This window comes from Pleurodeles waltl, chromosome 6 (assembly GCF_031143425.1).
Source record: "Pleurodeles waltl isolate 20211129_DDA chromosome 6, aPleWal1.hap1.20221129, whole genome shotgun sequence".
Lineage (NCBI taxonomy): Eukaryota > Metazoa > Chordata > Amphibia > Caudata > Salamandridae > Pleurodeles > Pleurodeles waltl.
The window spans coordinates 993,048,878-993,120,966 of NC_090445.1; the positions used below are offsets into that span (position 1 = coordinate 993,048,878).

Here is a 72,089-nt window from a genome sequence, read left to right on the forward strand (position 1 = left end):
ACTCAGAAGCTCGGTCAAAAGTCTTCTCATGAATCAAGGGGAAAATATAAAACTTTTTAGAAAACATTGGAAAAATGCAGGGGAAGGGCAAAGAGGTCTGTATCTTTCAATGTCCGAGGGGTCTCTCTTACTGTGACTAACTGGAATCAGTAAATTAAAGTCCAAAGTGAATAATTATTTACCCATGGGTAACACCATATGAAGTGAAAGGTTTCATTTGTCCAATCAAGGCACTTCATACAACAGACACCTGCAGCATCCAGACAAGTTCCCAAGACCACCATGGGAATGTATCAGTCTTTGCTTTCCTGTACGACTTTGAAACAATTTATAAATAAGTTCAATCTTCACAAGAAATGTCATGTTAGCAAAAAGAGGACAACTTTCACACATTCTATGAGGCTGGGGCTTAGCAGGTCTTAGCATGACTAAGTAAAGTAGAATTAAAATGGCACACTTCATCAATGTTAAACAAACAGATATAAATATTTCAATAATAACATTTTCATTTATAAATCATGTCTACTTTGAAATTACAGTAATCACAAAAGTGAAATAACTTGTTAATACATGTAAATAAATATGGTGTGGAACTAATTTTTCCAATATTAGCATATCCATCAAGAAACAAATTTTTGTTTCAATGATAAGTATTCTCTAACATCATAAGAAAACATATGAAATCAGGTTAAATTATTATATCTTGATTGGCGTGGCTGTACTGCAAGTATTAAAATACTATACTGCAGTGAATGCACCTTAATATAGTATTTCAGTGCATCACTGTACGATTAGCTTGTTTTCAATTCACAAAATATAATGTCAATATGGTTATGTATAGATCAACATTGTGATGTCAAAGGTAACAGCCAAAACTCAGTTGCACCAATATTCAGGGTGCAGAGCTGATCACTTGTTTTTTGGTTCGCCTTTACAATGTCCAAAGCACATATATTTTATTTGGAATTTCTCTGAGTTATTGCATGAGCTACAAACAGCAAAGTTCAGAAATGGGGAGAGGCAATTACTGCTCAGTGTTACTGTACTGTGCTTTCTCCAGTTCATGCACAAATCCTGAGAAATTCTGGTTGAAAATGTCTGCACTTTAGAGATTGTAAACACAACTAACAGGAGCTGAGCTCAGTCTTGAGTCAGTATAACTATTCATGATAGGGCACCAGAATCTCTCAAATATCACTGCCTGCCTGCACAATTGAGGTTCAGTCACATAATGAGTATATTTGTGAAATTACATTTCACAAATAATTGGTTTAATTAGTTGACTAACGTTCTGATGGAGATTCATCTTCAACATGGTAAAGAGCACTCTTCCATCGCATCAAATCTCCATCGTAGTTATCTGAACTTATATACCAATACCGATTCTTCCTCATATGAATTACATTACAATAAAGCAAAGTAAAGAGACAATAGTAATATCGTGGAAAGTACTGCCAACAGGCTGGCGGTACTTTCAACCATATCATGACATTGGCGGTTTGGCTGAAGCCAAACCACCAATGTAGCACACCGATCGCCACGGCGGTAATAGCAGCCGGGCTGGAGATATCAATCTCCATCCCGGCGGCCGTCACTGTTCGGCCTGTGGTATAAGGACACCGCTTACTGCATGGTTTCCGCGGCTTTCTTACTGTCACGAAAACCATGGCGGTAGGCACTATCAGTGACAGGAAATCTCTTCCCTGTCACTGATAGAGGTCTTCCCTAACTCCCATCCCCCTCTCCAGATACCCGACACCCCTTTCTTCTCCAAACCCCCCTAAATTCACGACCCCTTCACACACACACGCATACAGACACCCATTCCCACATGCATCCACGCATGCATACATTAATTCACACACACACATCTGCACACACTTTCATTCATACACGCAGACACGCATTTACATCTCACAACATACACGCACTCACACCTCCATACATGCATATACATTCAACATGGAACACACACCAGCATACACGCCTGCACAAACATTCACACACACCCCCACACACAACATCCCCCTCCCCCTCCCCTGCTGGCGCACTCACTTACCTGTGTTCAGGGGGTCCTCCTGCAGGAGACTGGACAGGGCACTGCTGTCAGCAGCAGCGTCCACCAGCGGAACACTGCCAGGCTGTATTATTGGTAATATATGGCTGGCGGAGGTAAACTGGCGCGGCACTGCTGCTGGCAGCAGTACCATCTTACCGTCATTCACCGACATGGACTAACCGGATTTCCATCATCCTCCTGGCGGATATCCGGCTGTGGTCATAATACGGTGGACGGCTGGTAGCTGCGGCGATGGTCATTTGGGGGCCGTTGCCGCGGCGGTAGGTGTTTTTTACTGCCAATATCATAATGAGGGCCTTAGTCTCTTTTCAAAACACAGACACCCAAATTATACACAGTAGCAGTGTGGCATTGCATATTGTATGCTGATCTCCACAACCTCACTTTTCCGATCCAAGTAGTATTTTAAAAGGCTAAATCTGGTGCATTGGGGTACAATGACATGCTAGTCAAGTTCGAGACCCTATGTCCCAGAAAGTGCTGGGCTAGTGTTGGACCGCTTGTTCAAAAGGCACTTGGAGGACCTTTTACAACTGGGTTTAGTTTGAACTTGTGCAGTTTAGGGTTCAATTCGATGTTTTGTGTGATTTCTTGTGTTGCTATGCCCTGCGTGAGGTTACATCATGTGCTTTCTAGAGTCTCTCTCTGTGTGTTGGCATAATGAAATTTAATTGGTTGTGTCTGTGGTGTTGCATGTGAGCTCTGTTATTTGAAGGAAATTCCATGCAGAACACATAATTCCACTTCCCTGGGCCATGACAATGAGTGTCAGGGGTGCATAAGCCTTCACCCTGCCATTACAATCCTGTGGTTGTCGATGGTGCTATTCAAGTTTTGCTGTGAATTTTATTTGCTGACAAAATGCTTTTAATAATACCTCAAGTTTAAATAAAACATATGCTAAAGGCACAATTTGTTGGAGGTAATCATACTTAAATGTTGAAGCTCTGTAAATTTATGAAAGTGCTGATTTAAGTTATCCTGAATTTATATGCCATCTAAACTGAAAAACAATAGATTAACTCTCAAAGATCTGTTTTCCACATTGAATTTGAGCACAATGTTTTTCTTTCATTATAAATGTTGTTTTCTTCCAGGAGCCGTCTGTTAGCTATTTTGTATGTATTAGACAACTGATATTGAGTTCTCATGGAGAGAAGAGGAGATGACTGGAAAAAGGATTCATGGGAAGAACTGTCTGGATTTCATAACATCATTTCTGTAACTTTTTAAGGTTCAATGTCTGAACACCTTTTGTGCTCATCTGAGATAATGGGGGTTTGCTTATTCCCAGGAGTTTGATAATATTATTTTTGAGGGTGAAGAAGACAAAAGAAAAAATGTGCAACATGGAGTTTGTGTGTTTATATTAGTGCATGTTGTTAGAGTAGGATTGGATTCTTCCCTCGAGTCTCTGACTGGAGACTTGCCTTTCAGTTGCTGATGCTTTCTCTACATGAGAGGCTGCCTTACTGTCTGTTGATCTTTGAGCAGAAAATAATTTTCAGCTTATCATGCAAAGGTATTATGTGCGTGCTCTCATTCTCTCATCAGAACTGTTTATTGGGTATTCTGAACTGACACCTTTTTCCCTCTTCCACCCAAATCATTATAAATTAGTAAATTTCCTTTATGGAACACACTTGTTGTTATCACTACTCTAACTGTAATTGTAATGAAGATGTTCTATTTCATAATCAAATACTGATTGATGGATTTTATTAACTTTTAATGCTTAGAGCTAAAGAATAATGCCTAATAAATAAATAAATAAATTGAAAATAAAACTCTTTGACCTGCACTAATTCTCCTTATTGACTGAATTGAATGTCTTTTATGATTTATAGCTATGTAATGTTTGCTCCTCATTTCTCTTTGTTGATGAACCAAGGTCCATATGAACAGTGATGGGGGTTATTTAATGATTATAGCTGAAGACTGAGATTTGGAAAAATTTCCCCCTCACAAGTGGCACCCATTATGTAAAGACATTGGCCGTCATTACAACCCTGGCGGTCTGTGGTAAAGCGGCGGTAAGACCGCCAACAGGCCGGCGGAAAAAAATGGAATCACGACCATGGTGGAAACCGCCAACATAGACAGCCACTTTAACACTCAGACCGCCACGGCGGTACAAACAAACAGCATGGCGGTCACCGCCAACAGACAGGCGGAAGACAATGTACCGCCCTTATGAGAGGCCAATCCGCCACCTTTTCCGGGGCAGATTCAACACAAACAAAACCACGGTGGAAACTGGACTTGGAAGGGAAAACGCTCACCTCTGCACACCCCACGAGGAACCAGGATGCCATGGAGCTGGAACTCTACCAGGAGCAAGACCGATGGCGATGACCACCATGGTGAGTACTGCACCTACGACACAGGAGAGGGGGGAGGGAAAAGAGAGTGACACACACACACGCAACACGCAACACCCCCACCCTCACCCTCACCCTCACACACAACACCATCTACACAAATACAAGCAGCAACATTACATTTACACCGCCCCTAGCCCCCTGGAAGAACGCAAGGACAAAGGGAAATGATTTGAACGATTGTAATCAGGAAAAATCCATTAGTCAAAAAGATATATAAACTATTAACAAATATGTACACCAAGATTTCAAGTCCATGTACTGCACCTGCATAGTCTGTGGACCACTGGGCCCAAAATGCATGGGCGAGGCCCACACAAGATACCCGATCCAAACAGAGAGAACACCGCTGGGGCATCAGATCGAAAAAAAACAGGCACCTCAGGGGAAAGGGAAGGGGGGGCACCTCAGCAGGATGAGTGCACGGCGCCAGCTCCACAAGGGGGCTCCATGCCCATTGATGTGTCCTGGGGAGTGCAAAGCAACAGTCTCTCAAGTCTCTCTAGTGGGTGGTTTGCCCACTGCTGCATCCTGGGGAGTGCAACGCCACAGTCTCTCAAGTCTCTCCAGTGGGTGGTTTGCCCACTGCTGCATCCTGGGGAGTGCAAAGCCACAGCCTCTCAAGTCTCTCCAGTGGGTGGTTGGCCCACTGCTGCATCCTGGGGAGTGCAAAGCCACAGTCTCTCAACTCTCTCCAGTGGGTGGTTTTCCCACTGCTGCATCCTCGGGAGTGCAAAGCCACAGTCTCAACTCTCTCCAGTGGGTGCTTTGCCCACTGCTGTATCCTGGGGAGTGCAAAGCCACAGTCTCTCAAGTCTCTCCAGTGGGTGGTTTGGCCACTGCTGCATCCTGGGGAGCGCAAAGCCACAGTTTCTCAAGCCTTTCCAGTGGTTGGTTTGCCCACTGCTGCATCCTGGGAAGTGCAAAGCCACAGTCTCTCACGCCTCTCCAGTGGGTGGTTTGCCCACTGCTTTATCCTGGGGAGTGCAAAGCCACAGTCTATTAAGTGGATAACAGTCTCCACTGGTTCTGGAGGGGGCTTTGTGCCCGGAGTGCTTCATCCTGCCAAGGACTGAGGTAGTGGATGCCTTTCCCCACTGGTTCTGGAGGGGGCTTTGTGCCCAGAGTGCTTCATCCTGCCAAGGACAGAGGTAGTGGATGTCTTTCTCCACTGGTTCTGGAGGGCGCTTTGTGCCCAGAGTGCATCATCCTGCCAAGGACTGAGGTAGTGGATGCCTTTCTCCACTGGTTCTGGAGGGGGCTTTGTGCCCAGAGTGCTTCATCCTGCCAAGGACTGAGTTAGTGGATGTGATACTCCACTGGTTCTGGAGGGGGCTTTGTGCTCTGAGTGCTTCATCCTGCCAAGGACTAAGGTAGTGGATGCCTTTCTCCACTGGTTCTGTAAGGGGCTTTGTGCCCAGAGTGCTTCATCCTGCCAAGGACTGAGATAGTGGATGTGTTACTCCACTGGTTCTGGAGGGGGCTATGTGCCCAGAGTGCTTCATCCTGCCAAGGGCTGAGGTAGTGGATGTGATACTCCACTGACGGTGGGCCAACATGGAAGCTGTCCAGGCCCCTGGAACTTACCACCAGCCACGAACGAATGACACCTGGGGATGGCAGCCATGTCTGCACAGGATGTGGCATGGCCAATGGCGGCGGCCTCAGTAGCGGCAGTGCTTGCGGCGCTCATTGGGCAGCGGTGCTGGGGGGTGGATCAGTGAGCGTGCTGCTGGCGGCGGAGTCCTGGGCAGTGGTGCTGGTGGGTGGCTCAGTGAGTGTGCTGCTGGAGGTGGTGTCCGGGGCAGCGGTGCTGGTGGGTGGCTCAGTGAGTGTGCTTCTGGTGGCGGTGGCTCAGTGAGCGTGCTGCTGGCGGCGGTGTCCTGGGCAGCGGTGCTGGTGGGTGGCTCAGTGAGCGTGCTGCTGGTGGCGGTGTCCTGGGCAGCGGTGCTGGTAGCGGTGCCGGTGGCAGTCTTGTCCGCTGTGCAGGTTTGCGGCGACTTCCCTTTCTTCCTCTGACCCTTCCCCACCTTGGATGGTGGCGCAGCTGTCTTGCCACTCACAACTGTAGTCCTGGGAGAGCCCTTGGCCTTCTCCCTCCGGGCTGTGGTCAACTTCTTTAGTTTTTGAGGTGGGGGAATGTCCTTGGGCTGGCTCATTGGCATACTGGCTGCCCTGCTGCTTGGCGCACTCCAGAAGCCGGTTCCTGCTGGCACCACTGTTCCCGGTGATGTGGTGGCTGAGGTGCTGGGTTGGGACCTGGAAAGGCAGGCCCTAGGGGACCGAAGCGGGGGGGAGGTGTAGGGAAGAGGTCAAGGTTTGACAGGAAATGTTTTTTAGACACGCTGGGACGGGTAGATGGAGGGGGTTTGGGAGTGGAGGAAGAGGTAGTGGTTGTAGGAGGTGTTCGTTTGCTGACTTTGGGTGAAGGTGCATGGGCTGGAGGCTGTTGTGAGCTGGATGGCTGTTGGGTGGGTGTGTGACTGCGTTTGTGTAGTTTGGGAGGTGGGCTCACAGACACACTGGGAGAGGACACAGGGGATGTGTGAATGGTGGTGGGGGTGGTGAGTGCACATGAGCGGTGCGTGGTGATGGGCGTGCTGGTGATGGTCGTAGTGGCTGAAGATGTAGTGCATGCAAGTGTGAGTGGAGACGTGACATGGAGGGAGGAGGGAGATGTGGAGGAGGGGGACACAGTGGAGGAAGTGGCTGTTGGTATGTGTGCATGGGTATGATGCTTGTGTGAGTCCCTGTGGGATGTGTGGTGCTCATGTTTGCCAGAGCTACCCTTGTGTGTTGAGGTGTGTGCATGCTGGTCTGATGGTGTGCTTGGGATAGGCTGAGGTACTGGGGATTGGGTCTGGGTGGAGGAAGTTGGAGGGGGAGGCTGGACACAGGGACAATGGCTGCCATCAGTGCTGAGGACAGAGTCTGAAAAGCTCGCTGTTGGGCTGCCTGACCAGAATGAATGCCCTCCAGGTATGCATTTGTCTGTTGCAACTGCCTCTCTACACCCTAGATGGCATTCAGAATGGTAGAGTGCCCAACAGTGAGGGATCTAAGGAGGTCAATGGCCTCCTCACTGAGGGCAGCAGGGCTGACTGGGGCAGAGGCTAAAGTGCCTGGGGTGAAGGAGATGCCCACCCTCCTGGGTGAGCGGCCATGGGAAACACGCTGAGGGGCTGCTGGGAGGGCGGTGCTGGGAGCTCCCATCAGAGGAGGAGTCGGTGTCGCTGGTCTCAGCTCCTGTCCTTGCCTTGGAGCTCCCCTCGCCCTCCATCCCACTGGTGAATTTGGAGTCCGTAGTGTCGCCCTCCATGGCCATGTGGGATGCAGCTCCCTCCTGCTCCCGTGGCACAGCTCCGCCGCCTGATGATGCTAATGCACACAAGAACAGGGAGACCACAAAAAGGGGTGGAAAGAAAGTAGAAGGTCATGTTCAGTACATGCTATACCGCTACCGTTGGCAGACACTACATACACAGCAGCCCTCTGCACTACGCCATGAACTTAGAGTTTCCTAATTAATCACAGGGACATGGGGTACAAGGCCTATGTCCGAATGCTGCACACATGGAAGTCACTGGAGTCTAAGTAGGGGTAGATGGCTCTTAAAACTGGTGGGGTGGGGTGCCACATAGCCTTCCTCATGAAGGGACTTTGCCTGCAATATTCGCCCTGGCCTAGGGTAACCCACTGCCCACCTCCCCCATCCAGACACCTCCCATGCGCACTGAATCAGCTGAATGAGAGTGTACTCACCCCCTTGTGGCTGCTGTGATGCCCTCAAGCACCCATCCAACTCCGTATACGCCACCACCAGGATCCAGAACATCAGGGGGGTCATGGTGCAAAGGTGCACTCCTCCCACGTTGGGAGGCCATCCCGAGCTGGGCCTCCACCGTCTTCTTGCTCCAGCGGCAAATGTCCTCCCATCTTTTACAGCAGTGGGTGCTCCGTCTGTGGTGGACCCCCAGGGTCCGGACTTCATTGGCGATGGCACGCCAAATATCCTTCTTCTGGTGGGCGCTGAACTACAGGAATAGTACAGGGGAAATGGAGAAAATATAACCGTCCAGACCGTCACAGTCATTGGCCCACGTTCCCACCCTTGCCCTGACGCACATACACTCACCGTCGTTTCATGCATGCCTCATTCCCCGCCCCCATCTCCCATCCACACCACTCCAAACAGGCATTGCCCTTACAGCATGCTCACAGTGTACTCCCCTGTTTGTCTGGAGGACCGTAGAGTAGCGTGTACTGGGGGAGGACCCCATCCACTAGTTTGTCCAACTCCTCCGATGTGAAGGCAGGTGCCCTTTCCCCAGACACATGAGCCATTGTCGCTTCTAGACTGAGGTCACAGCAGCACTTGCAGTGTAAGTCCTCTCCTGTCGAAGATCAGGTATCAAGTGAGTGAGCAGAGAAAAAATGGCGGTCACATCCACGGCGGTGCGTACCGTCACCGCCGGCGTACATCGTCATTGGCTCCTGGGACCCATAGGGTCCAATGTTAACCAATGCAGGATTGCGCTGCGGTCTTCGACCGCCTACCGTGACGGTGTACAACGCCAGCGCAGTTACCTCATATCCCATTGTCCCACCTTACAGGTCAGGCAGCCGCCATTTCAGGGGGCCACATGGCATTATTTTTAAATGCGTCACACATATCTAGGCCTTGCATACACACTAAGACAGGCACATAGAGGATTGACAAATGTGAGCAATAAAGTTGTGTTTTCGTACCTCAGTTTTGGCTGACCCTCTGCTCGCTGTTCTCATCCATAGAGCACATCCGCTGGGGCAGGTGAGGAGATGGCGGCATCCTCCGGTGTACAGACCGCTGCTGGACCTGTCGACAATGGAAGAGCGACATGTAATTGTGACCTACAGACTTGATCGTGCCACAATCCATGAACTGTGTGCCCAGTTGGAGCCAGACTTGATGTCAGCTATCCGCCATCCCACAGGTATCCACCTCTAGTACAGGTCCTGTCAGTACTCCATTTCCTGGCATGTGGGTCTTTTCATAGTACAGTGGCCATTGCATCAGGGCTGTCCCAGCCTATGTTCTCAAACGTGTTGTCCAGAGTGTTGTCTGCCCGGCTGAAACACATGCGCAGCTACATCGTGTTCCCTCAGGTGGAGGATTTGCCTACAGTGAAAGGTGACTTCTATGCTCTGGGACATATCCCCAACATCATAGGAGCCATTGATGGGACACATGTGGCCTTGGTCCCCCCCGCAGGAGTGAACAGGTGTACAGAAACCGGAAGAGTTACCATTCTATGAATGTGCAGATGGTGTGTTTGGTTGACCAGTACATCTCCTATGTGAATGACGAGTTTCCTGGCTCACTGCTTGATGCTTACATTCTGAGGAATAGCAGCATCCCTTATGTGATGGGGCAACTCCAGAGGCACCGTGTGTGGCTATTAGGTGAGGACATGGACCCTATACAGTGTGAATAATTGTCTGGGTCTGGGGTTGTCCCTAAGGGTTAGTGTGTGTCTAACAGTTGTCCCTCGACATTTGCAGGTGACTCTGGCTACCCCAACCTGTCATGGCTTCTGATCCCAGGGAGGAATCCCAGGGCAAGGGCAGAGGAACGCTACAATGAGGCACATAGGTGAACTAGGAGGGTTATAGAGAGGACGTTCGGCCTCCTGAAGGCCAGGTTCAGGTGCCTCCATATGACAGGTGGTTCCCTATACTATTCACCGTTCATGGTGGCCTGCTGTATGCTGCACAACTTGGGTTTGCGACGACAGGTGCCTTTTCTGCGGGAGGATGGTCCTGAAGGAGGTGTTGTGGCAGCTGTGGAGCCTGAGGACAGTGAAGAAGAGGAGGCAGAAGAAGAGGACATAGACAACAGAAACACCGTGATCCATCAATACTTCCAGTGAGACACAGGTAAGAAGACATCACTGCCTCCTACATCTGATACACTCGTTCTACCTCTCATCTGTCAGTCACTTTCACCCAGTGTATGGACCCTAATTTGTCACTTTCCCTTTCGATTTCACAGATGTGGGTTCCACTGTGTTACCTCTTTTATGTTTCCTCATGGTCTAGAGCTGTGTGACATAGGTATGTTGGCAACACAATGGACATTGTGATTTCCCTCAGTTATTGCAAATACACATTGGTGAAAGCACAGACTGACTCCAGATTGTTTTGTGATTTAAGGGTGTTTATTTAAGTGCTAAATAGTGGAGGGGATTGTAAAATGGTCAGGGGTGATGGTGGAGGAATGTTCATGGCAGAGTCCAGTCTATTAGTCTCACAGGTGCATTGTCCAAAGGGGCATAGGAAGTGGAGCTGGGGCAGTTTAAGGATGGACAGGGTGACAAAGTAGGACAGAAGGATGACAATCAAGGTGGTCTCATTTCTTGGCGGGGTCTTGGCATTGTTCTCTGTCTTTGTCCTGGATCTCAGGGACCGCTTGCTGGGTGGTTCTCCATCTGCAGGGGGTGGGGTGCTGGTGTCGTGGTCCTGTGGCGGTGCCTCCTGTCCACTATAGCCGGCGGAGGTGGAGGGCAGTTCATCGTCCAGACTAGTGTCAGGGGCCCCTTGTAGTGCCACAGTGTCCCTCCTGGTGTTCACAAGTTCCTTCAGCACCCCTACAATGGTGCCCAGGGTGGTATTGATGGATTTTAGTTCCTTCCTGAACTCTAAATACTGTTCCTCCTGCAGCCGCTGGGTCTCCTGAAACCTGGCTAGTACCGTTGCCATCGTGTCCTGGGAATGATGGTAGGCTCCCATGATGTTGGAGAGGGCTTCGTGGAGAGTGGGTTCCCTCGGCCTGTCCTCCCCCTGTCGCACAGCAGCCCTCCCAGTTCCCCTGTGTTCCTGGGCCTGTGTCCCCTGAACCGTGTGCCCACTACCACTGCCCCCAGGTCCCTGCTGTTCTTGGGGTGGTGGGTTAGCCTGGGTTCCCTGTAGTGGTGGACACACTGCTGCTTGATGTGTCCTGGGGACAGATGTATGGGCCCGCTGGGTGGGTGCTGTGCTGGTGTTTCCTGAGGAGGGGAGGCTCTGTGGTGGCCTGTGCCAGTGTGAGGGGAACCGACTATCTCGAAGTCCCAGATGGGCCGGGCTGGTCATCTAGATCCAGTTGGACAGAGCTGCTGTCATCACTGTGGGTGAAGTGGACATGTCTGGCACCTCCTGTCTGATGACGTTGGGTAGGGGTCCTGCAGGGGTGTAAAGGCATGATTATTGCATCTGTGTGTGCCATGGTGTGCAATGGGTGGGTGACCCTGTACCCCAGTGCTTCCATTCCTGTGTAGGACCTTGTGTGCTAATTGTTTAGGGGTCTGTGTGGGTATGTGTAGTGGCCATGCATTGGTGATGGGTGTCCATGCTTTGTTGTTGCATGTAGGGATCTGGTGTTGGGATGTGTGGTTTGTGATAGTGGGACATCTGTGAGGAGTTGGAGTGATGGGGGTGAGGGCGAGGGTGAGGGATTTAATAGTTACGATTTGACTTACCAGAGTCCATTCCTCCATCTACTCCTGCGAGGCCCTCAGGATGCAGTATAGCCAAGACCTGCTCCTCCAATGTTGTTAGTTGTGGGGGAGGAGGTGGGGGTCCGCTGCCAGTCCTCTGTACCGCGATGTGGTGTCTTGAGACCACGGAACGCACCTTTCCCCGTAGTTTGTTTCACCTCTTCCTGATGTCATCCCGTCTTCTTGGGTGCTGTCCCACTGCGTGACCCTGTCCATGATTCTGCACCATAGCTCCATCTTCCTAGCTATGGAGGTGTGCTGCACCTGTGATCCGAATATCTGTGGCTCTACCCGGATGATTTCCTCCACCATGACCCTGAGCTCCTCCTCAAAAAACCCAGGGTGTCTTTGCGGTGCCATGGGGTGTTGTGGGTGATGTGTGAGGTGGTGTGTGTAGTGATGTGTGGGATGATGTTTAGGGGTGTGTGGTGTTTTGTGCATTGATGTGTATGTGTGATGGTGTTGTGTGCCTCTGTATGCTGGTATTGTCTTTGCTGTGCTGTCTCTCTGGCCTGCGTCAGAATTTTTGGTAGTAAGGGTTTGTGGGTAATGTGGGTGTGTGTTTTATATTGTATTGGGTGTGTGGGAGTGGTGTGTGTATGTGTATCAGGTGTGTGTATTTCGAATTGTCCAATGTGGTAGTGTTTTGTATATGTGTGTGTATTTAGAGCACAGCGGTGTGTACTGCCAATGGAATACCGCGGTTGAAAGACCACTGCGTGGATTCGTGGGTCATGATAGTGTAGGCGTATTCCTGTTGGTGTGACGGTGGAGGTTTTGTTATCGCCAGTTTATCATTGACCTTTGGTGTGGCGGACTTGTGTGGGTGTCTAGATTTTGGCAGATTCCGAGCTGTGGATCGTAATTGCTTGTGTCAGGAATTCCACGGCCGCGGTGGTGTGTTGGTGGTCTTCTGCGCGGCTGTCAGCAGCATTTACCGCCAGTGTTGTAAAGAGGGCCATTATGTGTTTGATGGAAGAACATTCAAATGACAGGCTTGCCTGGGAGAAAGACAAGGAGAAGGATCACAAAACATTTTGGCATTAGTGTGAGAAATGTGTGTAATTTGCTTACATACACTTATGCAAACGTTTTAGAAAATTACGCAAAATTACACATAATTATGAGAGATGCAAATGCCATTTAATGCTATATTTTAGCGTACAATGCATCCTCACGTCATCTTTTGCTGTCATGTTATTTTATGACATGAAGATGCATTTTGTGCTAAATAAATAGTGCAAAAAAAAACAAAAGCACAACAAAAAGTAGTTCATTATTCTGTTTTTGCCTCCATTCATGTAAATGTATGCATTCATGTAAATGTCTACCATGAATTGCAGGTTAACAATACATTTTTACCATGAATAGCATAGAGTTACGTGACATGGTGCAATGGTGGAATTTTGGAAATTTAGCCTAACAAATATAACAAGACATTCATGAAAATATGTGAATAATGCTGCATAATTTAATTTTCAGTCAGACCTAATTTTTAAACAGCACGCTTTCATCACCTTAGTGGTAAGTTAACGGAGTGTTTGGTTCAAGTACCTTTTATCAGTGTATTATGAAAGCAAATTTCTGTCGGTGGTAATGTGTGACACAAAGTTGTACATACCTGCTGTGTAACATTTTGTTGTGGTGTTATGTGTTGTGTTGTTTTTTGAGCTGTATTACTTCAATGTGATGTTATTTGGATAGATTAAGTTGTGGTTGCATGATGAGTTGTGCCCTGTTATTTTTTAATTGTATTGGCATGGTACTTTGTTAATGTTATTGTTTTACGTTCTATTGTTTACTTTAGATAAGTCAGAAAAGTTTGCAGCCAAATGCAGCACCTACCTTTAAAGTTCCTGTGACAAACAACCATCAATCACTGTCAAACACAGTAAAATTGACCTGCTTGTGCTCTTCAACTATTTCTGTGCTGCTGCATACACCTTTGTCCTAAATCTTCTGGCCATCTTGTTCAACAGAAATTTGAGCTGTTGTGCAATGTCACGGAAGTGAGTAAAAGGCATAATGTTAATATACCATTGTTGACACTGATATGTACTGACAATCTCTGACTGAGAGTCATATGTAGCAAGCTGCAGCTATGATTCTAGGATGGGGGTGTGTGTGCAGCACAGCTTCTGTCATACAGGGATTGCTGCAACCTAAATTTAACATAAGATCATTTTAAGTATTGGTCAGTGAAGTACTGCTTGGGAGGGATATGTTAGCACACAAATTCTATACTAAAATTTGGTTGGCAAGATCTTCCAACTGATTTTCTGAGCTCTACACTCACCTTAGCGAGTAGTTACTCCACAGAATGGCATTTTTTGTATGCAGCTGGTGTGCACGTTCAGGTATTGATGGATGCATAACGTATATTTGCCTTTTGCCCTATATTCCTAAGCTTTCGTGCAAGATCCTGGCCAGAATTCATGAAATTGAAGCATGGTAAAGAGCATTTGAGATTCATGCACTTGTAAATGAAGTGTGAGAAAGAGGGCCTTTATGTAAATGTTTGGGATCTAAGAGATGAAACATTTTTTACCACATTATAGAGTTTATGGAGTTTGGTCAATTGGAGGATATGTGGAGACAGTTCAGTAAACACCTCCTTCAGGACCATTCCAGTATAATTGTTGGGAGACACATGTAGCTGTATGCTCAACGAGTCATTATGAAACTTTAAACAAGATCATTGCAATTGGTAAGAAGGAGGGAAGCAATTACAAAATGAGAATTAAAGATCAAGGTTACTTTTATAGATGTGCTTGAAATGGGTGGATTTTTAATACATTTTATGTGTTATATTAGTTTTACATTTTTGTGTTATTACATTTAGAGATCATTTGTACTACATAATAACATGTAGGATTTCTGCTTCTTGATAAAGTATAACATTTTTGAATCTTAACAATTTTGTTCTTTAAAAAAAATTAAATTTTCTGCTTGAATATTATATCCCGACTAATACCCCCGACTTTAAACACTCCCACCAATGTTTCTTGACCTGAAATTAGAAATGTTGAGGTTTGGAGTTAAAAAGTACATTTGCCTTTAATAAATTAAAAAGTATTCCAAATGATGCACTTAGTGGCGAGCAAAGTTAAAACAGTACATTGTGCACTAACCCCTATAAAATGGCAGATTTATTAATTAAAAATAAACAACATTATTTATGCATTATAATTTAAAATGAGTCAAGAAAAAGCTAAACATAGTGAGCAAATATTTCAAATGTTTCACTTTTATTAATAGCAGCTTAAAAACATAATACATTTTCAATGACATAATAAATATAATATTTTGGGGGTCATTCCTACCCTGGCGGTCCGAGACCGCCAGGGTAGGGGACGGAGGAAGCACCGCCAACAGGCTGGCGGTGCTTCTGGGGCTATTCTGACCGCGGCGGTAAAGCCGCGGTCAGAAAAGGGAAGCCGGCGGTTTCCCGACGGCTTCCCGCTGCCCCTGTGAATCCTCCACTGCGGCGCTGCAAGCAGCGCCGCCATGGGGATTCCGACCCCCTTCGCGCCAGCCTGGTTCTGGCGGTTTTCACCGCCAGAACCTGGCTGGCGGGAACGGTTGTCGTGGGGCCCCCTAACAGGGCCCCACATTGATTTTCAGTGTCTGCTTGCCAGACACTGAAAATCGCGACGGGTGCAACTGCACCCGTCGCACACCAGCAACTCCGCCGTCTCCATTCGGAGCCGGCTTCCTCGTTGCTGGTGCTTTCCCGCTGGGCGGGCGGGCGGCCTTTTGGCTGTCGCCCGCCAGCCCAGCGGGAAAGTCAGAATGACCGCCGCGGTCTTTTGACCGCGGTACGGTCTTCTGGCGGTTCCCGCCAAGGTAGGAATAACCGCCTTTGTTTTACAAATGATAAAGTAGCCTTTATATGAATAAGTAAGAAATGGGGTTATAAGCATATAATTCAAACATTTATGTATATATACAATACAAATATTCAAATATGTTCTGTTTTTTTCACATTGATTTTTAGATAATTTATATTTTAAGGTTGTGAAACTTTTTTTTCCCACAAACATTTAGACACATCTTCTATTCTACTATATGTAGTCAGAAAGATTTTCAACTGAAGTTTCTATAATCAGAATATAACAAAGGAACTTTTTAATTATTAATAGAATTAAAAATTAACTTTAGGCATTTGTTAGAAGCTTATAGTCTAGACATATTTTATAAGGTTTCCAGGCCCAGGTGCCCTCACAGCACATCAGTCACTTTTCCAGTGCATACTCTCACAAATGAATCAGATTAAGCAATGTTGGAGGCACCTAATACAGAGATACATAAACTGCTTTACAAAGATGTTACATTTAATGCTTGTGTTGCTCATGAAATTAGCCTTGAATCAATAACATTATTTAATGCATATAAATTCACCATATATGGTTTCTATCATATAACATACATAGCTAGACTGCCAATATCACATAAGTAATCAATCTTGTACATATACATTCATTCAAATTGTAAGATAATAATGTGTGAACATGTATTTTACAACTCTTTAAGCCAATTTAACAAAGCTGAAAGAGAAAGCAAAAGATTGTCATGAACATAGATAATACAATGTATTTCTTTAATTGCATGCTGATTGAGTTTATAAGTATGTTGATTTATCTACATTAACTAATACTAATAATTGATGATCGATAACATGAATAACATATATAATATTGCTATGTTGTTGATATGTATGTGGTTGGTATTTTGTAGCATTCTATTGTGTTGTTTAGAAAACAAATTTATGGCCCCACCTGCACCCATCGGCTCAAAATGATTACTGTTTAGAGAAAAAAGATTGTATCACAATTTTTTGTTGTTGATGTGACAAACAACCCATTTTCTCCTGCAAATGTGTATATCCTCAGTGGCCTTCAGTAGGACATTTCACTGTTGTAGTACTTATACATAAAATCATTGAGGGGTGTTGAATTTATCGGAGGATTGTAAAGAATCAATTTAATTCTGGGACAAGGAGAAATTCTCTTTTGGCACATGACACATATTGTTTTCTAGTCTACATAATTGGACAAAGGAAGTCATTATGTCTACACCTTAATTCTGTCAGGCAATCCGAGGTCTGCACATTTTGTAAATGAGTAGATAAGTACCAAAGTTACTGAAGTTTGTCAAAGTATTTAATTTTGTCATTTCAAGTGAGAGACTCTCTTTGGATATTCCAATAAGGGAACAGTTTTATTCTTTAAGAATCAAGGAAATAAGACAGCCAAAGATGTTAGGTGACAGGAAATGAAATCTAAATCAGTGGGAATTGACTGGAAAATGATTAGCTGTTTTTAAGACTAGGAGTTACCACCTGAACAGTGCCATACTTCACTTTGATTATTGATAAGTAGAAATAAATAGATTTTGAAGAGGACACTGAAGAATCTTGCCAAAATTGGGTCTTGAAAGAGCCAAATAAGGTTATCAACAACGGCAATGATGTAATCAATCCGCTGGCCCCAAACACGTTTTGAGATCACCTCATTAAAGTAGAAGGTTAGAACTTCCACAGGAATGCCATTTCTTTAGTGGATGTAACCCTTCCAAATGGTAAATCAGTGGCAAGTTATGTTTTATTCTCTGTACAGTGTGCTTTAATGTATCCTAGCATAATGAGCTCAATGAGCTCAATCCAATTCTAGCAATAAAAGTACTAGTTTACTGTTACAGTGATATTCGTGTTTAAGATCTGCTCTAATGAAAAAAAGAAACCTGCTTTAATGATTGTCAAAATACTCCTTTTGATTTTCAGGTTTTGGCTTATTCACACAACAAAGATAAAGTCAGCACCACATTTTCAACTAATAACTTCACAAAGAACAAATGCTGCACTCTCAAACACACAGTTAGATTAAATGAGGATACAAATGTCAATTCCTCAAGACATATACAATGCTGGAACATTTCACAGAATGATTTTATTTCATAATATCATTAACAAAAACATTGTCTGCTCTAAATATTGTATCTTCAACATTGTGTACATAAGTATCCTCTATAAGTTACTGATTTTCTGTAATGAACTCCAATGAGGTGACATTTTTGTAAACAATATTTAGGACACTATGGGCCTCATTTACAAGCCCTTTGCACCACCGCTGCATCATTTTGTTTTTTGACACAGCGGTGCTGCTAGCAGTGCACTGCACTGCTGGAGATTTACAAACTGATGCATTGGGCCCAATAAGTCAGTCTGTTCAGCCCTGCGTCAGATTATAACTGCACCAGGTATAATGTTTGCAGGGTAGGCATTCCCAGGCAAAATGCCATGCAGAACTGACTCAGTGAAGTTTACAACATTTCACTGCATCATTCTACGACTTCACTGTGTCAGAAATTTTCTGCCTGCTTAGAGCAGGCACACAATTGATGTAGGGCTTTTTGCAATGGGAGCCTACTCACATTGCTAGATCAGTGTTATTTTTACGATACTACTCCAACAAAGTGTGAGTTTAGTAGCAACAGATGCTCAGAATTTCTGACTCAACTGTGAAAATGTGCGCCATGGAGCTCTGTATTGTAAATAGACCACATACATGACATCGTTAGGGGATCTTAGGGAAGTGCAAGAAATCTGACCCATTGATGTTGATGCGTTAGATTCTTGTAAATTAGGCCATATGTTTTTGTCAAATGATATATAGAGGCGATGATATTCTTGTACCATATTCTAGGTATTGGGGAGCAGGGTGTTATGCAAAAGGCCTAAACTGGAAATCGCACAGATGGGGATGTAACACCTATGCTAGACACAGAGCCTGAGCATCGGAGATAGAAAATAATTGGTTCAGACACCACCAGTGGGTATTTAGGAGGGTATTTTCAAGTGACCAAATGTCGCAAACACATTCATGGATGGAGAAGTCATACCTCAATGATGTCATTTGAGAGGGGTCGGTTTTGGGTTTGGTGGGTTTGGTTTTTGGATGGGTGTGCCTGATTTTGTGAGGGGTGTCCCTGGTTTTGTGAGGGGTTTGGCTTTTACATGTGGTATGGCTGTGTGTAGTGGTGAAGGGATCAGGTTTCCAGGGGAGGATGTGGATGGGCTGGGCTGGGGTGCAGAAGGGGTCACTTTGGCTTTCAGAGGGGGTGGTTTTGACAGGGGTAAGGACAGAGACACATAATAAACCCTTCTTGGGAAAATGGGTAGGATATACAGGAGTGATTAGGCGTAGGGAGGTTGAAGAAGTGTCAGGTGTGAGTGGGTGTGTTTTTGGTGCTGCTGTCTGTGTACCGGAAATATCATATTTGTGTTTTGTTGAGTGGGTGAGTGTGGGTGTTTGTGTTGTTTGGTGGTGTATAATATAGATGTGCTGGATATGCTGGGGTTGGTGTATGGGTCTGTCAGTTTGGGTGTGGTGTCTAGGGGAATACTGGGGGTGGTGGATGGGTCTGTGGGTATGGTGTCTGGTGGTATATTGGGATGGTTAATGGGTCTGTGGGTGTATTGGCTGGGGAATGTTAGGGATGGTGGATAGGTCTGTGGGTGTGGTGTCTGGGGGTATGTTGGTGAGGAGGTGAGTGTATGGTGGGTAGTTGTGTGCTTGTTTTGTGGTGTTTATATTTGCATGTGCTGCTTGGGGCTGTTGAGGTGTGTGCATGCTTATGTGTGAGTGTGCTTGGGACAGCTATTGAGATAGAGAATATGGGTGGGAAAAGGCAGGAGGTGGGGTGGAAGTTTGGGATGGGTGGAAGGCTGCCGTGAGGGAGGAGGTCTGAGTCTGAAAAGATCTCGGTAGGGCATATATAGCACTATTGATGTCTTCCAGGTATGCCACCATCTGTGCTGATGGCTGCCTTGCACCTCAGACATAATCCTATGAACACATGTTGATCATGTGTGAAACAGTAGAGTAAATGATACTACAAAAGTGAAAGGTACACATGCCAACATGTAGACACAAATACTAATTGCACCAGTAATGTTTTCTAACTCACCCAAAGTACACTGTATGCTGTTCTCCATGTAGGAGGGCCACCATCACATGAGACACAGTAGTGAGGTACCATCACTCTTGACACACTGAAGACAAGTGGCTTGTTGGGTACAAATGTCAACCACACTGTATTCAGCCATTTTTCTGCTCAAGGCAGCATTTGCTAGTGGCTTGGACTCCTCTGTGTTGTTGGTCATATGGACAATATGCAAAGCATATAATACTACCAGACCTACAAAAACAATTACTCTTCTTGTGTATCACACATGGGCCACCCCCAATATTGATGGGGAGATGCCTACCTGAAACACACAAAGTTGGCAAATGTACATGTATTATTCGGGCTAGGACTCACCCACGTGTAGCTGCTGTGAGTCCCTCAACCCCCCATCAAACTCAGGGTAGGCCATTGCCAATATGCTGGCCACTGGATGGATCAGGGTCTTGCATGAGCCCCATCCACGTTGAGAAGACAGGCCCAGCTGGATCTCCTGGATCTTCCGGGTCCAGCCTCTCAGGTGCTCCCATCTTTTCCGGCAATAGACCCCGCGGTCTGGTCCTTCAGGGTGATAGCTCTCCAAATGGCTTCCTTCTGATGGGCGTTGACCTCTATGAATGCAATAGATAAATTGAGAGATCATAACTGCATAGTTTAGGATATCTATTTGGTTAACACACATTGGTGGTCATTCTGACCCTGGCGGTCTTTGACCGCCAGGGCGGAGGACCGCGGGAGCACCGCCGACAGGCCGGCGGTGCTCCAATGGGGATTCCGACCGCGGCGGTAAAGCCGCGGTCGGACCGGCACCACTGGCGGGGTCCCGCCAGTGTACCGCGGCCCCATTGAATCCTCCGCGGCGGCGCAGCTTGCTGCACCGCCGCGGGGATTCCGACCCCCCCTACCGCCATCCAGATCCCGGCGGTCGGACCGCCGAGATCCGGATGGCGGTAGGGGGGGTCGCGGGGCCCCTGGGGGCCCCTGCAGTGCCCATGCCACTGGCATGGGCATTGCAGGGGCCCCCGTAAGAGGGCCCCTACATGTATTTCACTGTCTGCTGCGCAGACAGTGAAATACGCGACGGGTGCAACTGCACCCGTCGCACAGCTTCCACTCCGCCGGCTCGATTCCGAGCCGGCTTCATCGTGGAAGCCTCTTTCCCGCTGGGCTGGCTGGCGGTCTGAAGGCGACCGCCCGCCAGCCCAGCGGGAAAGTCAGAATTACCGCCGCGGTCTTTCGACCGCGGAACGGTAACCTGACGGCGGGACTTTGGCGGGCGGCCTCCGCCGCCCGCCAAGGTCAGAATGAGGGCCATTGTGTATACACCTAGCACAAACATTTTTATATTGTTGACACACTACATGTGTACTTCTCACATGCTGAAATGTACAAGGACATACATACACACTTTTGTGGTCATCTACTGACTAATCTCAACCCTGGTCAATGCCTACAATGACTAAGACTACATAATGGAATATCATACTACATCTGATTGGGTTTATGTGGTATGTACTGGTGTCACAGGACACACCATTTACCAAATGTGGCACTGCTACAGAGATGACATTCGATATTCCATGGTATGTTTTGTTCGATTTGTTGAATGCTGAATGCTGAATGCTGAATGTTGAATGCAACAAAGCCAGTGATTCTCATGTAATGATCTCTTCAGAATTAACCAACTATCTGCACTGAACATTTGCCACTTGTGCAATAGGCCTGTACAGTGAAAACATGACTAATGGAAATGTGACACCATACCTCAGGGAGTAAGGGGCCTTTCATTAGTAAATGTCACACATTGACAATGTGGGTCAATGGACAGATGTACCAGGTCAGGGTGTTACCTCAGTCACCATTTCAAATTTAGTCTATGTAAAAACATTCAGGGCTACTTTTGGTCAGAAGACTCATTTGGGGACATCTAGGGATCTGCAGGTCTACAGAGAGATTACCTTGTGCATCAGTTGAATTGCCACCGTAATGCGGCCTTAGCCTGGGCCATGGCTCATAATGGGCAAAACTCTTTGTCAGGACTTGCTCTCTGCAGGCTGAGCATACTGAACCCACATGAATATCACATTTCTGTTTCATTAGTTAATAGATCTTTGCCACACTTCCCAGGAAGTGGTCTTCAAGGAGGAAAGGAGCCTGCCTGTGATTTTACAACCAGCCCCCCGCTTCCCACCAAGGAGCAAAGAAAAATATGGCAGAGATGCACCCACACCGCAGATCCTTACAAGGAACAACATTAGAAGAAGAAGGACTGCCCTGCTGGACCCCTAACCTGCACCTAGACACTGCACTCTGGAGGAATGCATCAGCTGCACTCTTGGGCTTAACCACAAAAAGGACTTTTGCCTGGCTTCAACTGGTTCCAGAAGAGACTCCCTCCTTGCTACAGGTGAGAAAATAGCTAAACAGAGTCCCCTGCATCAATTCCTGAAGAAACTGGCCAGCTGACCACTGACAAGTTTTCAGAGATTGAGCCAAGTGCATTCTGGAAGTTGGAGTAGTCCTAACCCTCAAGGAGCAACTTAGTTCTTCTGGAACCTTGGGCTGAGCCGTGGACTCCTAAAAGACCTTCAAAGACTTTCTGGAAGAAGATCCAGAAGTTTGGTGAATATTGGAGAATTTTCTGTAAAAAGCTCCATAAAGGGACCGAACCGCCGTCGACAGTCATACTGGCTTACATCTACCACGACCCGGCCTGACTTACAGGTTCGCCCTGCTGAAAAACTCCAGAGCCCCAGACTTCCAGTATTTCCCCAGGGGCTCCTGGAAAGGCAATCCGAGGATGTTGACTCAAAATCGGCTTGCTATGGAGGGTCGTCTGACGTCAGAGAGGAAGAGCTCCAAAAAAGTGATGTAGTGTATCCGAAGAGGGTTCCAGGGATGTTGGATCAAGTTTCAGATTTGACCCGGACAAAGATTTTTGTTCCAAAAAATCTTCTAAGTCGGAACGTAGAAATCTTCACTGAGGTCTCCTGCAACGCGTATCTAAAGAGGGCTCCAGGGAGGTCAGATCGGATTTGTGACTTCGTCTTGCTGAAGAAAATCTTCAAAAAATCGACTAAGGCCCAGATTTATACTGTTTGCTCTGAATTAGCGTCATTTTTTTGTTTTACAGTAATTCAGCGCAAACCTAAGTATAGGTCAAATGTCAAATTATCTGAAATCTACTGTCCAGATTACTCTTCCCATTAGCAATGGAAAAGTGTCTAGAATTAGTCCATAGATTGAATATGTAACACACAATGGAGGAAATTAAGGTTGAGGTTTCTGGCTGGCAGTGGTGTGTGTCTCACCATCCGCACCTCCTGGATATTTACATGGACGCTCCCGCTTGTGAGGATGGGGATGGGGGTTCAGTTGCTGCAGAGGCAGGGGTGCTTTCTTTCTCTGGCAGGGCCTTCCTTCTTGTGGCTGCTGAAGATGTAGATGGGCTTGATGTTGTTGCACTGCAGGCAAAGTAAGATGGTGGTGGAAATGCCCTGCTCAGGGCTTTATGAATGTTATGGTCATCCAGCTGTTGGTACATGACCCTGTGCAGCTGCTTAATTTCCCAGAGTTCAGTAAATACCTGGCCCACCATGACTTGGGACTCCTGATAGACACCCAAGACTTGGCCGATGGTGATGGTTGATGGTGTCCTGGTCATAAGTGGCCCTCACTCTGCTGCCTCACAGTATCCCTCCCAGACCCTTCCACAGACCCTACCCCCACAAGCCTGAGTCCTTGTCCCAGGGTGCCCTCTACAACTGGGTCCTGGTTCCTCTGTGTCAGGGCTGGTGACTTGCACTTCAGGATCCAGGACTGGGTGTCACAAGATTTGACTAACTGTGCTAGGTACACAGGGTGGGGGGAACGTTGTTGGTTGAGATGTTGTTGCAACCGGGGTGGGAGGGGTTGGTGTAGGCACAGTGAGACTCACTGTTGCTGTCTTCCTAGGCTGACCGAATGTGCAGGTCCATCATCCACCTCCACATGTCCAAGAATGTTGTCATCATTGAGGGCTTGATCCGGGGGTGAGTTGGGAGTCTGTTCAGTGGACAAACTCGGCCATGTGCTGTGCCAGATTAACCTGTTGTGAAACAGAGAACATTGTTATTGGTGGAATTGTGGAATTTACATCCAAATGTTTTGTGTCACAGTGAGTAGAGACCTAGAAAATTCTTAATAGGTAGGGTTTCCTACTGTGAAATATTTCCATGGTATTGAATGTATTGTGAAGACATTTGTAGAGGTTGCAGAAATGTACTGGAATTGAGCAGCTCATTAGAGGTGCAGATAAGTTGCATTTCAGATGAAGGAATGAACATGACATATAACAAACAGTTAAGCCAACACAATGGAGAAGTAAAGTGTATTTGACTATTCCAGGGCCTATTTATGTATGATTCAGATGTATAAACAACTTGGTTGTATATGTAGCATTAGTGATCATGTGTGTAGTGCAGAGCCAATGGATTACCTTCAACTTCCAATTGGCTGAAGCAGTGTAGTGCCTCACAAACAACTGATATACACACTTGGGAAGGTGTCATTCATGCCATCAGTATTTTGAGGAGACCAGGACAACATCAAGCAAGATAGGCAGACATGCCTCTGAGTAGAGCATGATATGTAGATTGCTCAGTCCATGAGAAGTAAACATCAGTTGTGACAGGGCAAACAAGCGTAAATGGGCAAGAGCATAATACCCTCTGGTTTTGAGTTACAGAAATAGGGCCTCCTGGTAGTTGTAGTCATGTCACTTCCTAACTCCCATCACTAGACAAATGGTTACCTCCATGATAAGCAACCATCAGTTGTGACATGGCAAACAAGTGTACCCCTCAGGTCATTCCAGCTCACCCTAATATCCTCCTTTTTGCACAAGGTGGTGCCTACATCATACACTCTGTCGACTATCCTTTGCCACAATTCCATTTTCCTACTCAGATGAGTATGTTAGACTTGGGCTCCAAACAATTGTGGCCCTACTCTTATGATTTCACCTACGATGACTGTCAACTCAGTCTCAGAAAAACTTGGATTTTTAGAATGTGACATGACTGTAAATTAATGTGTATGACAAGGACCAAAATAAAAGACAAGTGATATTGAGAAAAAAAAGAGAAGAAGTGTGTGGAAAGTGTTAAATGGGATAGGAAAAGAGGGCTTTCTTATCTCACAAAAAATAAACAATGATATGTGGTCTCTGTCTTGCCGTGCTGCAGTGGAGAGGCAACGGATCATGGTCTGGGATGGTGTGTGTTTTTATAGTGTGATTTGCAAGTGTGTCCACTTGGCCCGTGGATGTTAGCTGTGCTGTTTTTTAATCCATCTAATGAGCACTGTTCTGGTGCTTTGCTGAGAGTGCACCATAATGGCCAAACTGCCGTCAGGTAACCGCTGCAAGGGGAACACCAGTACAACTGTGTTTTCGTAATCGGCTCTGTGGTTAGCTGTGGCCATAGTGGCACAGGAGTACACATTGCCAACATTGCAGACCAACGCGCCGCTGGCGGGAAGCACTCCATCGACACGGTCTATAGTTCAGGTTGTATACATTGCAATATGGTGGACAGGATACCGCCGGCACAGCGGTCTTCTTGGGACCGCCACCACAGCAGGCAGGTTGTCTGATCACCAGCCTCATAATCGGGTCCTTGGTGTTTCTCCTACTGGTCAGGAAAGGATAGACAGGTGTCCTTTTAACAGTGGGTCCCCTTTTGGATGACTAAATGCATTTACAAAATAGAGAAATTAATGTGACCATCTTGAATGCTTCTTACTTCGTCTTTTTGGATTTAGGACAAGTGTGGGGAAACTCACGCCCAGGCTCTATAGAGTTTCTTGTTGAAGTCTATAAAATAGTTGATTCTATTTTTTCTTATGGAATAATTGGACGTTGATTGGTTCTTTCCATTTTTCTTTTTTGTTATTTAAGCTATTTCTTCTAAAATGTTGTTTGAAGACTTTTGTATATCTCTGCCACAGTGTTATTATTTGAAGCACTGTTACTCCACACATCTCTAACACATCTTTGAAGAGGTACATTTGGCTGAGGTGAGCAATAACTATGTGCCAGTAGATACACTTAAGTTAATATTGGTTTATGCTTCTAACATACAGAGACCAGGGTATTGAATTCCAGACACATCACACATGATGTCTGTGCAGGGGTGTGACAAATTCATAAAATGTACTTATTTGCAATTTCATGAAATTTCAGGAAAATTACACAGAATTACTAGTAATCATGAGAAATGCAACACCAACATTTGCCACCATATTTTAGTGCATAATTCACCCACTTGTCCACTTTGGATGCAAACACAACTCTCTACTCTAAAAAAAAAAACAGAAAAAAACGCAAGCGCTTCAGACAACAGCAGCTTGTGTTCTGGTTAATTGCATTGTTCCTGCGAGGTCGCACTACATTTGTGACTTGAAATGCAACTAGTTGTGCAACTTGCTTTAATAGTGTCGTTCCTGGAATTACGTGTAGTAAGTTTACCACAAAATTACTGAACTCATACAAAATTATGCAAATGAAACAAAAGTTTTGCCTAGAGCGGAACCCTTAGCTGCTACATGAATTTCATACACTTCCATGTTCATCGTAGTAAGGCATCAATGACATCCACATATATCAATTACCACAATATACATTCCTCCAGAGTACTCATAATATTTTATAGGATTTTTTTAGAAGCATACCTGGGACATTGCAGCTCCACTGTATGCTGCCTTTCAGTTATGTAAATCTCAACCAGCTGGTGTATCTCTATAGCCAGCAGATGGAATTAACACAATGCGTGGTTGACACAGTGAGATCTTTAAACAATCTATTTGCTCGTTTGCTGCGGACATCGTGCTTATTCATGAGATCTCTTGCAGCTTTATGGGCTATGCTTGGGGTCTTAAAATAAGGCTTCATGAATTATACTTAGTGCAGTAAGCGTGTAGTCATTACAAGTTGTTCAATTTGAGAACTGAACAGTGTGTTACATGTGCATCAGGATATGGTTTCTTGAAGGTATGTATGTGGAATTTCTATAGCCTGAACCTAGTCAAAAGGCAGCGGAGCTCTGCACAGAGTCAAAGACAAGATTAAAGTCTCAAATTATAGGGAGGGTAGTTCTTTTTGGATGGTTAATGCATTGTGGTATAGCTCTTAAAAGAGGTGGGTCTTCAGCTCTTTTCTCAATCAGAACAGCATTGAAGTGGTCCAGATGGATACCAGGATGCTATATTGTTCCAGAGTTGGTGCATAGATGTAAAAAACCTACTTCTTATTTTTACTTTTTTACACTTCTTAGTCTGAGCTCAAGTCCTCCATTGGGAACTAGTGTGCACATGTGCATAAATCTGATAAGTTGACATTTATTTAAACTTTGCATCTTGTGCTTTTAATGTGCACCGTGTGTCTAGGCTACACTCCGAGCCTGATTCACAAAGGGCTTCCACATTTGCGGCAGAGGCCCCGCAGTCATGATGGAGGTCTGCACTCAGTTCAGACATTCCAAGCCCTCAGCTGTGCCAGTGCAAGGAACCCCACACATGCTGCCTGCCAGAGCACCTCAGTTCTTGCAGTCAGTACACTTTGCTGCTCTAGGACTGGGACCTCCGGCGAAGCTCCACCACTGCACTACTGTATATTTCAATTCAATTCAAAGAAGCTTTATTGCGGCTACAAGAGCCAAAAAAGCGCGAGCAGTAATAAATACAAATAAATGCACATGATAAAATAAAATTGCAGGTAATTATGGTGATCAAAGGGAGTAAAATATAAATAAAAATTAAAATGGAATAAAAATGAGATAGAATAAAATGGAATGAAATTAGATAAAATGAAATGATGTGAAATGCACTGTGCAGGATGTTGGGACAGTCTTATTTGGAGTCTTTGTCCAGGAGAGTTTTCCCTCTAATAAGCCAACTAGCTCCGAGGAATTTGGCGATAGCGATCACTAGCGTTGGCCTGGTGTCTGATCTAAGGATTCGCAGAGCTAGCGCAGAGCAGCGTGCTCCCAGTAGTCTGCATGCCGGGGCCAGCCATTTCCTACGGGGGGCAGTATACGCGGGGCATGCAAAAAGGAGGTGAGGGAGATTCTCGACGGGGGCTTTGCAAGCAGGGCATGCAGTGGATTCGTTGTGTGACCAGCTGCTGGTGAAAAGTCTTAATGGGAGTGTTCCAATGCGGAGCTGGAAGTACAGTTTCCTTTCCCTTGGGGCCGTGATTAGGTCCCAAAAAGTTTCATACTTGCATGACTCTTTTAGGTTGGCAAAGTCACAAGATAATGTAGTGTGGAGTGCAGCCCGAGTGTCTTCGTTGTTGGCCCTTTGCCAGTAAAGTTTCTTTAGTTCGCTTTTCGAGGGAAAGACTGACGTGGCTGGTGAGTTCCAGAGATCATCGAGCCCGATAGAGTGAAGTAAATCCTTGATGGATCCTAGCCAGGGGATTCTGTGCAGGTGGTCGGCTTTTAGGATGACCTGTAGAGCTTCGGTGAAGATGACAAGTTCCGGAGTGGTCCAGAGACGTCGCCAGTACAGCAGAGGTCGCAGGCGGGCTTTGTGACCAATGCGTTTGATGCCGAGGTCCTTGAAAAGAGGGAACAGTGGGGTGCTTAGCGGAAGGGACACAAGGTTTCTTAAGAAGTTGTTTTCAGCGGTGGTTAGGTCTTGGGTTTTGCTATAACCCCAAAGTTCAGCCCCGTAGAGCGCTGAGGAAACTGCCTGGGCTTCGTATAACTGTAATACTGGGCGAATTGGTTTTGTGTGTGAGAGGTGGAAATTTTTTAGTAGAGCCCCAGTTGTTTGTCTTAATTTAAGGGCTTGTTTTCCTATGTGTGGCTTCCAGGACATGTTGTCAGTGAGTGTTATGCCCAGGTAGCGGAAAATGCCCACCTTCTCGAGTGAGGAGCCCTCTAAAGTAAATTTCCCTTTGAAAGATCTGTGGGGATTAAGGGTCATTAGTTTGGTTTTCGTTGCGTTGATTTCGAGTCCCTGGGATGAACAGAAATGCTCGAAGCACGCAAGGAGTTTCCTTAGACCACTAGGGGTCTTAGATATCAAAAGAGTGTCATCGGCAAAGAGTAAGACTGGGATTTTTTGTGTGCCAAGTGAAGGTGCGTCAGCCTGCAGTCTGAGGAGGGAGGGGACAATTTCGTTGATGTACAGGGAAAAGAAGGTCGGGGCAAGTACGCAACCTTGCCGCACACCCCTAGAGACGTGGTTTCTATCGGTAAGTTGGCCCTTGTTGCCCCACCTGACTTGTGCGTAGTTGTCCTTGTGGAGTCGTATCAAAATGGCAAGGATGTGTTCCGGGATTCCCATCCGAGAGAGAGTGACTCACAGTTTGTTGCGAGGTACTAGGTCAAAAGCAGATTTGAGGTCCACGAAAGCTACATAAAGGCTGCCTTTACCGATGAACACTGTTTTCCAATATAATAATAGGAATCTGAGGGCTTGATCAGTGGTGGAAATCTTCTTTCAGAAACCGGCTTGGAGGGGGCTAAGGATATCGTGGTCAATTATCCATTCTTCTATCTTCCCTAGGAGGCAGTGGCAGAAGACTTTTTGGACACAGTCAATTAGACTAATGGGTCTATAGTTACAGGGAAGAGATCTGTCGCCCTTTTTAAAGATTGGAATAACAATGGCCGCTTTCCAAGAGTCGGGAATTGGCGCCCCAGATGCTATTGCGTTAGCTAGAATGGTGAGATATCTTGACCAGGATGCTAGGTCTGTTGAGAATAGGTCTGCAGGGACGCAGTCTGAACCAGGGGCCCTGCCGCGTTTTAGAGTGCTTAGAGAATAAGTTATATCACTTTGGGAGAACAACAGGGGTGCTGCGGTGGTTGGTGCTAATGAGTGAAGTAGGAGGGGGCCCGTACAAACAGAGGTGGGGCTATCATGATCAGGGGAGTACAGACTACTAAAGTGGGCTATCCAGTCTCTTGGGGCAATATTGGTTGTGATGTCCAAACCACTGGTTTCTGGGCCTCGCGCTGCCAGGGACCAGAACAGACTATAATTTCTCTTGCGCACAGCGTCGCTGAGTGATGTCCACCATTTGCTATCTTGATCACGCTTGGCTATGCATGTTGCAGATTTATAGGACTTCCTAGCTACGCGGATGGCGATGGGGTCCTTGGATTTAATGGCTTGAACTAGGCGCTTGTTTAGGGACCGGCACGTTTTGTTGAACCAGCGGTGCCTGGCTTTGGGTCGTTTGTCGTCGTGGGCTGGGGGTGCTGAGAAGTGGGTTGCGATATCCCTAAAGCAGGAGGTGTGGATTAAGCTAATATCCTGGTGGGGTATTGCAGAACATGTCTCTAGGTCCCTTAGTGTGGATTTTAGGGTGTTGTTGGCAGCATTGATGAGTGCGGGCCGGGCCACAATATTGTCCCATTTTAGGTGTCTTTTGTTGTTGGCCAGGTTAATACCCTCGGGTGCTACTGCTGCGGGGTTAGACGTGGCTGGGAGGTTACCTAGGGCTAATGTGTGGACAGAGAGAGGGTTGTGATCACTTTCGGTCCGTTCGATGATTGTCATATCGATGACTAGAGGCCATAATCTTATATCGAATAGGCAATAATCGATTCTGCTGGTGTGGTTCGTTTTGTTGTATGTGTGACTACCGTTGGTGTCTGAATTAGTTCTGCCATTTAGCGCCCTGAGTCCAAACTCCATGGTCAATGATTTTACCTGAATCGCAACCGACGTCCACCTTTTGATGGGTGGAATGGACAGGGCGGGGATAGACCAGACTTGATCTTCCTCGCGGGTGGACCTGAGATCGTCCCAGTCAAGGGGTTCGAATGTGACGTTGAAGTCTCCAGCCACAATGGTTTTATGATGGCGGGGATAATTTTGTAAGAGGGCTACGAGGGCGCAGAGGGTTTTGGAGACTTGACCCCCCCTGGCCCCTCGAGCGTAGATATTAAAGATGTTCACCACAGAGTCAGGCCCAAAGGATAGACGAAGGCCTAACAGGTCGGGAGAGGCGGTAGGTAGCTGTGATATATGGCAGCTAAGCGATGTTTTGATCCAGATGGTCAGATCCCCTGAGGGCCTGCCTCTCGTGCTGGCCACAGCGGGGATGTGGAAATTTGAGTAGCCTGTTCGGAAGAGTGGGTCGAGTGACCATGTTTCCTGTAGGAGACATATGTCATGTTCGTCAATAAATGAGGAGAAGGATGGAAGGGGAAGAATAGATTTCAGACCTGCCACGTTCCATGAGACAAGTCGTACCCCAGATTGTGACTGAGTTGTCCTGCCTAAATGCCCGGGGTTTTTGAAGTTGGCTGTCAGGGGTTGGTTTGGCAGATGTGGCTGGGGGAGCAGGGATGGGTTGATGCCAATGTTTGCCCGTGAGGCTTGTGGTGGTTGGTGATGTTCCTCTGTTGGAACAGGCCTGGTCCTGATCAAGGAGATGCTTGCGGGCCTAGACAGCAGCTCTAGGTTTGGTGGGCAATGTGCCTGCAAGATGGGTGGAGCATCGTTGTCATGATTGCTCGGTGAGCCGGAAATGGTCGCGGTGTCATGGGTAGGGGGGTGAATACATGGACAGACAGTGGTGGGGTAAAAGGAGGATCTGGGGGTGATGGATGTTGGAAGGTTGCAAGGTTTGCCTGCATAGATTTTAGGTGGGGCTGTGAGTCAATCATGTTTACCAAGAGGGGATAGGTTTTCTGCCGGGTGGTAACTCGGGCGTTCCTCGTGGAGCGTGGGTGACCTGGGCTGTTTAAACTGGATGCGTGAGTGTGCAGGTGGGCTTGTTCTTGCGTCTAGGGCCACCAGATTGTTTGCCATGGTCCTGTTCTTGAGTGTCAGTTTTAGGATATCAAAGTGAGTTCCCGGGTCTGGCCGTCGTACTACGGTAATTAGGTCCTCACGTATTATGGATCGGCAGCCTCTAACATGGCGAATCCAGTGGATTGCCTTGTTTTTGATAGAGTCTACCCCTTCCTTGCGCGCCAATGTGGTTAACTTGGGAACGTTAACCATTAGAACTATATTACCTAAATGGGACTGGTCAGTGGCAGGTTGCGTAGAGTATTTTGAGGCGGTGTTGCTCGTGGGTTTGAGGGTATTATGATAGATGTCTAGTGAATTTCCTATGCCTAAATTGTGGAAGAGGGGAGACCGGTGGGAGTTCATGGTCTTTTCTTTGGTAGGGTGAGGGCCAGCGTGGCTAGAAGCCGAGGAGTTGGGCGAGTTTGTTGTGATGCCTAATAGGATTGGATTTTGGGCAAGGTTACTGGTGGTCGTGTTATTTGCGTGGGTTAGCTGTTTTACTATTGCAAGTAATGAGTTAACCATATGCTTGAGTTCTGTGACTTCCTTCCTTAGAGCTTGTATGTATTCGATATGCTGTGGGGTTACATGAGGAGAGTGCGTGTTGGTTGCTGCTGGCCCATCTGCCAGGGTGTCTGGGTTGATGTCGTCGCGTGATTCAGGGAGGTTGGTTAGGGGATTGAAGCGGTTACTGAGCTGGATGGAATCGTTGGTGGCAAGTGGTAGGTCTTCTGCTAGGGAGGGGGCCGCATGGGTGATGACGTTCCTACTTTCACCCGCCCCTGTAGTGTCAGTAACTTGTTGCCCACGTTTCACGAAAATCTCAGCGATTTTCATGGAACCTTCCTTCCTGCTAGTTGAAGTGGGCCCCTCCCCAGTTGCAATAGAAATGTTTCCCTGGGGGCTAGTTAGTATTCCGTTGCATTCGCCCAGGAGAGAGTCGATTCTATCCATAACGCAGTTGCTAGCAGCATGCTTATGCCTTTTTCGCTTGGATTTTAGTACTGCCCCGGCCCCTGCCTCTGTTGCTTTCCTTTTGCCCATCAGGTGTTAGTGTAGGTGCAAGGTTAAATGATAAGGTGTCAGATTAAATGGAGCAGCTGACTGGGGAGACAGAGTAGGAAATAACAAAGGGACTGCGTACAATATGGCCTTCTTGGGAGATAGATGTTAGGGGGGTGGCCCAGCCCAGCCTCTGTCAGCCGCTGACACACTTGAAGCCCTCAGCTGGGCCAGTGCCAGGAATCCCACACAGGCTGTCTGCCAGAGCACCTCAGTTCTTGCAGTCAGTACACTCTGCTGCTCCAGTACTGGGACCTGGGGCACAGCTCCATCAGTGCACTGCATTTCACACACTCCAAGCTCTCAGTCATGCCAGTGCCGGGAACCCCACACTCGCTGTCTGCCAGAGCACCTTAGTTCTCGCAGTCAGTACACTCTGCTGCTCCAGTACTGGGACCAGGCGCAGCTCAATCAGTGCACCCCAGTTCTACCCCAGCAAGGTCACTTCCTTTGCTATCCTGGGACCCCGCTCACATACAGTTCCATTACAGTAGCTCAATTCTAATATTCAGTCCCACTGCCAAGCCAATACTGGACCCAAAAGAGCTAAACACAGCTCAGTCAGTGCACCTCAAGTATAACATCCAATGCCACTGTTGATGGGAACCATCACAGCTCTGTCAGAATCCATCAATTCTAACATTCAGTGCACATTTCTCCTCAGTACTAAGGCTCACACACATGCCCTTAAGGACTCCTCGCTTCAGTAGTTCAGAGACAATGTCACCCCCATACTGGGCCCCACTCGCAGCTTCACAGGCACCTCCAGGCTAAAACTTGGCAACACTGGCAATCCAATACTACGTTCCACATATAGCTCCATTAACATACCTCAGTGCTGACATTGTATGGCAGTTACTATTCCAGTACTGCAGCCCACATACAACTGTCAGTGAACCTCAACCCTAACCTGTAGCACCCCGTTGTTCCAATACCAGGAATTAAACTGCGCTCCACTTATCATTCCTCACCCACTGCCTTTCTGTTAATCCAGCACTGGGCCAAAACACAGCTCTGTCTATACCCCCAATCCTAATCTGAAGTGCCCCAATACTGCTGTATTGGGGTTCAAATACAATTCTGCTAATGCACCTCCTGCTGTTCCACACTCCAAATTCTGTTTGAGAACATGGGAGAGCCAATGAATTGTATTCTTAGCTGCCATCTTTATTTGGGTATATTTCACCTATCTCACTTCGTTCTCTCCTTTACTCTGTTTTCTCTCACTGTTTTCTTTTTTCCCCACTTTTCTCTTTCCAACACTTAAAATCCACATGTGAACACCTTTTCTCTCTCTTTCAACTATTGCTACTCCTCTCTCTTTTTTTTATTTCCCTCTTCCTCTTGCTACCTCCTCTTTCAAACTTGCAAAAACTTGGTTATTTCTTTCCTTGTTTTGTACCTCTCTTTTTTCTTCATCAAGTGCTCATTCTTTCATTATTTTTTCATCTTCCCTTCATTCTTTCTTTGTCTTTTTATTTGCTCTTTCCTGTGACTCTGTATGCATCCTTTCACTTTTTTTTAAAGATCCTAATTCCTTCTTTTCTCTGGTGTTTTTCTTATCTTTCTCTGTCAATTCAAGTTTTAATATAAATCCCTCTTTCTCTCATCTTCATGTGGAAGCCACAAATTACTTGTCAGGACCCGAAGTGTCAAAGTGTTTTTCTCACTCAGTGTCTGTGGAAATGTGTCAGTACATACATGCCCTGGTTCTTTCACTGCTTGTTTCTCCCACCATCTCTTTTTTCTCTATTTTTCATTTATCTCTTTCTTTTTACACTTCATTCATTACTTTTTCATTTTATCTTTCGTTTGCTTGCTTCTTTCCTTTTTTTCTTTTGTCTCACACGTTTGTTCTATTTCTCCTCTCTTAGCTGTGTTTTCATTTTCTCGCTCTTCCTTTCCCTTCTTTCTTTTATTTCTTTGCGACCCCTTCTCTTTCTTCCTTTTGTCTGTTGTATTCCTTTCGCTTCTCTTTTTCTGCCCCATCCACTTTCTCTGCCGAGGCCTCGTTATCGATGGAGCAACAAGTGCAGTGGCACTGGGGCTTAAAGACCGATGGACCTCACTCAATTCTAATTACTGCTGCATTTTCCTACCGAAATTGCAGTCAACCATTTTCCTTTCTTACTCCAGGGCCCATGACATTGTTACTATGCCACTTGTCCTCTCCATTTTTACTCCTGGCTCCCTCTTTCCTTTCACCCTCCAATCTGTCCCAAATTATATTTTTGATATGGTGTTTTGAGCATTACACTCTAATGCCAGACGTTTATTTCTGATAAAGGTTTATATGATAATTGTATATGTTTTAAGATAGAGGAAGAAGGTAAATGGAAGTGCTTTAGTTAAATACTGGGCCACTGGAATTATGTGGCAGGAAAAAATGAAATTATGAGGCAGGGTTGACCAATGTATGTGGCAAGAAAGTTCAGTTATCAATTTACAATGCCAAATCCAAGGAAATGTAAGCCCTATTTCATTTCAAATTCTTGTTTCCATTATGAAGTGCTACCTACGCCTGCTTAGTACCAACATTATTAATCAGATTTTGGGCAAACAGCATTAAGTTGCACAGCAGTGTGCCACCACCGTTCTGTTGATGCCTGTGCTGACATCAGCAAATGGCGGCATATGATTTACACAAACATGAGTATGCTTATGAGGGTTATTCGTGCTTAGATGTCCAAGCCTCATATTTATATAACTATAGAGTCATAATGAAAACATAGGATTAAAAAAATATGAACACAGCTTTGTCACGTTATTAACTTGACAGGTATGCATTGCATGAGATTCCCTGTGAGTCATCAATCAAATGGACGGTTTAACAAGAAGAACTTGTGACAGGCTGAAAGAAAGCCATCATAGATACAAAATTATTAGTGATGTATGAGATATTATATATAAATGCAGCCGGTTGAAATGGCAAAAAGGTAAAACCAAACACGTTTCTAGACCAATTAGATCAACTTAACAGATAATGATTGTGGGCCAGACACCAAATCCCTGTAATGTATTTCACGTTGTGCAATTCCAAACATAGAATATGGTGTGAGCACGAAGTGCATAAGTGTTTGGCGTGCTTAGTGCAAAAGAATGACTAAATACATAGTTATTTCATTTTTCAATATTTTAAGCAAAAGATGAGAAGAAGATGAAAAGAAAGTACTTTATTTTACCTCTCCCGAAACCACTTTGTCTACCGCACAGTACTTTACATAACAGAGCTATTGTTTCAACTTCTAATACTTTTATGACTTGCTTGAACTGCATTTTGGCAAGTGTGCACTGTTTCCAGATCCAAATGGCATCCCTTGTAAATCTAAACACTACACGATCACTTGGCAGCCTGCCTTCTGCTGACCTGACTAGACATGCATATCTAGACAGCTTAAATTAGAATCTGTGAATTGGAGGGCACCTTGTAGACATATGGAAAATGAAGAATCATGGGCCAGATGTAGCAAAGGTTTTTACCCATTCTGTGTCTATGGGAAAAAGTGTTCGTACATATGGCCCCATATGTGTTGTGTTCATATAGTATTTCCTGAATTGATGGTCTGTGCTAGAATTGTGGTGGTCACTGCGCACATAACCTCAGAAATAGCCATGTAATAAAGGCTGAGTTTTTTCAATCTAAATTGATCTGTATTACATACACGGAAAATTAGTGTTAAAAGAGATGTTAAAAAAAGATAGATTGATTGCCCGATTTATAATTAGATAGTAATGGAAAACCTTTGATTTTTGGGGAAAGAGCTGAACGCAGAGGAGAGGCTGCTTTACTTATGCCATGCTAGTATTAAAGTGGTGAAACATCCACCTGTCTATATGTTTCCACATTTAGCATTTTCTTCGGAAATTACAGTACTGGGACCTATTTGTACGTCAGGCCAGAGGGGTCTCATTTAGATTTTGTTGGCTGGAGTGTCAAGCTACCAGTATGGTATAGAAATAATCCCTGCTGCACAGACAGACGATGGACTAATGCTCCTAAACTTTCCCATTACAGATACCGGAGTTTTACTCTTTAGGCAGCTTTCGCAGGTAGAGTGGTAAACACCTTGAGGGATGGGAGAAAAGTCTGTGGTGGAATTTCCATCGGTACTGAAAATGTACCCCCAGGCCACTTCTATTTATTTGCAGGGATGTGATGCAGTCCAAAACGGTGGCATACCGAAACACACCTAAATTATTCAGCTGGTCCAATCGTGTTTTTAGTGTTAAAAATGTCCAAACACTTTCCTCGGGGTTAAGCTGATGACCGCTCTACCATCATGAAAAATGCCTCTTCCAGCCTCAATAAAGGATGAGGGAATGCCGAGGTCGATGGACCAGAACAAATTTTTTTTTTTCTCGTTTACTCATTACTCTAATTTACACAAAACGTTTTATTTGCTGTCAATATTATTTCTTATGCCACCTCTTGGAGTGATCTTCATTTCTCTCTTTCATAATTTGAAATTTCACTTGTCAGATCACGTGCCCTTAGCAATTAAAATATTTGCATATAGAAGCATTTTTCATTTTTTAGGTGCAGATATTCGATTTCTGTTCTGTCCATCTCAATGTTGCCGGCCTCTTTGTTTGGCCATATAATATAATCTGTATAGGTAATCGAGTGTATAAATAACGCTGCCACGTGTAAAATTCCTTGATTTTTATCTCTTTGCTCATGCAAGGATAAAACATTATTAATCCTTTCGTGACATTGTCACAGTGGGTGAACTTAAGCATGGGGATGTACCACTTACGTTTTCACCCAATGATGTGTAGATGTTCGCAAACTTTCTATAAAAGCTCTTAGCTAAAGTTGAAGCAGAATAAAAATAGGTCTCAGAGTAAATCTGAGATGTGACAGCAAAAATTCTAAGGGCCTAATTAAGACTTTGCCAGTTGCACACCAGACCGCCTTATTATGAGTTAAACAGGCAGGACCACCAACTGCCAAGCAAAAATGGCAGATTGCCAGCAGTGCAGCGGCCCAGAAATAGGCTGTTTGACCTCCATCGCCATCTGCACCGGGGCTGACCAACAAGATCTTTACAATCACACAGTCACCATGGCAGTCCTTTCGTGGCGGTCAGTCACTGCTGGTCCGGACCACGGAGGTTTGTGGTCAGTAAAGTAACAGACAAATGTACATTGGATGGATTCAAAAACAACACAGCTGACACACATTGGCACAGTGGCCACACCTGGAAAGGGCACTATAAAAAATATCCCTCAACAGACCACAATCCATTGCAGTTCCACTGCAAGACACAGAAGCCAGGCCACCTTATTTTCTGTAGACTTCATAGATTAGGCATCCCTTTTTTCACCATTCCATAGAACACCTTGCACACACTTATGTCCATTCACACCATATTGCACTTCCCCTGTTAAGTAAATCCTGTCACGTGTAGTTTTGTTCCACCATGTCACGTTCCAAAAAATCACAGTTTTTCAGAAGATGAGTTAAGAGTCATGATGGAGGAAATCATAAGAGAAGAGCAACAGTTGTCTTGAGCACAAGTCCAGCATACTCATCTCAGTAGAAAAATGGAAATGTGGGAAAGGATCGTCAACGGAGTGAATGCTCAAGGCACCACCTTTTGCACAAAGGAGGATATTAGGAAGAAGTCAAACGACCTCAGGGGCAAGGTCCATTTCCTGGTCTCCAGGCACCAGCTGCAGGCCAAGAAGACTGGCGGTGGCCCGCCCAGTGCCCCATTAATACTCTTTCCCTGGATGGAGAAAGTCTTGGCCACCCTGCATCCTGAGGTCTTCACAGGAATACCTGGGGGAGTGGAGTCTGGTAAGTTACCACATCAAAAAATTCACAAAAATTAAATGTCATGCATGCTCATAGCTCACCTTTTGCCAGTGTCCTGCTCATGTACCCCACCAACATTAAATAGCCAGACTATTTGAGTATTAACTCTGTCAATCTGTACTGTTGGACCCAACAGCACGACTACCAAGGACCATCACATGTCCAAATGGTGTCTGTAAGTCTTTCAATGTACAAAACTAACCCCTGGGCTCATGGTATGTCTCAACATGTAATTGTATGCCCAAACCTAACTGCAGTCTTCATACAGATATGTAATATGAAACATATGTATAGTGTGTGTATTACAGAGAGTTAACTCACTGCAGCTCTCAGCAAGCCCTGTTTCAGTTACTGCAAACACAAGCCCGGTATCCACTTGTCCAAAGACTCCTGTTTGTCGTGCCCCAAATTAAGTTTACTCACCTGGGGGAGAACATTTGTCTAGTGCCAGAGAGAGTGATACGGCTGCAACATCCAGCAGGCCTTGTGTCAGTAATTGCAACCATCGGCCCAGTGTGCACTTATCTAAAAATCCTTGTGTGGCAACTCTCATTTGAAGTGTACTCACCTAGGGGGATAACATTTGTATAGTGTGTGTAGTAGAGAGAGTGACCTGACTGCAATTCCCAGTAGGCCTTGTGTCTTTAAATCCAAACTCCAGCCCAGTCTACACTTGTCCTAATACCCCTGTTTGGCAACTCTCAAATGAAGTTTACTTAACTGGAAGGATACTATTTGTATAGTGTGTGAAGTAGAGGGTGTGACCTGACTGCAACTCACAACAGGCCGTTTCTGTTGCTCCAACCACAAGCCCAGTGTTCACTTGACCAAATACTCCTGTCTGTTAACATTCAAATGAAGTTTACTCACCTGGGAGAATACAATCTGTTAAGTGTTGGGAAGTAGAGGGAGTGACATCACTGCAAAGCTCAATAGGCCCTGTTTCTCTAACTCCAAACACCAATCCAGTGGTTACTTATCCACATAGCCATTTGTTAACTCCCAAATAAAGTGTACTCACCTGGGGGGGGAAACATTTGTATATGTGTGTGTAGTAAAGAGAGTGAAATGACTGCAATTCCCAGCAGGACTTGTGTCTGTGACGCCAAACATCCGCACAGGGGTCAATTGTCCAAAGACCCCTGTTTGTCAACTGCCAAATGAAGTATACTCACTGGGGAGTGATCAAGCACAAAGCTTGCACAAATCAGAGACATGTCTGTCTACATAGCTCCATCTAGACTTGCTAACCCAAGATGCAATATTGATAACAGGAATTACACCTTACTCATTGTGCTCAACAAGTATTCATAAGGCCTCAAGATGCATCACCAGATTGGTATTGGCAGCAGACACGGTGACACAGCACTGGCTCTGCCTGCTTCACAACCAACTAAGCATCCAAACGATCAAAGCCATATCTTATCTAACCACTGTTTTGCCTGCACTGGTGGCAAGATGTCCTTTTCAGGCCATCCTCCCAAGTGCAACTGATCTGCACATCTCAGCAGCTAGTTGAGACAAATTGGGTTGGCATGCTTCACACATTTCATGCTAATACATCCAATACCATGGTTACTTGCCACAAATGGATTAACTACAACTCAACTTTGTCAAAGGTCTCTTCTTACTGTAATTCCAATCCATTGGAAGTAGACCTCACAATAGAACCAGTAACATTTTATGTTTTAAATCAACAGGTTGAGCTGCACCTGGGCATACAGAGGCCACAGAACAGACTGGCACTACCACCCTGGAAGAAGCCCTCAGTGAAGATGACATTCCTGGACATGTGGACGTGGAGGACGGTTCTCGACCATCTGGGCAACCTGGTCAGATGGCAACAGTGAGTCTCACTGTGCTCATAACTACACCCCCTAACCATGTTGCATCAACATCACAGGCAACCATTCACCCCCAAACCTGTGTCCCTAACACGGTGTCTACCATCTCATGCCCCCCAGTCCTGGATCCTGAGTTGCAGCGCAACACTTTGGACAAGGAGGGTCCAGGACCATGTTGGAGAGGGCAAATTGTGGCAAGGGCACAATCCTGTGGGGCTATGTTGATTGGCAGGGATATTGTGGGCCACCGGGGATAGGCCACTGGGTGTGCTCTTGGCCAGGACACCATTAGCCACATGTTGGGGGTCTATCAGGAGTCCCAAGACGTGATGTGCCAGGTGTTGACTGAACTCCAGGAAATCAAGCAGCTATAGAGGGACATGCAAAAGAACATGCACGAACAGATGGCGGCTCACAACAAAAACCTGGCCTCCTTATCAGGGGTGTTGATGGATATATACACCACCATGAACAGGGCTTTTCAAGAACAATCTACCCCTTTCTTTAGCTCATCAACAGTAGGCCGTTCAACATTGGTGCCAGCCACTGGAAGGGAGGCCCTACCAGAGGAACAATGAGCCTGAGACACCACAGTGTCTCTAGCAGCAGGCCCCCCTCCCAAGCGAGGACATCAATCAAAGAATCCAGGAGGTGCGGATGACCTGCCAGTAATATGCCTCTTCCTTAAGAACGTCCTTTGTGTGTCACACATTCACTCTGGGCTGGTCCTTAACCACCTACTAATTCCATTGGGAGGAGTACTCTGGACTTTGGGATCCTAATGGTGTGACATCTCTATGGAACAGTTGAGGATGTGGCGGAGCTCAGGTGCACTGGAGGTTTTGGCTTTGTTGAAAATGCGGTGAGGACAGTGGTCCGTAGGGGCACCGGAGTTGATGCTGCTCATGATGGTTTGGATTTCATCCATGGTGAGGATGGCCCTGTGGTGCAGGATCTGTGATGGTTCTGTAGGTCGGAGCTAGGGGGCTGTAGGAGGGCTCAGAGGGTCTTGGGTTCTGAAGCTGTCGTATATGTCTTTGACTTTCTGGTGGAAGACGTTGGCTAGTCTGTTGCAGAGGTCTTGAGATGGAGGGATGCTTGCTGTTTCCGATTGGGGTTTGGCAAACTCTTTGACCACGGAGAAGAGATCTTTGGTGTTGTGAGCGGTGGCGCTGATATGGTCCTGCAGGGCAGCTTTCCTGGTGAATCTGATGCGGTGCTGGTGGGATCTGGTGGCAGCTTTGAAGGCCTTGAAGTCTTTCAGAGACTTGCTGTTTCTCCATCTTTCTCTAGCCATCTGCAGGTGCGCCTGGAGTCCTAAAGTGCAGGGGAGAACCAACTGGCCTTCTTGAGGTGGTGTTTACCTGAGGTCTTACAGAGAAGTGCTAGGGTGCTAGTGCATTCGGAGATCCATTGGTGGAAGTTCCATGCTGAGATGTTAGTGTCTGTGGTGAGGGGTGGGGGAGACTTGCTGAGGGTGTTTGAAAGCTCTTCCTCGGTGATCTGTTTCCATTTTCTGCTTGGGGCTCAGAGCATGCGGAGCTGAATGGTTGCTGAGGTGATGGTGAAATGGATGCAGTGGTGGTCAGTCCAGTGAAATGTGGAGCTGCTGTTGACAATGATGTTGTTGCTGGCAGAAAAGATGGTGTTGATTGTGTGTCCAGCGATGTGTGTTGGCGAGGTGACCAGTTGCTTTCATCCTATTGTGGTTGTTGAGCAGGGAAGCGGTGTTGGTGTTGTTGTCGTTGTCAATGTGGTAGTTGAGGTCACTGAGGAGGAAGTAGTTTGAGGAGGCAAGAGCGTGAGGAGAAATTATGTCGACGATGGAGTCGCTGAAGGCTGGTCGGGGGCACGCACCCACCTCAACACACACAAGCAGCACACATCAGCACAAACACCACAAGACACACTGGCACACAGGCACTCAACATACACCCACAAACACAGCATCAACCACCACTTCACCAGACATCCCCACCACCTCCACCGACACACACACCACATTAGGCATACTCACATACACAACCACAACAGCCAGTGAAACATCCACCACATCCACCATACCTGCAAACACCACCACAACACCCACAAACACATCCAGCATACCTGTAGACACCACCCCAATAGACGCACAAACATCCATGGCATTCAGCATACCCACAGACACCACCTCAACAGACACACAGACATCCACCACTCCATCACCCAGCACCTCTGCCTCCCAGCCCCCAAGGCACAAACACCTACACTCACACATGCAACAGCAGACACCACCCAAGTAAAAGCATACCTCACATGCGCACACAGCGAAGACATCTACACCCACACACCAGACAACCACTCCCTCAACCTCCAAATCCCCAACCCATTCTGCAGGTTGTCCCTGTGTTCCCTGTGTTCACAAGGAGTATTTCCTTTTTGAAACCAAAACCAAAAAACACCCACCCACACCCCAACCCATCCCTCTCACATCCAAGTCCTCCCCATCACACCTGCTCCCACTGCAAGCACTCATACCCCTCAAGAAGAAGCGCACCCCTCCAAAGAAAAAGACCTTCCCAACCCAAACCCAAACCCACCCATCCCAAATCTGAAACCACCCCCTTAGGATGATCCCTGAGGTGCCTGTCTGCCCACTTGATGCCCCTTCCAGTGAAGGTACCCTAGCTGTGATTGGACTTGTGTGGGCACAACCATGTGCATGGACATGAATTGGACCGTCCAATAGCCTTTGCTCGTATGCATTTTGCATTAATAAAACCAAGTAGTTGTTTTTTTAATACACATTTGACTTTAAATTCCTTCTGCATCTTTATGTTGTTCCTGAGTAACCTGTGTTGTATGTGTTTAATTTTGATTGCCAGTCCATTTGCTACTGTTTGTAAAATCTGACTTTGTGGGCAGTGCTGATGTCACCCAGGACAAGGATATATGCTGACTTTATGGATATGTATTTGTTCATGCAATTGTTGTGTCATTCCACTTTTCATCTGCACCTGAGATGGGCAGGTGTGTGTTCCTATACAGTGTTGTGGTGCAGTGACTTGCCCAAAGGGAGCGTTTAATGGCTGTGAATGTGTCACTCTTTCTGAATGACTCTAACTGTGTACACAATGACATATGTACTTGGTGCCCATAGTGTGAGCCCCAAATCATGTGGATGATGGCGCGATGATCTGATGTTGAGATTAATGACACAAGTAGGTGTGTGTACTTACCATCAGTTGCATCTACAGCAGCAAGGACTTTGTGCACCTTTAATGAATAGCAGCAGCAGCAGGACATGTGTAATGTGCTCTGTGCCAGCAGAGGACGTGTAACACTGCCTGCAGGTGAGGTGCTTCCTTTATGCTCTCTGTTTCCGCCTGCTGGGGCATGGTGGTTGGACCACCATGGTCACATCGGCAGTGTGCAACATCATAATGAGTCTAGTGGAACACAGGCTCTGCCGGCCTGTTTGTCCTGCCTCGTCATCGCAACGGTTTGTGCTGCTGGTAGTGCTGGCAGGACCACAGCAGTCTTTGCTCTATAGGCCAGCCAGCATCGCAATACAGTGGTTTGACCGCCAAGCCGATGGCAGTCACACTGCTGCCACCACCATGGTGGTGCACGGATTGCCAAACTTGTAATCAGGCCCTAATTCTGAATGTGTCAGAGAGAGAGTGCTCTCTCTCTCTCTCTCTCTCCCTCCCTCTCTCTCTCTCTCGGAAAGGGTCTCCCCTGTCTAATCGTCTAGTCTGAAAACACATTTTTATGACCTTGCATACTGCAACAAAATAAAAAACTTGAGCCGATAATCTTCTGCTCCTTCCACAAGAGCCTGATGCCTTCATGAGAACAGGACAGCTTCCGTCAACTTTGCAAGTTTTAACAAAGAGCATTCTAAACAAACAATACATTTAATTATTATCGAAAGTAGTATGAAAAATTCTGGTTTCAGATCACCATTCAGTGTCTATAAGATAGAAAACAAGTCAAGGTAAGTAAAATACAATTTGAAATAATCTCACTTCTATTAACATACAATTCTCTAACAGTGCCTATTGATAAAGAAATAGTTTTAAAATTAATCTAACATAGATTCATAGGTTAAATGGTCAGGAACAGAGATTTAACATTATCTTTCTTCATTTTGCTTGTTACCATAGAAGATTACTTATATTTATGACAGTGACACAGGTCAAAACCAGAAAAGGAAGAAAGCAGAGAAGAAAATAAGAATTTGTTGTCAACAGTTCAAATAAAGTGCATGTTGTCTATGCAGACTTTGAATGCAAAACCACGTTAAAAGCAGTGTTTAGATGAGGCCTACAAAAATCCTTGTGCAGGTTAATAATAATATATTTTTGAATCTTAAGCAAGCTAGCAAATTTATTGATAAATGTCACACTATTTCTAGGACTGGTCATGGTGATGTCCTCATGGGTACCAGAGGAAACAGAAATTTCTCCTAGTGGCCACAGTATCTCCTTGCACTATATCACACATGTGAAAGGAATCAGATGTCTTTTTAAGAGGGTCCTGATTAGGAGTAAAAAGCACATGGGTAAACATTTTTCTTGGCAATCTGATAGTATGTGAATGGAGATGGAGATATATGTTTTAATAGGAAAGTCAATAACCAAACTCACTCTGAGGAAATTCGATTTTTAATACGATCGTATCGACCCGCCATTTTGTGGCCCGCCGCCATTTTATGTTGCCTTCACTCAGGCAGCACAGCGAACGAAGTCCATTCTGCCTTTTCTGCTTATTCTGCAACATGGTGTTCAAAACAGCCTTCTGCCTCTATCTTTACAAGGCTGGTATTAAGGTCTGACCGAGTACACTAATCCCTGTCTGGTTTTCTAATCCTTGTTTCAACTATCTGTAGGCTCACACTATTCTCCGCCGATCTTATCTTATCGTCTGGCCTTCGCTGTCCTTTGCTAGTATTCTCTCATTTCACAACTGTCCTCCAAACGCACACAAACTTATCGCACCACATGCAACTTCGTTGTGGATCGGTTAATGAATTAGTTCAAGGGAGGGGTGACAAACACAGCTGGAGGGGAGGCAACCTTAAGTCACTTGATACTTTGTTTTCCAATTCCTTCTATTGGTGCTGTCTTGTTTTCCGACATTTCTATTGGCTCTGTTCTACCTTTACATTATTCTTACTGGCTCCTTTCTATGTGTTCTGGGAGTGTATGTAGTTAATAAATGGTTTTTATACGGTATATAAGATTGTGCGCCACAAAGTAAAGTGGCAGTCTCCTGAGAACATACCTTGTGTACTTCTTGGACAACTGTACTAGCTGCAGCTAATAAAATCTGATCTTTTACGCCTGACAGAGTGTCCCGTGTCTCTGTTAGTTGAGGCAGGTGAATCCAAGGAGATTTCAGGCGTACCCTGCGCCGCCAGGCCCATAAGGTTCTGGTTCTTCAACTGGCGCCCAACGTGGGGCGGCTTCAGCGGTACCGGTTCTGCCTGAAGGTCGTGAGGAACCCCGCAAGAAAATTCTGGAGGAATCGCGAGCCACGTCAAGCGACCCCTGTATGTCGAAGTGGTCCGAAGGTCTTTTTCAGCGCGGTTACTCCTTCCTGACGGCTACTGACGACTGCTGCCCTGACTGCCGCCCTGCCTTGGCCCTTTCTTTGATGATGTATGGTAAAGCGAGACGATAGACGGGCCTCTGTTGGTGTAAGAAGACATCCTTAGTTAAGTATTTGGTGGGTCGCGCCCACAAATTTTGGTCTTTGTCTTGTCCTTAGGTCCTTAGATTTGGCCATTGCAGTGGCCAAAGCCGAGGGGTAAGTGCATTTGTGCTGTGTAAACTGAAAGTTTTACCCCCTTGATGTTTGTGAACAGCCAGTAAAAATCGTGAGATGTCTGGTCTGACTAAGTTTGGAAAACTTTGTTGCTTTGGTTGTAATAGGGACTCCCAGCTTGAGGACTCCTGTCCGATTCCTTCGGTTGGAACTCCCACATATGAGCTCTATTCTAAACATGGTGTTGGTCCTATTGCCTTTAATAAGACATGGACCCGATATACAAAGAAAGATGGTGTTTTAAAATGGCCAGAAAATGGTAGTTTCGAAACTGATGTGCTAGATAATTTAGAAGCAACGTTATTTAAAAGAAAAGCCCGGCCGGCAATGTTTGACTCTTTTCGCCTTTGGCGTAAGGAAGCCAAACAGAGAGAAATTAAACAAGCGAAACGAGATAGGAAAACACAGGGAATGACGATTATACAGGCTGCTCAGCAATTCAAAGATGATGAAATAGATAATGCAATGGAAATTTCAGACAGACAGCATCGAATGGCAATAGATAAATGCTATCCGACGTTGCCTATCTCTTCCCTTGATAAGAGAAAAGATTTTGAGGAAGATTCCTTAATGTCCCACTTATTGAAATTGCCTCCGCCCTATGTACAAGGTGCTAATGCACCCCCGATGTTACAGCCTGTTCAGCCGCCAGTTGTGCTTCCGCCTGCTCCAGCTTTTCCACATTTGCCTCCTCAAGTATTGCCTATGCCAGCTTTGCCTTTAACTCCTTTGCCTTCTGCTCCTTTGGCAATTCCTAATGCTCCTTTAGTTAATTCACCTAATACCTTGTCCCCTATCCTTATGTCAAATTCTCCATCTATGCGTAAGCGATTTACCGATACTGTCTCTGGTCTCTTATCACCTTTCTTTGAAGCTTTAAACGTGTCTCCAGCTTTTTCTCGAAGACAGTCTCGTAGTCAATTCCCAGACTCCGAAGAGCGAGAAAAATTGGACTCACTTGCTTGTAGATGGATCAAGAAGGGTCCCCAATATAGTACGTCTGATATTATGTCCACCTTTCTGCAATGGAATGCACCTACGCAGAGATATGTTTTTAAAGTTATGTGCGATACTCTCGCTAAAGAATGGGAGGATATGAATTTGGGTTCGGTCCCACAGGATCTATTAGATGTTCAGGCTGACTTTGACAAAGGACTTATTGTGGGTCCTAAGGTTGAAAACGCTGTCAGAACACTTATTTCTTTCAGATCCCTATTGTTCTCACAGACTTTTCCTGATTCTGATCCTTCAGTTAGGACAGCACTGAAAAACTATCCCATGAGAGAGGTTTCTCCAATATGGAAGGAAGAAGTTGCAGCAGCAGGTGCTAATCCAGCTATTCCTGCGCATTTTCAGCGCATATGGATACATGTCCCCTGGAAAAGGTCTGAAGTTTTAGCACTTAAACAGTCACTACCAGATCCACGCAAAAATCCTGCTGGTTACTATAAAGAGTTGTCGCAAACAGTTGATGCATGTACTATGAATCTAGCAGATATTGACATGTTGATGGGAAATGTAGTTCCACAGACAATATGGGCTAAAATTCGTAGAGAGGATCACGCTCAAGAATTAGGCGGCGATTGGAACGCTATTATTGCCGCAGATAGAGGTCAAGTAGGTGGTGCAAAGCCCGACGCTTTGATCTCAGAACTCCCTGGTAGGATTATTACATTAATGAAAACAATGATGCCTGCTTTGAGAGTTAATTGGGATAAGCTAGCAGTATGTAAACAAAAGAAAGATGAAAGTGTTTCCGATTTCTTTACCCGATTCGAGGAGACATTCATTGATCACAGTGGTCAAGATATGGCTACAGAAGGGGGACAGCGATTATTTGTGGATAAGTTCGTATATAACTTGCTTCCTGAACTATCACACAAGCTAAAAGACTCCGAGAGTTCATGGGCAGTTTCTTCTTCCGCCCAGATATTGGCTACTGCACAATATTATGAAAATAGAGACAAAGAAGAAAGGGAAAAACAAGAGAAAAAGACGAAAGAATTAAAAACTAAAGTTCTCTTGCAACAGGCTTATCCTCCTCGTTATGTTCAGCCTCAGTTTCAACAGCCTCCGCAGTTTCAGAGGTTGTATCAAAAGCCTGAACCATTCATTCCAAGACCTTTGCTAGGTCCCAATCAATGTGCTTATTGTAGGGAGGAAGGTCATTTTAAAAACAATTGTCCGGCATTGTTGCAGCGTAATGGAGCAACATCTGCTTCACGAGGTCGTGGTGGTCTTCAGTCAGCAAATAGAGGTAGAGGTCGAGGTGTGTTAACCCAAGAGCAGCGTTCTTTTGTTCCTCCAAATTCCGGAAATTACTTCGACCAGCAAAATGTTAGGTCTACACAGTATTACAGTGAGGATCAGTATATTGAAGGAGGGAATGAAAGTCTTCATTTTGAATAGGACAGCCATGGACAAAGTAAGGGGGTTACGTCAATTCCAGTGGATCAGAATGGACCTTATGTTAATGTCACTACAATGGGTGTTTCAGAGCCATTTCTTTTAGATACTGGTGCCATGAGAAGCTCTATCATTCATTCTAAACTCCCTGGCGCACCTTTGTCTGGCTTAACGAATGTATCTGTAGGATTTTCTGGCGCCCCTGTTCGCAATCCAGTTTCTTGCCCTTTGCCTGTTTCAATAGGCCCTTATGATTTAGAAGCTCCGCTTCTTCTGACGAATGGTTGTGGTGAAAATCTGTTGGGTTTAGATCTATTAAAAAGAATGCATGCTACGATATATTGTTCACCTTCTGGTGTATACCTCACTCTAGGACAGAAAATGACTAGTCCAATGTACTTATCAAAAGATCAATTCCCACCTGAATTGCTTTCTCTTCCCGAAACGCTTTGGGCTACGGGTCCGAATGACGTTGGTTGTCTTGAGATCCCACCTTATGTTGTTACTCTTAAGCCCAATGCTGAAATGCCACGTATTCCGCAATACAGAATCTCTACTGAAGGTGAGAAAGCACTTCTGGAAATTGTCCATGATTTGATTCAGAAGGGTGTGGTTGAGGAAACGAGAGGAAATACATGTAACAGTCCTGTTCTTCCGGTTCTTAAACGCACTGATCCTTCTCAGCCTCCTGTTTATCGTTTTGTAATTGATCTTCGGGAGGTAAACAAGATTGTCGTACCGCAGTTTCCTGTAGTCCCAGATATCACTGCTCTGTTGACGATGATACCTTCTACAGCGACTTGGTTTTCAGTTATTGATCTAAAGAATGCTTTCTTTAGTATTCCCATCGCCGAAGAGAGTAGAGATATTTTTGGTTTTTCCCTCGGAGGCCGAAGCTTCCGGTTTAAACGCGCACCTCAAGGTTATTGTGAAAGTCCCTCTATTTACAGTCAAGCTCTAAAATGTCATCTTGATGCCTTTTCCTTACCGTCTGGTGCCGCTCTCATTCAGTACAAGGATGACTTATTAGTTGCCGCTGATTCAGAGGAGATTTGCAAAAACGTGACCGTTGCACTGTTGCGTCATTTGTTTGATCTAAATCACAAGGTTTCTCCTTCTAAATTACAATATGTCTGTCGCGAGGTGACTTATTTGGGTCATCTCTTGTCAAAGGAGGGACGACGATTGACCCCCGAACGAATTCAGGCAATTGCACAAATGTCAGTGCCATCCACACAAAGAGAGGTACGTGCCTTTTTGGGCATTACTTCTTATTGTAGACAGTGGATTCCGAGTTTCTCTTTATTGGCTAAACCGCTGTTGGCGCTAACTTTAAAAGATACGCCTCAGCCTCTTCCGTGGACTGACGAGTGTCAGAAGAGTTTTACTGATTTGCGTATTGCTTTGTGTTCTGCTCCTGTATTGGGTACTCCTGATTACAGTAAGCCCTTTACGCTCTATGTCCACGAAAGAGAGGGTTGTGCATTGTCAGTCTTAACGCAGCGTTTTGGAGATCAACAGCGACCATGCGCATATTTCTCAGCTACGTTAGATCCAGTAGCTAAAGCATTGCCTAGTTGTCTTAAGGCGACAGCGGCAGCAGCAATTTCTATTCGACAGTCTGCTGGAGTAGTGCTAGATAATACTCTCATTGTTATGGTGCCACATGCAGTGGATACTTTACTAAATAGGACAAAAACGCAGCATCTTACGAGTGCTCGGTTGTCCGGATATGAGCTGACGCTTTTGGCTAGTCACATACACATCAAACGATGTAATACCCTGAATCCAGCTACTTTGTTGCCTCTTCCAGAAGAGAGAGATGTCTCTGAACAGCATGATTGTTTTCTCCGTACTGAAGAAGAGACTAAGGGTAGAATTGACCTAAAAGACACGCCATTAGTGAATCCAGATGGAACACTATGGGTAGATGGTTCTTGTTTCAAGCTCCCGAATGGAGATACAGTTTCAGCCTACGCTATTACTACTTTGCATACGATTGTGGAGACAGCACGCATTAGACATAATTCAGCTCAGGCAGCTGAATTGATAGCCTTAACTAGAGCGTGTGTGTTATCCAAAGGAAAAAGAGTAAACGTGTACACTGATAGCCAATACGCTTTTGGTGTAGCGTTTAACTTTGGGCGTTTATGGAAGGAAAGAGGATTCTTTACTTCCCATGGTACTAAGATACAACATGGTCAATTAGTGACTGAACTTCTTGAGTCACTTACAATGCCTACTCAGATAGCGATCGTGAAGTGTAGTGCACACAAAAAGATTGTGGACGATGTTGGTCGAGGAAATGCATTTGCAGATGAGGTAGCGAAAAAGACAACCAGAGACAACACAAGTCGAATGTATGTTGCAGGTCCCGCAAACTGCGTAAGAGAAAAGGGAATGTGTGAAGATACAGTAGAGAGTGTGAAATCAATTCAAGGAGAGGCTACGGAGAATGAGTTGAGAAAGTGGAAGGAAAGTACAGGAATGTTAGATGAGATGGGATGTTGGGTTGAATTATCAGAACATCAACGTTGGCTGTTACCAGATGCTTATGTACTACCTGTAGTTACTATGGCACATGGTCCAGCTCACCTAAGTGCAAAAGGAATATGTAAACTTCTGGCTCCAGTGTGGCAAAATGAGGGGATCCCAAAGTGTGCAAATAATGTAGTAAAACATTGTATTGTTTGCTTGATGTACAATCCGGGAAAGGGAACCCCAACTCCAGCAGGTCATTTTGCTCCTCCAACATATCCATTTGAGGTGTTGCAGATCGATTATATTCACATGGAACGATGCAACAACCTCAAATATGTTCTGGTGGTAGTATGTGCTTTTTCTAGATGGGTAGAAGCCTACCCTCTGAAGGACAATACTGCTTTATCAACTGCCAAAATACTTTTGAAAGAATTCTTCCCTAGGTTTGGTTTGCCGCGCATTGTCTGGAGTGACAATGGGAGCGAATTTGTTGGTCAAGTCATGCAAAAAGTTTGTGCAGGTCTTGGCATAAAACAGAAGTTCCACGCGGCGAATCACCCACAGTCGGCTGGTTTAGTAGAATGCTACAATGGAACCTTGTAGCTTAAAATTGCTAAGGTGCAAGCTAGCACAGGACTTAATTGGCCTGATGCTTTACCATTGGCTCTTCTGTCCACCAGAACAGCAGTACACTCTTGTTTGGGGCTTAGCCCTTACGAAGTGATATTTGGTCGCCCAGCTAATGTATGGGGAGTTCCTCGCCCTAAGAAATACTCAGACTTGCCATACCCGATGTTGATTGACTACTTGCATGACCTTACAACTAAATTGCGTGTTCTTCATCAACAGGTTCAGAGTGCTCTACCAGAGGCTTCCACAGACCCAGGTCATTCCATCCGACCAGGTGACTGGGTCTGCACGAAAAATTTCCAACGACAGAGAAATTTGGAGCCCAGATGGAGAGAGCCACGCCTGGTTCTTTTGACCACAAGAACAGCAGTTAAAGTCGAAGGAAAGAAAAACTGGGTGCATGCCGTGCACTGCAAGAAAGTGCCTTTGCCCTTGCCTTTCGATCAGTGGGTCCGTAGAGGCATCAGTGACTCTGAAAGTGAGAAAGTTCCGCAATTTGTACCATTCAGTGATGCGCGTCTAATTGGAACACTTTCTGAGAAAGAGGACGACGACATCCTTCAAGAAGCAATACCATCGCATCGTCGCTTGAACACGACAAATCCAGGAACATTGTTTCAAAACCAGACTGCCTCTGGACAGGAACGCTATAATTTGAGACCAAGACCAAAGAACTTGTAAATTTCTCTCCTATGTAGTACTCTATCCCGGTTGCAGGGTCACGGTAGGAGTCTTAGTTACGACCTGAGTAAGTGGCAATAGGCCTGCAGGACCTCACAGTGTCATAGGACGGTAGATAATCATGACTACAGTGATTGAGGAAGATTGCCGTGAGCATCCACTTAGAAAGATGGAGGCTACATTAGATAAAAGAGAAAGTAAAAATGTAAAGAATAATTGTAAAGAAATATATAGTCGTTGTAGTATTGCTCTATGCGTCATTATATTGTCGTGTATTCTTTTGGCATCTGTAAACTGGATCATTATTACTCTGCAGCAAAAAGTTGTCTCTTCTCCTACCTCTACATCTTCTTCTACTATCTCTCCGCACCTATTTCACACTCTTCCCCAGCATGAACTCATCAGAAGAACTGAATACTTTAACAATTCCTTCGTCCAGTTGTTACATCAACATCAGTTAGTGATCAATACAACTGACTGTTGGGTGTGTGGACTCATACCACATACGGTAGAAAAAGGAATGCCATATTTAGTTCTTCCATTCTCCTATGAAGGTTCCGCTTGGGCTTATTTTGTCATTTTCAATAATGCATATCAAAGTAAAATTAAACAACCTGTCAGTTCACATAGTGTTGGTTCAGATTTCAGTCATAGTTTATTGATAAAGGGAATGGTAGCTATGGCTAAAATCATGGAAAAAAGTGAAGCTTCCATAGATGAAAGAAAAGCATATACCAATTGGAACATAACTAATTACATTTCCAGCCTCAATGATAAGGTTAAGCAAGGAAAATCTCCTCCGATACGGGTCATACCCCAACAAGGAAATTTCTGTCTGCAAATAAATGGTAGAACACCAAACACCGGACAAAGAGAAAGTTTATGTTCCCATACACATGTTTATTCAGCCCTGAATTCACTGCCGTTAGTACCATCTCAAGGTACATACTTCGTTTGCCACGATAGGGCTTATACATGGTTGCCAGCTGATTTCTCTGGTACTTGTTATATAGCCTTTCTTCTTCCCCCTACATACACCGCTCCTGCGAACCATCATAAAAATAGATATGGCAGAGGGATTGTGGATTCGAAAGACACAGCAGGACAAGAGGGAGGAGATTTCCTCAAAGGATTTCTTCCCTTCTGGGGTCCAATGGCCAACAGCAGAAATATAAGGCAATTGGTTTGTGTCGTAGAAACCACCATAGACATCACTGTAGGAGCTTTAAGTAACATTACAGCTGAACTACAGGCTGATCGTCTTATGACCTTGCAGAACCGTGTTGCCTTAGACTTTGTTCTTGCGGACCGTGGTGGAGTATGCAAATTGATCGGATCAAGTTGCTGTATTTTCATACCTAATGACGCTCCGACAGTATACCAAGCTATCTCTAAGTTACACATAATCTCCGAGTCGATTCATCAGGACGAAGGAGATTGGTCCTTTTCAGAGTGGTTTTGGGGATTACTGTCCAAATGGGGTTGGAAGGTATTGACATTCTTTGGAGTAATTTTAGCTTTTATATTCTCTTGTTGTCTTTGTATGCACTGCGGTCCTGCCATCTGCAACCTATGTGCTACTGCATGTATTCCCAAACCCAAGTCACAAAGAGCAGAGAATATCAAAATGATGGTACAGCAACAGCTTGATGACCTCATGGCCATAGACATCGACTCAGATTAACATGAGTTTGTGTATCTTGCCTGAGTTCTGGCAAAAGGAGGGTCTGAGGAAATTCGATTTTTAATACGATCGTATCGACCCGCCATTTTGTGGCCCGCCGCCATTTTATGTTGCCTTCACTCAGGCAGCACAGCGAACAAAGTCCATTCTGCCTTTTCTGCTTATTCTGCAACATGGTGTTCAAAACAGCCTTCTGCCTCTATCTTTACAAGGCTGGTATTAAGGTCTGACCGAGTACACTAATCCCTGTCTGGTTTTCTAATCCTTGTTTCAACTATCTGTAGGCTCACACTATTCTCCGCCGATCTTATCTTATCGTCTGGCCTTCGCTGTCCTTTGCTAGTATTCTCTCATTTCACAACTGTCCTCCAAACGCACACAAACTTATCGCACCACATGCAACTTCGTTGTGGATCGGTTAATGAATTAGTTCAAGGGAGGGGTGACAAACACAGCTGGAGGGGAGGCAACCTTAAGTCACTTGATACTTTGTTTTCCAATTCCTTCTATTGGTGCTGTCTTGTTTTCCGACATTTCTATTGGCTCTGTTCTATCTTTACATTATTCTTACTGGCTCCTTTCTATGTGTTCTGGGAGTGTATGTAGTTAATAAATGGTTTTTATACGGTATATAAGATTGTGCGCCACAAAGTAAAGTGGCAGTCTCCTGAGAACATACCTTGTGTACTTCTTGGACAACTGTACTAGCTGCAGCTAATAAAATCTGATCTTTTACGCCTGACAGAGTGTCCCGTGTCTCTGTTAGTTGAGGCAGGTGAATCCAAGGAGATTTCAGGCGTACCCTGCGCCGCCAGGCCCATAAGGTTCTGGTTCTTCAACTCTGCCATCAGAAGGAGGGAAGAGCCAGGCCAAGGAATCCACAAGATGAACCCAAGTAGAACCCAGCTGCAAAATACACAAATCAAGGGCAAAATTACTGAATACGTGGTCAATTAATGAAATGGAAAAAATAGAACTCATACATTGCAATGCACTTTCATTTGGCTCACATATGATTCAAATAGAAACTAACATCACATGCTTTATCTTGGATTTGGAACATCATGGGAGCATCTCAAGTGGAATTTCTACTAGAGCAGCAGCAAAATCAAGTTGAATGGCTGCTCTTTTGTACACTGCATGGTGCAGTGTGCTGTTTCCAGTGTGGAATGCGATACTGGAATGCAAGAGGTGCGATTTCCACCCATTTGTGGAACTCCATGGAATCTCAATGAGTTTTTATGTAACTCTGTGGAATTCCATGGAGTGAAATTCTGTGAGTTATGTCCAGTTCTATTACTAATGTGAAATGAATTCTACAATCACTGTGATTAAGCTCTTTTGTAAATTGTTACAGTTTTTGAGTATTTCCATACCATACTTCCAGACTATCATTAATGTATCCCTTCCAATGAATTAATTTACCTTGTAACCCTTATTAACTGGAATATATTGTGCTTCAGAAATATATATATATATAGTGAAATAATTCTAAAATAATACTTCATTTATCTATTGCATTTAAAAGGTTGTGCTGGATTTTAGAACTGATGGCTGAAGTAGAATCCATTTAACTGCCTCCACAATCTATTAGTAGGGTACAGAGAAGTATATTGTTTTACATCAAATGTAAATAGAATCATTTCATCTGGATCAAATTCAGCTTGGCTCAATAGTGCTAAGCAAGGTGTGGTGTCTTCAATATACATAGTAAAGGACTTCATCACTGGTTTAAAAAACAACATTGACAGAAGCAGTGTGTGGGGAAAACATCAACTCTATACTCAAGATAATGGGCCTTCCTAGAGGATTGAGCAAAGTTCTGTATACTTTTGGAAGTATGAATAAAATCAGACAGCTTTAGTTTATTAATTTTTTATTTTCTGTCTCATTAAATTTTTTCCAGTGAATGGTTAACATTTCATTGTGGGATCACTTTCTATATGTGTGGTTTAATGTTGCTATTTTAATTGTGCTTCTTGAATGTCATTTTGTTTGCTCACAACAATTTTACTACCTTGGTCTGCTAACTAATAAGTTCCAGCTAAACAATCAATTACTTCTCTTTTTGACTCAAACTACTGTTCTTCTAGTTGTGTTTACATCTTACTGTCTTCACTTCTTTGAGTATTAATCTTTCATCATATCTAGTGTAACAATAGGGACTTGTGGTTAAAATGAAGTTCTTGGTGACAATTATGTATATTTTTTATTTTGATTGTCATCAGTCTGTACACCATTAAAACATTTTAGTTAACTTTTCCACTTAAATTTGAATATTTGAATTTTTGCTTCAAAATAGGTGGTAGTTAGTTATTTTCTTGAATTGTAAGCTTGCAATCTGAAATGTTAATAGCTAGGTGTTTTCCTGTTTGGTCTTCAGACTGATACATTCACTTACATTGCATTGTGTAGTTTTTTGTTCTTTGTCCACTAAAGATGAGACCAATGATTGTCTTGTAATAGTTGGCAATTCACTTTCTGCAATATGGGTTTTCTGTTGACTGTCTTCATTGGTGACACTAGATGAATCATTATTTGCATCACTAGAGGATATCAATCTCTTATTTAGGTTAGAATTGCTTTCTTTTAACCACTTTCAGGTTTTTGTTTAGTGAAATACTTTGGTTAATTCTCATTTTATGATTTTGATCCCACTGGAAAGTTCTTTTATGACTCATAATGATTATTCATTTGTAAGTAAAGTAACACAACGTGTTTACTGTATTGCATCTCCTTTCTAGACATTAACTTTACTACACAATGTAAGATTTAATTGATGTCTAATCCTTTTCAAATGTATTTAGTTTAGTATTACTGCAGCAAAATTGAAGCATGATCCATTTGTCTTCCTTCCTTTCATAGTGTCCATTGCAATTTTTGAACCCCTGTTCATTGCAGGGTTTAGTCTTTAAGGTTGGAATATACATGCCAACGTCTGTGAATATTTGTTCCATGTCACCCCAGATAAATGATAAAGTTTTGTCTTTTTGTTTATAAATATATTTCATTGTGCAAATGTAACCTCCATTAACACATGGTTTTGGTTAGTGAAATATTGAGTTGCTTTGGGGAAATTGTGTAAGTTTGTTAAATTGCTAAGACAACTTGTATACATTGCATAAGGTGAATACTTTGTAGTTTTACAGGAATCTAGATGGATATTTATAACATCCTATGGAATAAAGAATTGTGGTTTATTGGAAGTGATGAAATAAGCCTGGGCTCCATGTGCTGTGTACTTTAGTAGAAGTAAGTAATGCACTAGTTTCTCAGGCATCCTCAAAAAAACAAGGGCGCTTGGCATATCAAGATAGACCTGTGCAAATATAGCTGATAACATGGGTCCTGATCTGTAAAAAGATATGAATACTAGGTTTAAGACAATGTTTACTTGGCTTCATTGAAGTTTGTGTAGATAATTCCACGTTGCAAACCTGAGATGAATCAAAACCCTTAACTTTTCGTTCTATGGGGGTCATTACAACCCTGGCGGACGGTGTTAAAGAGGCGGTAATACCGCAAACAGGCCGGCGGACAAAAAAAGGGAATCATGACCCTGGCGGAAACTGCCAACAAAGACAGCCACTTTAACACACCGCCCGCCACGGCGGTACAGACAAGCAGCGCGGCGGTCACCGCCAACAGACAGGCGGGAGACAATGTACCGCCCATAGTATCACAACCTACTAATCCGCCACCTTTTCCGGGGCGGATTCACTGTAGATAACAACACGGCGGAAACAGTTACTGCAATGGGAAAACGCTCACCTGAACACATCCCACGAGGAAGGAGGACTCCATGGAGCCCGAATTACAAATCCTACTGGCCCTTGTAAACCTACTCATCTACGAAGAGCAACGCCGGCGCCGGCTAAGACAACGGTGAGTACTGCACCTACGACATAGGGGAAGGGGGGAGGCAAAAGTTAGGGGGACACACATGAAACACCCCCACCCCCACCCTCGCAAATTACAACACACACACCAATGCATTCTCAAAAATCACAGTAACAACCCACAACCCCCCCAGAAGAATGCAAAGACTAAACAAAATCAGTTCAAACATTGTAATGTATCAATATACATGTCTCGAAAATATACAGATATATTATAAAATCATTCAAAAGTATATGCAGTTCGAGAAGTAGTGCAGATATGCACATATCAATGTCCGTGCACCACTAGTCCAAAAATGCATGGGCGAGGCCCACAAAAGATACCTGTCCACAGACGGAGAGAACACTGCCGGGGCATCAGATCGAAATACTACAGGCACCTCAGGGGGAAGGGAAGGGGGGGCCCTCAGCCGGATGAGTGCAAAGCCAGATCGACGACGGGGCTCCATGCCCACTGTTCCATCCTGGGGAGTGCAAAGCCACAGTCTCTCAAGTCTCTACAGTGGGTGGCTTGCTCACTGTACCATCCTGGGGAGTGCAAAGCCACAGTCTCTCAAGTCTCTACAGTGGGTGGCTTGCCCACTGTACCATCCTGGGGAGTGCAAAGCCACAGTCTCTCAAGTCTCTACAGTGGGTGGCTTGCCCACTGTACCGTCCTGGGGAGTGCAAAGCCACAGTCTCTCAAGTCTCTACAGTGGGTGGCTGCCCACTGCACCATCCTGGGGAGTGCCACAGTCTATCAAGTAGATAACAGCCTACACTGGTTCTGGAGGGGGACTGGTGCCCAGAGTGCTTCATCCTGTGAAGGACAGACAGAGTGGATGGATCTCTCCACTGGTTCTGGAGGGGGACTGGTGCCCAGAGTGCTACATCCTGTGAAGGACAGACAGAGTGGATGGATCTCTCCACTGGTTCTGGAGGGGGTCTGGTGCCCAGAGTGCTTCATCCTGTGAAGGACAGACAGAGTGGATGGATCTCTCCACTGGCTCTGGAGGGGGACTGGTGCCCAGAGTGCTTCATCCTGTGAAGGACAGACAGAGTGGATGGATCTCTCCACTGGTTCTGGAAGGGGACTGGTGCCCAGACTGGATTAGTCTCCTCGTGACAGTTCCTGTCCCGTCACTGTCCCAGCTGCACATGGGATAACGATGCTTGATGTGGCGGCCTTTTCATTTGTCCCCGGTGCATGCCCTGTTCAGCGGTACTTTGCCAATGGCGGTGCATGCCCTGTTCAGCGGTGCTTTGCCATGGCGGTCTCTGGACTGTTCAGCAGTGCTTTGCCATGGCGGTTCTGGACTGGGCATTGGTGTGTTGCATGACGTTCTCAGGACTGGGCATTGGTGTGTGGCATGACATTGTCTGGACTGGGCATTGGTGTGTGGCATGACGTTCCCTCATTGCCCAGCGGGGCTGTGGCAGCCGGGGCCCTCCTGGGCACTGACTCTGGCGGTGGTCTCCTGACCAGTGATGATACTTGGGCCCTCCTGGGCACTGACTCCGGCGGTGGCGGTGGCATCCTGACCAGTGACAATACTTGGGCCCTCCTGGGCAATGACTCCGGCGGTGGTCTCCTGACCAGTGACGATACTTGGGCCCTCCTGGGCAATGACTCTGACGGTGGTCTCCTGACCAGTGACGATACTTGGGCCCTCCTGGGCACTGACTCCGGTGGTGGTCTCCTGACCAGTGACGATACTTGGGCCCTCCTGGGCAATGACTCCGGCGGTGGTCTCCGGACCAGTGACGATACTTGGGCCCTCCTGGGCAATGACTGCGGCGGTGGTCTCCGGACCAGTGACGATACTTGGGCCCTCCTGGGCAATGACTCTGGCGGTGGTCTCCGGACCAGTGACGACGGTGCTGGCGGTGGCGTCCCGACCTCTGGGAAGGATGCCGCCCTTCTCCCCCGTGATGCTCACACCAGGCTGTGCAGACTTCCTCTGGCCCTTCCCCACCTTTGGAGGAGTCACAGCTGACTCTGAAATCCCCCTGGGACCCCTGTGAGTTGTTTTGCTTCCAGGAGTCTTCACAGGGTCCCGTCGGCCACTTTCCAATTTCAGAGCCTTTACGGGGGTGGGCTGCCAGTGCCTTGGCTCCGGGTCACACTGCCTGCCCTGGTGGCCGGTGCACTCCACACACCTTGAACAGGCACCACTGGTATTGGAGGCGGGACTGATGAATTGGAGGGGGAGGTGGGGCCAAAAAGGTCAACTTTACAGAGGGACAGTTTCTGACGAACACTGGGATGGGTAGTTGGACGGGGTCTGGGAGTAGAGGAAGAGGAGGTGGTTGTAGGAGGTATCACTTTAGGTATTTTGGGTGCAGGTACTGGAGGCTGTCGTGAGGTGGATGGATGTTGGGTGTGTGGGTGCCCCCGTTTGTGTACTTTGGGAGGGGGCATCACAGACACACTGGGAGAGGACACAGGGGACGTGTAAATGGGAGTGGAGATGGTGATTGCAGGTGAGCGGGGTGTGGTGCTGGGTGTTGTGGTGCGAGTCCTAGTGGCTGTAGATGTAGTGCATGCAGGTGAGAGTGTAGACGACACTGGGAGAGAGGAGGGAGATGACGAGGAGGGGGACACAGTGGAGGCAGTGGATGTTGCTTTGTCTGTATGTGGGTGATGCTTGCGTGAGTGCCTGTGGGTTGTGTGGTGCCTATGTTTGCCTGAGCTTCCCTTGTGTGTTGACGTGTGTGCATGCTGGTCTGTAGGTGTGCTTGGGATGGGCTGGGGTACAGGGGATTGGGTCTGGGTGGAGGAGGTTGGAGGGGGGAGGCTAGACACAGGGACAATGGCTGCCATCACTGCTGAGGCCAGAGATTGCAGGGTTCGCTGAAGGACAGCCTGACCAGAATGAATGCCCTCCAGGAATGCATTACCGTGTTGCAACTCCCTTTCTACACCCTGGATGGCATTCACAATGGTAGACTGCCCAACAATGAGTGACCTGAGGAGGTCAATGGCCTCCTCACTGAGGGCAGCAGGGGTGACTGGGGCGAAGGGGATGCCCACCCTCCTGGGTGAGCGGGCACGGGGCGAACGCTGAGGGGCTGCTGGGAGGGCGGTGCTGGTAGGGGAGGTGGCGGCTGTACCCGTTGAAGTGGGGCGCACAGATGGTGCCGCCACCACAAGGGAGCTCCCATCGGCGGACGAGTCCGTGTCGCTGCCTGGTGATCCGGTGGCCGACGTGAAGCTCCCCTCGCCCTCCGTCCCACTGGTGCATTCTGAGTCCGTGGTGTGGCCCTCTATGGCCATGTGGGATACAGCTCCCTCGTGCCCCGGTGCCACTGTACCTCCGCCTGATGATGCTGATGCACAAAAGAACAGGGAGAGCACAAAAGGGGGGGGGAACAGAAGAAAGACAGGTTGAGTGAATGGCATACCGCTACCATTGGCGGACAATACAGACACAGCAGGCCCCTGCACTACTCCGTGCTCCTGGCCTCTGCAGATGCAATATCTGGGATCTGGCCTACATGGCTATGGTGGACATCTGCACATATGCCACATATGATGACATCTGCCACAGGGGCATCTATACCTGTACTTGTCACTCTACTGCGGTGGGGTAGAGTGCCACATGGCCTGCATTACGGAGGGGCCTAGCCTACGGAACTCGCCCTACCCTAGGTACACCCACAGGCCTCCTCCCCCACCTAGACCCCTCCACTGCGCACAAAGTCCACAGAATGAGAGAGTACTCACCCCCTTGTGTGTGCTGTGATTCCCTCAAGCGCCTATCGAACTCATGGTAGGCCACCGCCAGGATCTTGAACATCAGGGGGGCCATGGGGCGACGGGCACCCCTCCCACGTTGGGAGGCCATCCCCAGCTGAGCCTCCGCCGTCTTCTTGCTCCAGCGGCGAATGTCCTCCCATCTTTTCTGACAGTGGGTGCCCCGTCTCTGATGGACCCCCAGGGTCCGGACGTCCTTGGCGATGGCACGCCAAATGTCCTTCTTCTGGTGGGTGCTGACCTACATGACATGCACAAGGGAAGAAGCGAAGTCATTACCAACTGCACCGTCGATGTGAGTGGCCCCCCTCCCTACCCTAGCCATGTGGCTACAACCAGCCCTCTCCACCCAGGCCTAGTCCATACAACATGCTAACTGTGTACTAACCTGTTGGTCTGGAGGACCATAGAGTAGCGTGTACTGGGAGAGGACCCCGTCTACCAGTTTCTCCAACTCCTGAGCAGTGAAGGCAGGGGCCCTTTCCCCAGACGCAGCAGCCATCGTCGCTTCCAGACCGAAGTCACAGCAGCACTTGCAGTGTAGGTCCTCTCCTATCGAAGATCAGGTATCTAGTGATTGAACAGATAGAAAATGGCGGTGACGTCTGCGGCGGTGCGTATCATCACCGCCGGCGCACTTGTTCATTGGCTTCTGGGACCCATAGGGTCCAATGTTAACCAATGCAGCATTGCGCCGCGGTCTATGACCGCCTACCGCGACGGTGTGCAACGGCAACGCAGTTACCCCACAATCCCATTGTCCCAGTTTAGAGGTCAGGCAGCCGCCATTTCAGGGGCCCACATGGCTTCTTTTACTACTGCGTCACACATAGCTAGGCCTACACTCAACACACATACAGGAAGGGTTTTGTGTTTGGTGTCGTCTGCTGTGTAACTGTGGGTACATACCTGGAAAAAAATGTACTTGATCGTCGCTGTTGTCCTTCCTAGGCACCGTCAGCTGGGACATGTGAGGAGATGGCGGAATCCTCCGGTGTACCGACCGCTGGTGGACCTGTTGACAATGGAGGAGCGACATTTAATCGTCACCTACAGGTTTGACCGTGCCACTATCCAGGAACTATGTACCCAGTTGGAGCCAGACCTGATGTCACCAATCCGCCATCACACTGGAATCCCCCCTGACGTGCAGGTGTTGTCAGTGCTCCATTTCCTTGCAAGTGGGTCATTTCAGACAACAGTGGCCATGGCATCCGGGATGTCCCAGCCTATGTTTTCAAATGTGCTGTCAAGAGTGTTGTCTGCCCTGTTGAAACACGTAAGGAGATACATCATTTTCCCTGAGGTGGAAGATTTGGCTACAGTGAAAGGTGACTTCTATGCCCTTGGACATATCCCCAACATCATAGGTGCTATTGATGGGACCCATGTAGCTCTGGTCCCCCCCACAGGAGTGAACAGGTGTACAGGAACAGGAAGAGTTATCATTCTATGAATGTACAGATGGTATGTTTGGCCGACCAGAACATCTCCCAGGTTAATGCTATGTTCCCTGGCTCTGTGCATGACGCCTACATCTTGCGGAATAGCAGCATCCCTGATATGATGGGTCAACTCCAGAGGCACCGTGTGTGGCTATTAGGGGACTCTGGTTACCCCAACCTGTCATGTCTATTGACCCCAGTGAGGAATCCCAGGACCAGGGCAGAGGAACGCTACAATGAGGCCCATGGGCAGACTAGGAGGGTGATCAAACGCACCTTCGGACTCCTCAAGGCCAGGTTCAGGTGCCTCCATATGACAGGTGGTTCCCTATTCTACTCACCGAAGAAGGCGTGCCAGATCATCATCGCCTGCTCGATGCTTCACAATCTTGTGTTGCGACACCAGGTGCCTTTTCTGCAGGAGGATGGTCCAGATGACGGTGTTGTGGCAGCTGTGGAGCCTGTGGACAGTGATGAGGAGGAAGCTGAGAAAGAAGACAACGACAAAAGGGAGTCAGTCATACAGCAATATTTCCCGTGACACACAGGTGAGAACATTTTCATTTTTACCATTACATTCACTGTCACACGTCTTCCTCTATCCTGTGTGTAATTTCATGGGATTATTTGGTAACTGAGTTGTTTCTTTCCATTACGGTTTCACAGGTGTGGTTACCAACGTGTGTCATCTGCATGTATCCTTCAAGGACTTGTGATGTGTGACATTGGTATGTTGCCTTTACAACTAGAAACGCTTTTTGACACTGTCATTGATAATACAAATTAACCAAATCACAGACTGACACCAGATTGTTTTGTGGTTCAAGGGTGTTTATTTAAGTGCTCAGAAATGGAGGGGGGTGTAAAATGGTAATGGGGGACGGTGGAGGAATGTCCATGGCAGAGTCCAGTCTATTGGTCACACAAGTGCACTGCCCATATAGGCATAGGAAGTGGAGCTGGGGCAGTTTAAGTATGGACAGGGTAAGAAAGTAGGACAGTGGGAGGACAATCAGGGCGGTCTCATTTCCTGTCGGGGGTCTTGCCATCTTGCTCTGTCCTGTTCCTGGATCTCAGGGAGCGCTTGCGTGGTGGTTGTCCGTCTGCAGGGGGTAGGGTGCTGGTGTGGTGGTCCTGTGGTGGGGCGTCCTGTCCACTAGTGCCGGCGGAGGTGGTGGGCAGTTCATCGTCCATGCTAGTGTCAGGGGCCCCTTGGAGTGCCACAGTGTCCCTCAAGGTCTGCTGTATGTCCTTCAGCACCCCTACCATGGTGCCCAAGGCGGAACTGATGGTCCTGAGCTCCTCCCTGAACCCCAAATACTGGTCCTCCTGCAGGCGCTGGGTCTCCTGAAACTTGACCAGGACCGTCGCGATCGTATCCTGGGAGTGGTGGTATGCTTCCATGATGGAGGAGAGGGCCTCGTGGAGAGTGGGTTCCCTCGGCCTGTCCGCCCCCTGTCGCACAGCAGCCCTCCCAGTTCCCCTGTGTTCCTGTGCCTCCGTCCCCTGGACCGTGTGCCTACTCCCACTGCCCCCAGGTCCCTGTTGTTGTTGAGGTGGTGGGTTCTCCTGGGTTCCCTGTAGTGGTGGACACACAGCTGATTGACCTGTCCTGGGTACGGAGGTTTGGGCCCGCTGGGTGGGTGCTGTACTGGTGTTACCAGAGGGTGGAAGGTCAGTGTTGGGCTGTGCCTGTGCAAGGGGAACCGACTGTCCCGAGGCCCATGATGGTCCGGGCTGGTCATTAGGATCCAGTAGGGCAGAGCTGCTATCGTAACTGTGGGCCTCTTCTGTGGGTGGAGTGGAGATGTCTGGACCCTCCGGTGTGGTGACTGTCCTTTGTGATCCTGCAGGGGCATAAGAGCATGATTATTGCATGTGTATGTGTCATGGTGTGCAATGGGTGGGTGTGCGTGTACACCAGTGCAAGCATTCCTGTGGGGGGACTTGTGTGATGATGTTTGGGGGGGTGTTCTGGGTATGTGCAGTGAGCATGCTTTAGTGATGGGTGTCCATGCTTATTTGTGTCATGCAGGGCTTGGTGTTGGGATGTGTGGTTTGTGTTATTAGTACATTAGTGAGGAGTTGGAGAGATAGGTGAGGGGGTGAGTGTGGGGGTGTGTGATAGCATGCAGGTAGGGTGGGGTATCTGATAGTTAAGATTTGACTTACCAGTGTCCATTCCTCCACCGACTCCTCCGAGGCCCTCTGGATGCATGATGGTCAAGACTTGCTCGTCCCATGTTGTTAGTTGTGGGGGAGGAGGTAGGGGTCCGCCGCCAGTCCGCTGAACCGCGATGTTGTGCCTGGAGACCGTTGAACGCACCTTCCCCGTAGGTCGTTCCACCTCTTCCTGATGTCCTCCCGATTTCTTGGGTGCTGTCCCACAGAGTTGACCCTGTCCACTATTCTGTGCCATAGCTCCATCTTCCTGGCTATGGATGTGTGCTGCACCTGTGAGCCAAATAGCTGTGGCTCTACCCGGACAATTTCCTCCACCATGACCCTGAGCTCCTCCTCGGAAAAGCGGGGGTGTCTTTGGCGTGACATGGGGTGGTGTGTGTGATCTGTGGGGAGGTGTGAGTGTTGATGAGTGTGGTGATGTGCAGTGGTGTGTGGTGTTTTGTGCGTGGATGTTGAATGGGTGATGGTGTTGTGTGCCTCTGTGTGGTGGGGTTGTCTATGCTGTGCTGTCTCTCTGGCCTTCATCTCTAATTTTTTGTCGTAGGGGTTTGTGGGTGATGTGGGTGTGTGTTTTCTATTGTGTTTGGTGTGTGGGAGTGGTGTTTGTATGTGTATCAGGTGTGTGTATTTTGAATTGTCCAATGTGGCGGTGTTTTGGAGATGTGTGTGTATTTTGAGCGCTGCGGTGTGTACCGCCAATGGAATACCGCGGTTGAAAGACCGCAGCGTGGATTCGTGGGTCGTAATAGCATGGGCGTGTTTCTGTTGGCGTGGAGGTGGAGGATTTGTTTTCGCCAGTTTAACACTGACCTTTTGTGTGGCGAAGTTGTGTGGGTGTCTGAATTTCGGCTGTTTCCGAAATGTGTGTCATAATAGCTGTGGCCGAATTCCGCGGCCGCAGCGGTGTATTGGCGGTCTTCTGCACAGCGGTAAGCGGCTTTTACCGCCAATGTTGTAATGACCCCCTATATCTCTCCTAGCCTCTTCCATAATGCTTGTGTAAATAAGTGTTTAGAAGGGAAAAGCACTAGAGTGGTCTAAATTCAATAGTTAATAATTTGCAATTTTGATAAAGCTGTAGTATCAATTACCATGACTCTGCTTGACAGTTCTACGTAGATATTGATGGGTGATCCTTTTCTGAGGCTTGAACACTCGATGCCTCAATAACTACTTTTAGCTCACTTGCAAGCCTTGTGTAGATCTTATGTTGTCTCAATGGTATCCCTAGCTGTTCGGCAGGAGGTGCTGCTGTCTTTGTAACTCACATTGAACAGAGTGGTCCCGTTTGGGAACTAAGCTTACAGGTGTTGTCATCCCTACCACGATTGTCATCTGTTTATGTTTTTGACATCCTCAGATCAACAAATCCTGGCAGTCATGATTTTAAATGCATTGCTGATGTGGATGCACTGCTGAACACCATGCTATTGGACCTCTAGGAGTGACATCGTGCCCTGTTCTGTTTATGGCTCCCTTACTGAGTCCTACAGTTAAGTCTGTCATTATTGTACCTCAGAATATTGACCAGAAACTATTGTAGTGACATTTTATTGATATCTAAATATCAACATTACCAATATAAACTTTATACATTTATAATGTAAAGTAACAAAATATTGATGACAAAACAAATAAATTAAATTAAAACTATTGTTCTTTATATATATATGAAAAGTTAATATATTTAATGTATTTAAATTTAAAATATGAAATAAATTAATTTTGTAAAAAAAATACTATATAAAGTAAAAACCAAATATAGCATTATTCAAGAAAATACATAATCATCTATCATAATTGATACTTTTTTGCTAAAAAGGCAGATTCATTATAATTTTTGTGTCCTTGTGAAAGGTGACAAGACATTTTAAAATAATTAAAAAATATTAAGATAATATTCTAATAGATAATTTGGAAAAACATAAAAAATAAATAACTAGATAATAATATGTTCAAATATACATTTACATTGTACATGTTTAGAAGGTAAAAGGAAATATATCTTCAATCTAACATCTATATTACAACACGTATGGATAAAAATGCAAATGCAATATGTTAGAATCTGTTTATTTTGGAACTACATTCATAAGTTATTTAGACAAGTAAATAAAAAAATAAAAAAATAACTATATTGTTACTGCAAGAATAAAACACCAATTCATTAGATTATTTAACATAAGACAAGTGGAAGTTCCATAATTGACTTCTGTTTGTACCAGAAAATATTTAGACATTTGATCATGGTAAAAACAATAAAATCCTAAGAAGATTCTTGAACACTGGGTGTGGCTACTTATGTTGAGCATTTTGATTACCTGGAAAGAAAACAGAAAGTGTGCTTCGGTTTCCTATGAAACACGACAAGCTGGGCATAAAAGAGAACTCATGTTAACTTCTTACAATTTACATGTGAAACTATTTGAAGTAAAGCCATAAGTCTGAATGTAATGTATAACAATCTGGTCAAAGAGGGAAATGTATTATCTGGAAATATCGTGAATTTAGGTGCAGGATTGACATGTAAGAATTTGCTTCTCAACCCGCCACTATTTGAAGTTTAATAAGTTTAATGTCAGCTACCAATCATGCTGTGCCAGTGAACAGACTTCAAATGATCTATAATGGAGCTGGTAATACAGCTGAGATCATCCCATAGTTCATCTAAGCCTAGTTTATAAAAACAGGTATTTACATGGTTTAACTAGGGAGGCTCACATACACGATCCAAGAACAAAAGTTTCTTAAGGCCATTCCTGTAGTGTTCTGTTTCTGGTTTGGACAATATCCTAAAACAAATGCAGTATTCTAATTCTAATGCAGCAAACATTAAAGAAAGTATTTGCTTTGTTGAAAGGCAGATTTACCCTTGGGGTTCCAGTCCATTAAACATTGGGGAAGTGCATATATTTGAGAAGGGGGAGATGCAGAAGAAAGATTTACTATTCAACTAACATCCAAAAAAGTGCATGTAATTAGGGACAGGGGGTCAAATTTACTTTTCCAACTTCAAACCAACAAACCTTCGATAAGTCCGTACTTTGGGACGATTAGATTAAATATTCTTAGTGAAGTCTAACAAACATGGGGGAAGGTGCAGGTATTTGGAGAGTCAGAATCACTATTCTAACTCTAGTCCTAAACAAAAATTGAGAAAGTGGTCATTGGGTAAGTGCATCTACTTGGGTGTGGGAGGTATCAGATTTACTATACTAATTCCAATCAAACAAATTCTGGAGAAAATGTATGTATTTGGGAGGTATGGGTTCATATTAACCAATTTAACTCTATTTCAACAAATATGGGAGAAAATGAACACATTTGTGGGGTCGAACTCAATTTGTCAACTGCGGGTCTACAAGCACATACAACATTATGGCCCTCATTACAACCCCGGCGGCCGGTGATAAAGCGGCGGTAATCCTGCCAACAGGTCGGCAGTAACAAAAATGGAATCATGACCATGGCAGAAACTGCTCAGACAGACAGCCACTTTAACACACCAACTGCCAGGGTGGAATCAACAAGCACCACGGCGGCAGACAATGTACCGCCCACTCTATTATGACCGGCCGATCCGCCACCTTTTCCGGGGCGGTACCAATGACATCAAAAGCCTGCGGAAACAGATCTAAGAAGTCAAAGGACTCACCTGTGGAGACTCAGGGAACAACCACAACGCCATGGAGCCCGAGTTGCAAATTTTCCCCATGCATGTCTACCCTCTGCTACATTATGAACACCAACGCTGGAGAAGACGACCACGGTGAGTACTTCCGCCGAGCACACAAGAGAAGGGGGAGGAAAAAGAGAGTGACACACACATGCAACACACACCCCCCCAACACCATACACACAACCAGAAGCAGCAACATAACATATCTACCCGCACCCCTCAGGAGTAATGCAAGGACAAAATGGTTTGAAGAAAGTGAGTGTAATACAAATGTAGGGACACTGCCCAGTCCTCAATGTCCGTGGGCCATGACACATAGGCCAAGGCCCCACCTCACTTCTGCAACAACACAGAGAGAACACTGCAGGGGCATCAGGTTGAAAATATAAAGGCACCTCAGGGGGACAGGGAATGGGTGTGCACCTCAGCCGGAAGATGGTAGAAACACCACTGGTCCTGGAGGGGGCAACATGCCCTGCGTGCTCTCCTGGGGAGTGCAAGGCCACAGTCTCTCAAGTGGGTAATTTGCTCAATGCTTGGTCTTGGGGAGTGCAAGGCCACAGTCTCTCAAGTAGGTGGTTTGCCCACTGCTTGGTCCTGGGGAGTGCAAGGCCACAGTCTCTCTAGTGGATGGCTACTTCCACTGGTTCTGGAGGGGGCATTGTGCCAAGTCACCCCACACACCCTCACACACACCACACACACTACACCCATGGCACCACAAAGACAACCCAGGTTCTCAGAGGAGGAGCTAAGGGTCATGGTGGAGGAAATCATCTGGGTAGAGCCACAGCTATTCGGATCACAGTTGCAGCAGACATCCATTGCTAGGATGATGGAGCTATGGCGGAGACTCGTGGATAGGGTACACGCTGTGGGACAGCACCCAAGAACAAGGGATGATATCAGGAAGAGGTGGAATGACCTACGGGAAAGGTGCGTTCCATGGTTGCAAGACACCAGATAGCTGTTCAGAGGACTGGTGGTGGACCCCCACCTCCTTCCCCACAACTAACAACATGGGAAGAGCAAGTCTTGGCAATACTGCATCCTGAGGGCCTGGCAGGAGTAGCAGGAGGACTGGACTCTGGTAAGTCAAATCTCTATTACTATCACCCCCCACCCCCCCTACCTGCATGCCATCACATACCCCCACCTCTACTCTCACCCCCATCATCCCACCATCTCACATACACCCCACAATCACAACCCACCCATCCCAATACCAAGCCCTGCATGCAACACTAATGCATGAACATCACTCACAGCCCTGCATGGACACCCATCACTAAAGCATGCACATTAGGGAGAATCACCTACCTCACAAAATCACTACTCACACAAGACAAAGCTGGCAGGGCAATCACAACCATACAGGGCAAAACACCTGTGCACAAGATGTCAAACGCAGAAACAATAACACTGCATTTACATCACCACAGGTCCCCCACACAACATCACCGGAGAGGAGGTGCCAGCAACATCCAGTCCCCCCACAGAAGAGGCCCATAGTGATGACAGCAGCTCTGGACACACGGATCTGGATGACCAACCTGGCCCATCAGAGATATTCAGACAGTCGGTTACCCAGGCAGAGTCCCATACCATCACAGAGCCTCCCCCTCTGGAAACACTACCACAGTACCCACCCAGTGGGCCCATACCTCTGTCCCCAGGACACGTCATTCAGCAGTGTGTCCACCACTACAGGGACCCCAGGCCACCCCACAAACATAGGACGATCAGGGACCTGGGGTTGGTGGCAGTGGGCACACAGTTCAGGGGACAGAGGCACAGGACAACAGGGAAGCTGGGAGGACTGCTGTGCGACAGGGAGAGCACAGGCCCAGGGAACAAACTCTCCAGGAGGCACTCACCAACATCCTGGGAGCATACCACCATTCCCAAGAGACAATTGCCACATACTGGACAAGTTGCAGGAGACCCAGCATCTGCAGGAGGGACAGTACCTGGGGATCAGGGAGGACCTGAGGGACATCCACACCATTCTGGTCACCATTGCAGGGGTGCTGGCAGACATGGCCAACACCATGAGGGAGGCAGTGGCACACCAGCGGGATCCTGACACTAGCCAAACCGATGAACAGCCCTCCAACCCCGCTGCCACTAGTGGACAAGAGGCCCCACCACAGGACCAACAGGCCACCAGCACCCCTCCCCCTGCAGAAGGAGAACCACCCAGCAAACAGTCCCTGCGATCCAGGCAGAAGCCAGAGAAAAGTTCCAAGACCCCAGCCAGGAAATAAGACTCTCCTGATTGTCACCCTTGTGTCCCACTCTGTCACCCTGTCCACCTTGAACGGCCATTGCTCCACTTCCTATGCCCCCTTTGACAATGCACCTGTGATACCAATAGACTGGACTCTATCCTGGACTTTCCTCCCCCATCAACCCAGCCCATTCCACTACCCCCTCTACTACTTAGCACTTAAATAAACACTGTTTAAAAAATACACGTATGGAGTCTGTCAAATGATTGAACAAATTATTTGTTTAACAAGCTTTAAACACTGCAATGGAACTGTACAGAAATAAATACATAAGAATGAGCTGTAGTAGGCTGCAGTCAACACACCAGGTGCCAGAGTGGGGCACAGATATCTGAAAATAGAGATGCCAAAGGGTACAGTAAGTGGCCATAGAATTGGGAGAATCTGTCTGCCATGTACAATGTCAAATACAAAACTGTCAATGCAAAGTGAAGTTACAGTGTCTTACCTTTGTGTCACTGGAAGTACTGTCATATAATAGCACCTCTGTAATCCTAAACCTCATCCTCTGCCTCCTCATCTGCACTGTCCACAGGGTCCACTACTGCCACATGCCCATCTCCATCCTCATCCTCCTGCAGCAAAGGCACATGGCGTCTTAAGGCAAGGTTAAGCAACATGCAGCATGCCACGATGATTTGGCACACCTTCTTGGGTGAGTAGTACAGGGATCCACCTGTTAGATGGAGGCAACGAAAC

General features: G+C 46.1%; 1 long non-coding RNA gene across 1 annotated transcript; it reads right to left on the bottom strand.

Moving 5' to 3' along the window:
• Nucleotides 1–15,555: 15,555 nt before the first annotated feature.
• Nucleotides 15,556–45,842, bottom strand: LOC138300472 (uncharacterized). The gene is made up of 3 exons (XR_011204946.1): nucleotides 45,732–45,842; nucleotides 23,878–24,027; nucleotides 15,556–20,551 (listed from the first exon to the last, which is right to left on the bottom strand). It is a non-coding gene; the product is annotated as an uncharacterized lncRNA (long non-coding RNA).
• Between the last annotated feature and the right edge of the window lie 26,247 nt (nucleotides 45,843–72,089).